At 46.6% G+C, this 71936-nt stretch overlaps 1 protein-coding gene across 1 annotated transcript; it reads left to right on the forward strand.

Moving 5' to 3' along the window:
• Positions 1–17218: 17218 nt before the first annotated feature.
• Positions 17219–48253, forward strand: LOC134369083 (histone-lysine N-methyltransferase PRDM9-like). The gene is made up of 8 exons (XM_063085265.1): positions 17219–17275; positions 18020–18175; positions 33106–33309; positions 33718–33785; positions 34922–35115; positions 37369–37603; positions 47664–47737; positions 47910–48253. Exons 1-8 carry the CDS (start codon positions 17219–17221, stop codon positions 48251–48253), a joined length of 1332 nt encoding a protein of 443 aa, XP_062941335.1.
• The last annotated feature ends 23683 nt before the right edge of the window (positions 48254–71936 follow it).

The following is a 71936-nucleotide window of genomic DNA, read 5'->3' on the forward strand; positions in this document are numbered from 1 at the left end:
CAAGGGTTTCTTACTGCACGGCAAAGACTTCCCGAGTTCCTGTCAGTCTCCCTGGCTTTCTCCTGCCGCGCGGCCCACCCTGGCCTGGCGCCCGCTCGGATCCTCTCAGGAGGGAGACGACCGTTGAAATGGCCACGCAGCCGCCGGTACCACCAAACCGCCAATCCGAGCTCCCGACAATAAGCGATCAGGAGGGGATAAAGGGGCAGGGAGTAGGGCGGAACCTAAACCTGTCAGTAATAGGAACCACTTCTTTCCCGCCTGGTGGACGATCCTGACCAAAACCTCAGGCATTCGCCACTCTGGGTACTGCGCATGCGTCAGTCAAGAAGCCTCGAGTCCTGAAGAGCAGTCTCTCAGGTCGTGACCGGCCTTACAGGCTTGTCATGAGGCACATATCTGGCTCTCAGCACTAGCGTAGCCTTGCCCCGCGGTCCTGTCCACAGGGGATCTCAAAGGGGTTAGGGTTAGGAGTTATGTTTTGGGTGAGGGTTAGGGTGAGGGTGAGGGTTACGTTTAGGGTGAGGGATAGTGTGAGGGTTAGTTAGGGTTAGGTTAATGGTTAGGGTTAGGGTGAGGGTTAGGGTTAGGGTGGCTCCAGAGGAGGATCCTACCTGCCACTTCCAGCTCCTTCTCAATTATGTTTCTGCAATGGGGAAAAGAGATAAATCTCCTGAAAACAGTGACTGATGTAGCTCCAACCTCTCAAAGAGGTGGACCCTTCCCACAAGTGTGGGCTGTGTTTAGTGACATCTTCCAAGAAGGACATCATTGGGGAGAGAGTCACTGAACAGGGACCCACCTGACAAACACTCTGCAGCCAGGTGGCCAGGATTGGCGTCCCCAATGGAGGGTCAGGTTGGCAGCAAGTGCCTTTGACATGAGGTGCTGAGGGGGACACCCTGCTCTGTGGTCTACCCTCAAAACCCTTAACCCCGTGTCAACCTGAGAAAATCTCCAGACAGAGGACATCCTACAACCATTGGAGAAGAAGAACTACACGCAGTCATAGCCAAGGAGCCTGAGACGTGAGGACTTTACGTATTTGTTTCTTCTGGGCATTGGGGCAGGAGGCCTTCAGGGAAAGCTAGTGAAATCAAACGAGGTGAGGAGTGACAAGCATGTAACAGTGTCGGCCCTCCAATGGGACAGGTGCCTACACTCACATCACGGGTGGACTGTGGGAAAAGGTGGCCAAGGGCCAAGGGCTACCCATTCCAACATCTGCAAGTTTTCTGAAAGTCTTAAAGTTTTCCAAAGTGAAAAGATTTTTTAAAAGCTTAAGTAACATCCAAACAAACCCCAAAACCTAGACATGAAGACCCTAATCTCTAAGTGGCACCTGTTTCTGGTGGCAGGATTACACGTGGCTTTTATTTTCCTCTCTTCTGTGTTTTCCAGACTTTCCATAAGGAACCTATGTACAGATACTTTTAAAATGAAGAAAAGCATCCTTTAAAACATGAAATCATTTAATTTTTTTTTTTTTAAAGATTTTTCAGAAGGATTAAACAGCTGGAAGCTTTGAATGAGGTGTCAGTGGATGGGTGGTCACACCCGGCACTCACCTTGTCCATGGATCTGGAGGGGCAGAGCAGGTACCTGTGGCCCCGGAGACCAGTCAGGCACCGAGTGGTGGTCCCCGTGTCACACAAGCAGTGGCCTAAGCGAGTCACGGCGGGTAGTGGGTGGGATCCGGACGCAGGGGCGATGGGTGGCCTCAGCAGCCCCCGTCCTCAGGTGCCCGTCTGAGACTGCACGCGGGGCAGCTCCTGCCCCCACCGGCCTGCAGTGACCGTGCAGGCCATCCACGGGTGTGGGGTTGGGGTCGGACTCACCTCAGCTCTGACGTGTGGCCCGTCCTGCAGGATCTGATTGTCCATGTGAGGGATGTGAGCCACCCCGAGACGGAGCTGCAGAAAGCCAGCGTGCTGTCTGCCCTGCAGGGCCTAGGCCTGCCCGCCCCGCTCCTGGACTCCATGGTGGAAGTGCACAACAAGGTGGACCTGGTGCCTGGGTGAGCCAAGGACCCAGTGCCGGCTGAGCATCCCGTTCCCCAGGTGTGGCCAGCAGGCGGGCAGGGGTGATCTCAGGACAGTTCCTCGTTCCCAGCCTGGGGTTTGCCTCCGCCTCTGCCACCTCTTTTCACTCTTCCATGTCCTAACCATCCGGTGGGGCTGGTGTCTTCACCTTGCACCAATTGAAGTGTCACAAGCCGGCTGTGGGTGGGTGACAAGGGGACCCTCTTCTCGACAGGTCATCCCTGAGGCTGAGCCGGGTCTGTGTCCTCTCTGGGTCTGTGTCCTACCCTGGCAGGTACAGCCCCACAGAACCAAACGTCCTGGCTGTGTCCACCCTCCTGGGGCATGGGCTGGAGGAACTGAGAACTGAGCTGGAAGAGGCAGTTTTGAGAGCCACCAGGAGATGGGTCCTCACCCTCCGTGTCCGCCTGGCAGGGGCCCAGCTCAGGTGAGCGGCCTTGGCGGGCGGGAAAGGGTGATGACCTGGGTCCCAGCGCCAGGCCCAGAACTGGGCCTTTGGGTGTTTGGGGAGAGCCACAAAACAGGCAGAGCACCCCCAGCTTTAGATGTGCAGGTATCAGCTGGGATTATTTTTTTAATTGATTATGCATATTCATGGAGCACAGAGCTATCCCCTCCTGTGCCCAAGATGTGATGATCAGATCAATACTCTCAGTGTGCCCCTCACCACAAATTGCAGTTATTCCCTGTGTCCCCACCCAACCTCTCCCCAGCGTCCCTCCCCCTGCCCCCCTCCACCCTGGCAACCCTAGGTCTGTTTTCTGACTCTGCAAGTAGCTGGGATGTTTCTGAAAGGACCTGAGCTGTGTTAATGACTCAGCCTGCGTACACCAGGTGCCTAATCTGTGCTCATGGAAATTCTTGGGCTACATGCTGTACCTCCCTGAGCAACACAAGGAGGTCTGAGCAGAGGCTTGGGGGTGACTAGGATGTCCTCCAGGGTATTTATGCTGAAACTGACCAAATGGGTGGAGGGTCCTCACGGTCTTCATGGAACATGCTTCTCCGTCCCCAGCTGGCTGTAGAAGGAGGCAACTGTGCAGCAGGTGGACGTGATACCTGAGGACGGGGCAGCCGATGTTACAGTCACCATCAGCAACGCCACCTATGGCAAATTCTGGAAGCTCTTTCTGGAATGAAAAGACACCCTCGGCCAGCGAATCGCATTTTTCCAGCATCAGAGCAGAGCAGGCCACCTCCGCCTGTGTGTGCCTTGGCGTCTGCTGCCAATGACGACACCACGGTGGGGCTGGTGTCACCTCGGAGTGGGCGGCTGGAGTGTCAGCTCTGAAACATCCAGGCCAGCCATCAGTGCGTGGCAAGAACTGGTTTCCCTCTGGGATGTTTCAGTGACGAGGTATTAAAAGCTTTGTTCTGAGGCGCCTCAACTGGCATTTCTAGTTCTTTCAGCGCGTGCTGGGCACCGGGTGTTCACGGACTCAGAGACTGCCCTGCTGTCCCCTTGCTGGTGTCGAGACACAGCCCAGAAAGCTCCCCACAAAGGTAAAAGAGAAAGAAAACAGTTTTATTATTGGAAAAGCAACAAACCAGGAACACCGCTAAGAGATCGCAGAGAAAGAGAGAATCTCACCTTCCTAAATGCAGGTGGATACAGCCCATCACATACACATCCATTGTCTTTACCCAAAAGAAAAGTGAAACTACTTGCATCTTTTCAAGGAGTGGGAAATTACCTCTTAGAGCAAAACTCCAACAAAGGCAGGGAGACAGGGCCCCACTTAATGCTCACGTTGCACAGGAGGCTTCTCGGCTCCTGGAAAGACATTCATGGGATGCACAGCTGGCCCCAGGCTCATTCAGATTTTAAAGTGATCTGCAGAGTCGGAGACACTGAGGGAGCCCTGCGATGGCACGTTTTCCTAAGGAAATGCCTGAGAGAAGTCGGGTAGTGTCCTTTTTCCCTTTTGGCACTAAGGAAAAATCGTATTTTTTTCTTAGGTTTACATTCAACTTATAGTGGTCAGTGTTTCTGAGTTCCAGAATTCAGCATTCAGGGATAAGTTAAAAAAAAAAAAAAAAAACCAAAACAAAAAGAAATCTGTACCCCTCTCCTGAGTGTGTGAATGGGGTGCGTGTGAACTTCTCCAATGGCGGGCCAGGTGGCCCTGCTGTACACACAGCCCTGCCAGACACACGGCCCCTCCTGTTCCTTCCCACTCCCCCCAGCTCAGTACCTGTCCTTCCCACACCTCTCACAGGTGAGGAGAGTAAGCTCCAGGGCTGGGGCCGTGTCCTGGGACCCACAGGTGAGGACAGAGCTTGCACGTGGTCCCAGCTGCACCCTCTGTCTAGCCCTTTGCCCCCAGCCTCACAGGGTGGATGACACGTGCAGGTCGCCCAGGCTTTACTAAGTGGAGCAGAACAGCCCCCTCGTCTGGGACAGGGACCAGTAGGTGAGGAGACCACTGAAGGCCTCAGGACTCGGTGGCTGGAGACGGGTGCTTCCCCCAGCCCATCTGGTTCACTGGGCTCTGCTGTGGAGGAGTCACTTCACCGCAACTTTGGAGACTCTCCTGTGGGCTGTGAAGCATCGTGCTTGGGCAGTGCCTCCTGGGGGCTCGTGGGGTACAGCCCACCGCTTGCCAGCCTGTGGCCATCCAGGGGCTGTGCCCACTGTGCTCCTAGGAGCTCTCCCAGACACCCCCTCCTGGGACTTGCAGGGCCAGATGGATCCCGAGACCTCTCCCCATCTGCAAGGCCAGCTTGTCCTCCCAGGTCTGGCTCCAGACTGTGTCTGGTCCTGTCCAAGTCTTCCCTGTCTGGGTGACACAGGAATGGCCGCACGGGGTCTGGTCTCCTGGTTGTCCTCCAGCACCCACCTGGCCACTCTCGTGGTCTCCACCCTGACTCAGACACTGAGGGAGAACGTGGCCCCCACTGCTTTCTCAGGCACAGCCCAGTGAGAGACCCCCTGCAAGGAGCTCGGCAACACAGGGGCCTTCATGTGGGAAGCGAGAGGGTCTCAGGGAGCCCAGAGGGGAGGGTGGGGGCCTCAGGGAACCCAGGGGACAGGGTTGGGTGTCTCAGGGAGCCCAGAGGGGAGAGGGGGGTCTCAGGGAGCCCAGAGGAGAGGGTGGGGGTCTCATGCAGCCCAGAGGAGATGGTGGGCGTCTCAGGGAGCCCAGAACAGTGGGTGGTGTGCTACGTGTGGGATAGGCACAGGTGTAGCACCCCATCCTTCCCAGCTCCCAGTGTCTCCAGTCTCCTTGCTTTGCTGCTGGGCCTGTCCCTTCCCAGTTCCTCAATCTGGCTGTACCAGAGCACTGGGGTCCTGAGAACAAACCCCGTTGGGTGGGAGGAAAGCAGGACTCAGAGGAGGGGGTCTGCGTTGGGCTGATCCCCATGGGGGCCCCTCTCCCGGATCTGTCACGTGACGGGTTGCGAGAGAGCCCGAGGTGCACCCGTGCCACATAGATCCCCTTGAAAACGTTATCGGGTAGTGACACAGAAGCTGCACTGTCTGCTATGAAGGCGGGAAGGTGGGCCAGACTCAGCCCTGCACGGGGCTGGCGTTCTGTGCACAGAGCAATGGAGTCCCTCCCCGCCGGAAAGCTCTTTCTGACAGAGCATGTCTCTTTGAACTCAAAATCTTCAGAAGTTCGTCTTTAAAATTCAATACACAACCTTTACTTAATGTCCCCATGGCGGAGCTTAAATCATGCAAAACTCAAAACTTTGACCCAATCCTTGAGTTTCTATGACAAAAGTAACCTGAGGAGGAGAGAGGCAAGATTTTATTGTTTTCTTTTAACTCTGTGATCTGAAAAAAGTGTTCAATCAAGGTAACATTTTCTAGATTCTTCCCATGGATTATTCTGAAATCTACCAAAATTGTCTTGGCTGTTTCCATGGTCACAAAAACCCATAAAGACATTTGACTTTAATTTCTTTTAATCTCTGGAATTAAACGAGTCATGCTGAATAGCACAGACGACGGAATCATGATACGGGTTTAGTGGAAACACTGGCCAGTGTCACAGACTTATCCTTAAACGTGTTCCTTCATCTCCATCGTGCTCTTCCTGAGCATCAAGCTTTGGGCTGCTGGATCCAGGAAAATCATGGGTCTGAGGTAGCCAGTGGGTGGTGGCCCATGAGTTTGTCCTCCTGGATTTCAGGTACCTTCATAGAATCATCGCAACTGGATACCAAAAGTATAAGCAGATTTTCCTCTGGAGAACGACTGATTGGATTCCAAACAACACACGTCAACGTAGATTAAAGAATTATTTTTAAGACTATCCTAAGAAAACCTGTCTTGTTCCAGAACATGGACAAACAAGAATCCCTATCTGGGTACCCTCTTACGAGGGAACTGGAAGAGAACTTATGTCTGGTATCCATTATGTGGCTGAGAAGTTAAACCACCAGCTCTGAAAAACTAGATGTACAGAAGGAGGTATTTCTGTGATTTTGGGGTTTGTGAAACCTGGACCCCTCAGTATTGGGAAGTGAAGCAAAAACCCACTTGGAAAATGTCACATCACCCAAGGACGGCAGGCCACAGTGGGGGAGTCTCATTTGTACCCGTTGGCCTTTAAGTTTGGAGGTGACCAACTGCCAACACAGGCCAATGCCACTGAAAGAAGAAATTACTACATTAATCAAGAGGATGGGCCCGTCACCGCACACGGGGCTGTGGGGAAAGCCCTGGTGTGTGTCAGGAGGCAGGAAGGGGCGACGGAGAGCCTGGGTCAGAGCCTTTGCTGGAGCTTCCACAGGAGGGGAAGGCAGGCTGCGTGGACAGCTCGGGGCTGGTGAGTTTGTAAAACCACAGTGGGCTTCTTGCTGGGGGTCCTCTGCTGGCCTGATACCCAGCCCTGAGGTGACTGAGGGCAGGGAGATACTGGCTGGGTGTGTGACAATTAGGAAAAGGGGCTGCACAGGAGCAGGGTGCTCCTGAGCGGGTCGCTGGCTACCTTCAGGAGTTTGCTGGCCCTGGGAAGGGCAGTCTCTTTTCTCATCTGTAAGGCCCCCAAATGCCAGAGCATCCAGAATTTGAAATAGGAAAATGTAGTTAATAGAGCCGGCCCTGTGATGAAAGGTGCCAAACAGACAAAAATGTAATCTAAGAAAACACAGAACAGGCAGAAACGTTGGAAAACTGACAAACCCACCGTGGCCTTGGAGGAAAGGGAAGAGTTACTGGCAGGCAGAGAGGGTGGGACTGCAGGAAGGACAGGTGGGCTTGCATCTCAGCTGGCAACTGGGGACACCTGGAGGAGGCAGCGCAGCCTCTCACCTGGAGGGAGAGATGGGTGGACAGAGGAGGCCCAGGAAGGTTACTGGAAGTGGCAGGTGAGAGAGAAGACGTGAGAAACAGCTGTGACAGCGAGGTCACAGAATGGCTGTGGCACGGGGGCCCAAAATACCTGTGCTGTGCCGCTCACACCTGTGTTCTTACTCCTGCACATAAGAACAGCACAGGGAGGCCCGGGGACACGTGAGGAGCGTGTGTTCGACACCGATCTCGTACACGGCCCGTCATCCCCATCTGTGTAAGTCCTCAAACATCTCATTAAATTTGTTCCTATGAACAGCTGGAACAGCCAAAGCAAAACCAGCGAGCACCCAAGAATCCTCTTGGCCTAGGGGAACAGTCTGTGATTTCATCAGAATTAAAAATAGGTAACCCTCGTTCTCTTTTAAAAAATTTTGTTTCTCGGTAGGATTTCAACCCCCTTAGTCCTACTCCGCCAGCATCACAATCGTGAGCACTTTAAGGAGCGCCTTGTCACTATTCAAACGTCACTGCACTGTGGTGCTCTCGAAAGTGGTCAGGTGAAGGACACACTTGAGGGTTGTCATTAGCACCCACGCCACGGCCGCGGTGGTGGGAGAAGCCCACGTTTACAGGTGAGTCGCGTCTTCCTTTGAAGGTGCTGCCGCGTAGTCATCTTTAGCCATCAGCATGTACGTTGACTCCATCCCGCGTCGAAACTGGAGGGTAACGAGGGCAGGTGGCAGGAGGCCGTGCTGGCCTCGCCCCAAACTCCCAGACCCCTGCCCTCACTGGTACTTGGCCGAAACAAGAGCGCGATACTTGAAGGATTATGGTTGAATCTTCGAGCCGCCCCGTAATGAGCTTCGTCAGCACCAAAGCAGCGTCTCGTTGAGTCTGATGACGTCACTGACGAAACTGTCCTCCCCGATGAAGTCACCCGCGATGACGTTGGTGCACCGTGAGCCCGGCCCCGGGCACTGCGCTCGGACCCAGGTGCTCAGGTACGGCACTTCGGGCACCGTCATCTTCTGCAGGGACTCACACGGATGCACCAGGATGTATTCCAGGTTCTCCGTAAGGTTGATGCCAGCCACAAACAACCCGCCTGAAATAAGGAAGTGGCAGAGCAATTATGCGACACACGCACGCTGCTGCATATGTCCCGTCTCACACTGCCACCGTCACCCGCCTGTCTTTCCCATTACCCATTTCAGAAGTTAGAGTTCTGACGGCACAATGCTCAGCAGAGGCCTCATATTATGCAGAGACTTTCCTTCAGAAATACTCTATATTGTCAGTTGGGTTGAACGTTTTAATTTTGGATCTGGGTGAGTGGTAGTGCAGCCTTCAGGTAACTTCTTCAACTGTATTCAATCAGAGTTGTCAGTGGATGTCTTTGTCACCTAGGTGGAGGGTCATTCAGCAGTGTCTGGCTGAGGTGGGTTTCTTGTTGGGATTCATGATCTGCTGTCAGTCAGTGCATAGATGTATACTTTTGTAGCAGTTCCTGGTAGGTCTGTAGAGGGCCACAGGCTCAGCTGAGCCGGAACTATGCCTATGTGAATGATTCCTCCAGCACCTGTCTGGAGGAATGCTGTAAAAACAGAAAGCTGCTATTCAATAACTGTTGAGACCAATGTGAGCCAACAAGCTTTCACCTGAGCCTAGCAGAACTATCGAGGCCTGACTTGGGGAGTGAGTGCTGCCTATGTTCAGATGTTGTGTCTCAGTCCTTCCATCTGTCCTAGTCTCCAGACAGCCTGCACCTTGGTCCCACCTGCATCTGAATGAACATTGCAGAATGCAGTCAGTGCCTTTAGGCAAAGGGACTCAGATTCTCTGGGTCCAGCATAGGAGTCTAGGCTCCAGTTAGCTGGGATTTGGGCCCTACCAGCACCTATGCTACCATGTGTCGTGTTGCAGGGGAGGCAGGAATTCTGTCATGTTAACTGTGGGCTGTGCAGGCACCCATGGGCTCAGCCTGCATGGGCCACGCCAGGCAGACAGTGATTGTGGGGATCTGCTACACTCCAGAGGATTTTCTGCTCAGCCAGTCTGCCTTCTTGCCTGGGGAGAAGGGTGTTGAGTGAGTTCAGATGCTGGGGTTTAGGTTACTCTGTCTGTCCTAGGCTCCAAGCTGCCTGTGTCCTGGCCTTGCTGGTGCCTATGTGAGCACTGTAGAATGCAGGAAGCTCCTCCAGACGAAGGGATCCAAACTTGCCCCTTATAGTTCAGGGGTCTAGGCTCCAAATGGCTGGGATTCCAGTAGCCATGTAAGTATGTGGATGGCCCTGGAGGGAAGTGAGGTGTCCCCCATGGATTTGTCACCCTACTTCCCCTGGATGCAAAGGATTACTCAAAGCCCATCTCTTCTGACCCGTGAGAGACCACAAAGTGGTTAATCTTCCCAGGACGCTCAAGCGAGAGGCATCCCTTCCTTGGGAAATTAACCCCGAATTGGGGTTCTCTTCCTGCATTTATTTTCCAGGCCAGGAAGTTACAGGAAGAGAACATAGGTGGGGTTATAGTTTAACAATATAGGTAGGCTGGTAACTTTCAGTGAAACAAATCCGATGACATCCCAGTAAGGCAAATAAGTGGCCCAATCAACAAAAGCTTGATCTTAGCAAACATACCTTCTTACAGCAATTTCTCAGTATCTTTACATAACAATCAGTAACTGATCTGTCCTTGAGCCAGCAACCTTGCTGTGCCACAAATCTTTATCTTACAATGGAGACTTCGTAGCCTGAGGAAAATTTCCAGTCCTCTTCAAGGTCAATATTGGAAACTGCAAGGCTTTGAAAAACCAGGCCCTGTGAAGTACATTTGCTTTAAGAATCCTCTACAGTGGGGCTTTTGCTAAGTTATCCATTGGCCATGTGGGCACCCATGGCCTGAGTCCCCATGGGTCACACAAGGCAGACTGTGAATGTGGGGACCTGCTGAATTCCAGCAGACTTTCTGCTCAGTCAGTCTGCCTGCTCACCTTGGGTGGAGGAGTACTGAGTGATTTCAGTCTCTAGGGTCTCAGTTTTTCTGTCTGCCCTAGGCTCCATGCAGCTTATGCCTTGGTCCTGCTAACACCTGAGAACTATAGAATGTAAACAGTGTCTCCAGACAAAGAGACTCAGGCACACTCAACCCAGCACAGGGGTCCAGCTACCATGTACCTAGGATCACGGACCTGCTGGTGTCACTCATGTGACCATGTGGAGGGTCATAGTGAGAGCCATGGCTGCTACTAGTTCAGCTATGGGCCATGGGTCACTTCTTGATTCAGCTGCTGCAGGCTTTGCAAGGCTGGCCACAAATGTGCAGAACCACTCCACTTTAGTGCATTTCCCACTCAGCATGTCTGTCTGCCCACCTGGGAAGTAGAGAGCAAGTGCTGAATGAGTTCAGATCCAAAATTATTTGGAGACTACCCCAAGTAGGCGATCACTGGCATTTGTGGTTGTCATGGGAATTGTTGATGTCTTTTCCAGCTTACCTTCTCTCTACCTGGTTCAAAGCCAGAATACTGCAGTGTGGCTGAGGCTGGATGCCCTGTTCTTCTTTCTGTGGTTCCATTTCTTCCTTCCACATTTCACAAGGATCTCTTCACTCTTAGTGAAATTTATGCTAAGTGAAATAATCCAGGCACCAGAAAGAGAAATACCACATGTCCTCACTCATGAATGGGATCTAAAAAACAAATAAATAAATAAGTAGTAAAAATACAACAATCACAATAAAGAACTTTCAAAAGGAGAGAACATAACTATGGTTACTAGGGGTGGAAATGTGGGAGTGGGAGAAAGATTAGTGAGAAAGTGGAAAAGGGTCACAAAGAATGATGAATGTACTAGTTATCCTGATTTGATCATCACATAGGTACATAGGTACTGATATCAATCTGTTTCCCACAAATATGTGTAATCAGTTATATTTCAATAGCGAAAAAAATATGAACATAAACAACAAAAAATAAAATAAAGTTAAAAAGCCCAGGGTCTCTGACAGCTCAACTGCTGAAATTTACCAAAAATTTAAAAACGTAAAATGCCAGTTCTTCTCACTTTTTTTTTTCAAATTGAGAAGGAAGAAGTACTTTAAAATCATTCTATAATGCTAGAATTATTCTGATAACAAAGCCATACAAGGACAAAACAACAACAAAAACAACTAAAATTACACACTAATTACCTAACCTAATGAGTGTAGAGGCAAAAACTATCAACAAGATGTTAGCATGTTAGCAAATTAGATTCAACAGAACATTAAAAAGATTATTTAATGTGATCAACTGGAATTTATCCCAGGGATGCAAAGATGATTAAACACATGCAAATCAATAAACATGATTCATCACATTATCAGAATTAAAACACAAAACTATAATTATTTTGATAGGTGCCAAAAAAATCTTGTGATAAAATTAAACAATTTTTATGATTAAAAACTACAAACAAATTAGATGTAGGAGAAATGTGCCTTCGAATAATTAAAGCCATATATGACAAAGTCACAAATAATATCACTCTGAGTAAAGAAAAGTTACAGTTACTTTACTTAGATTTAAAGCAAGACAAAAATGCTATTCAACATTTTCCTGGATAGCCAGAACAATTAGCAAAGAGGAAGAAATTAAAGACATCCAAACTTAAAAAAAAAAAAAAAATGTTAAACTTTTTCTCATTCCAGATAATACTGTCTTACATATAAAAATCTTAAATACTGCACCCCTGAACTGTGAGATATAATAAATAAAGTTAGTAAAATTGGAGCACACAAAACTAACATACACGACATAGTAACATCTTTATACTCTAGTTAACTATCTGGAAAAACAAGGACAAGAACACAACTATATTTATAGTGGTACAAAAAGGCTAGGAAGATATAACCAAAGAGCTAATAGATCTATACAATAAAAAACATAAAACATTGATGAAGAAAATTTAGAAAGACTCAAAAATCAAAAGATAGTTTGTGTCTGTGGATTGTAAAATTAATATTGTTCAAAAATCCACACTACCCAAAGCAATGTAGACATAAATGCAATGTCTATCAAAATATCAAAGAAATTTATCAGAAAAACAGAAAAAAAAGTCCTAAAATTTGTATAATCCCCCCAATAAAACCGAAAAAGAAAAGCAATCTTTCACAAAAAGAACAAAGTGGAGGGGTTACCTCACCTTACTTTAAAATATACTACAAAGCTATAGTAACCAAAACAGAAATGGACTAGTATTAAAACAAAACAAGGAAACAAAACATGAGACAGTATGGAGAGACTCAAAATAAACTTATTCATAGCCATATGATTTTTGACAAAGGTGCCAAGGACACACAATGGGAAAGAAGTACTGTCAAATGTGTTGGATATCTACCTGCAGAAAAAATTAGACCCCTGTTTGTGACCTTCTATGAAAACTGACTCAAAGTAGATAAAAACTTAAGTGTAAGACTATGAACTATAAAAATATTACAAGACAATGCAGGGCTGTGCCATAAAGTCTTGAAGAAAATTCATGACATCAGGCTGAGTAATGATTTCAGGGATGCGTCTAAAAGCAGAGGCAACAAAAATTATAATAAACAATTGGGATTACATCAAACTAAACTAGCAAAGGAAATCAGAAGAGTAAAGAGCCAATCTACAGAATATAGAAATAAAATTTCAAACTATAAATCTTATAAAGGTTAACACCCAAAATATGTGTATATAACAACCTTAAACAACTCAATAGTAATAAAACAAACACCAAATTAAAAATAGTTATAAGAGTTAAATGGACGTTTCTCAAAAGGAGACATACAAAAGAAAAACAGGTATATGAAAATAATGTTGAGCTTCACTACTCATCAGGAAAATGCACATCAAACCCAAAATGATATATCATCTTGCTCCTGCTGGGGTGGCTATTATCAAAATGGCCAATAAGTGTTGATGAGAATGTGGAGAAAAGAAAACGCTCACACACAGTTTCAGTGGAAATAAAATTTAAGTACAACTATTATATAAAATAGTATGAAATTTAATTGAACTATTAAAAGTAGTAGAACAAAATGGTCAAGGAACAGACTAATTTGAATATATTTAAATAAAATGTAATTAGTATTTTGAAAAGATATCTGCAATCTCATGTTTGTTGCATCACCATTTACGATAGCCAAGACGTTAAATCAAGGTAAGTTTTCAGGAATGGATAGATGAATAATAAAATATGGCACATATTCACAATGGAATACTATTCAGCCATTAAAAACAATAACCTGTCATATGCAACAACATGGATAACATTGCAGGAAATTATGAGTAAAATTTCAGAAACAGAAATACAAATGCCACGCTATTTCAGTCATCTATGGAATCTAAATAAGAAGTTGCACTTCATAAAAATAGTATATAGAATGGTGGGATACATTGTGCTGAGACTGCAAAATGGTGCAGCCTCTATGGAAAATGGTATGGAGGTTCCTCAAACAATTGCAGATAGATCTGCCATGTGGCCCAGCTATCCCACTGCTGGGAATATACCCAGAGGGATGGAAATCATCAAGTCGAAGGTACACCTGTTCCCCAATGTTCATCGCAGCACTCTTTACAATAGCCAAGAGTTGGAACCAGCCCAAATGTCCATCATCGGATGAGTGGATACAGAAAATGTGGTACAACTACACAATGGAATACTACTCAGCTATAAAAACGAATGAAATAGTGCCATTTGCAACAACATGGATGGACCTTGAGAGGATTATATTAAGTGAAACGAGTCAGGCACAGAAAGAGAAATACCACATGTTCTCACTTATTGATGGGAGCTAAAAATAAATAAATAAATAAACTGGTGGAGGAGGGAAAACGACACAAAAATTGCAATACCTTGAAGTTGACATGACAAGTGAACAGACATGAGGCTGTTGGGAGGGAGGCGGTAGAGGTAGGAGGGAGGGAGGTTTCAGTAATGAGCCACAAGAATTATCCATATTCTATATTTACAAAAGAAAAGAAAAGAAAAGAAAAGAAAAGAAAAGAAAAGAAAAGAAAAGAAAAGAAAGCACTCAGGCTCTGAAGAGCAGGGGAAAGCCTTAGCCGTCTGTCTAAACCAAGGTCATCTCCCGGCAGGGACAAGTGACGGCACCGTTAAACTCTGCCCGGCCCTAAAATGAAGCATGCAAGTGGAGGGCTATGACGTGCACTGCACAGGGAAGTCTGAGGGAGCCGTCTCTAGACTCATGTGCCAACGTTTCGTCCCGGGTGCCATCCCAGAGAACACGACTACGCTGAGTGTCTTCTCGGAGCACAGATCTACACATAGGGGGAACCCATTCTCACTAGGGATCTTTCCAGGGCCAAATGATAGGGGGTTATCCCAAGTGAGGTTCCATGGGTTTGATTTGCCCCTGCTGTCCTCTCTTCAATGCCAGTTCCAATGGGCCCTAGCCCGTCACAATCCAGGGGTAATGACCTGATCAATTTGTGAGTTTTCTGGCTCACTCCCTCTGTAACAATTCCTTTCCTCGTGTCCTCTTCGATGAGGTGTTTCTTGTTACTCTTTTACAGTGCACCGTGCACGTGAGGATGTCCCCGTACTCGTCCATTCATATCCTCAGTCTCTGCTTCTCTCTCTCTCTCTCTCTCTCTCTCTCTCTCTCTCTCTCTCTCTCTCTCTCTCTCTCTCAGTGTCTGTGTCAGTGAGACGGTGTCACCTGATCTCCCTAGGTGTATTGTTCGATGAGTCTCGCGTCTTCTATGCCTGCATGTCAAAATTTTCAGTTCAAGATGTCCATAGCACTCTGTGTCACATGCCCTTACTGCTCTTTCTCTCATCTTGGTCACCATTATTCTGCAGCCCGTCTGAGGGTGACTTGGAGATCTCACCTTGTTTCACTGAGATAAAGGGAAACTCTTTCATACCTCAATGAACCAAGAGGTTTCTGGTAGGTGGTTGATTGATTTCACGTGTTTAGGCTTCACGGATTGCTTTTGGTGGTGTAATGTCCAGATAAGACATACACTTTAGGAAAAAAAAGTAGTGACTCTTACAAAGAAATCAAAGAGGGCGTTCACATTCCACCCAGACCAGGAGGCATACTAAGAAATGTTTGCTCCTTTAGAAGAGACCAGTAATGACAATCCCAAGAGCACGGACACTTCCCGGGACAGCCACTCTCATGCGGTGTCCATGAGTGTGCAGTGCAAAGTCTCTATCGGTCAGGAGGGGAGGATGCCTTCTCTTTTCCTCACTTTCAGATGACCTAATGCTTCGACGAGCTTGCATGACTCTACTTCCCTCAAAATCCCCTTCCTGATATTTACCTAGACAGTTTACATTTCTGCATGTCAGGAGCAAAGGAGAACATCTCAGAGCTCGTTGGCTCCCAGGGGCCTCCTCTACGTTTGTTAGAGAAAATAAAAGCCACTGAAGACATGGGCTCACACAGCAGCTGGTGTGAGGACACTCCCAGGGAAGTTCAGGGAAAACCATGGGAACATGTGAGCGTCATGAAGAAAAAGTTGGACTCAGAGGCTGATTGACCAGAGAGTGCTTGAGGCTCAAGCATGGTGTCTGGGGACAGGCAGCATCGAGAAAGAAGGATGTGGTGGTACAGGTGTACTAATTGGTGCTAATCTGTCATCATCAAAAGGGTCGAAGGACAGGTAGGACTTCACACAACTTGGTCCCAGGCAGTTTTTACTGTGTACTTCATGTGCTCTTTGCCCTGGTCCCTTTCACCTTGCCTCTTTTGCAAGAGGTAGCCCGGGAGTCTACTTGTGCAAGTGAAAGTGCAAAACCAGGTTACCAGAATAAAGAAGGAAGGGCAGAAAACACAGTTGTGAAGCAAGGGGGTGCCCGTGTACAATTCCATAGAGACACTAGAAAACAAGACAGTGACATCAATCACTCAACACAGCCCATGGGGAACCACGATCGGTACCCTCTACCCAACAGGGAGGGGAGTAAAGAGAAAGATCACGAGGAAGAAGGGTGTAGGAGATCTGGACGACACCCTTGACCTACCGACCCACTATACATACCGAAGAGAGGAACCTACCTACCTGCGCACGACTTCCTTTCTTCCAAAGCACAAACGGCCGGTGGCCATCTGCCATTGGTAGAAAGGAGGCCACGGCTTGCTCTCTCAGTCTCTGGGAAGGCACTGCATAAATGTGTGCATGCAGGCGGACGGACATTCTGCTGAATCACCTCCATTGTGCCAGGCACTGAGGAGGAGTGGGTCTGATACTTGCAGAGACAATCGTGCACTATTTCTGAGACCCCTAATTTTCCTAATCCTGAGGGAGGGCTTGCAGTACTGCTCTCTGCCTCTAGACCCGATGAAATCCAGCGCAGCATCATATAGAGCAACACATGGGCCCGACCCTCAGAGAACCTCATTCTGTCTGTGGGCTGGAACTGAAATACCCAGTACTGTCCAATGCGCCCACTTCGTGTCCTTAAGTACTTTATGTTGTCTGGGTTCCGTGCCACACAAGACGCAGGCATGGACTTTGGAGTGGAACACTCATTGGACTTTACAAAGTGCAAACCGGCTGTGTGTGTGCACTGCACCGGGCAAGCTTGGAGGGCTTCCTAGAGACAACGGCCAGGGCTCGCAGGCGGGGCAGTTGTGCCCCAGATGCCTGAGTACGGGAGGCGGGGCCATCCTGCGTGACAGCCACTACCTCTTCATCCATTGGCCGTGGACCCACAGTAGAGGTCTGGGCGTGGCTGGGTGCCTTGGCGCCATGAAGCCGGCAGAGCGGGCCAAAGTCCTGCGCATGCGCAGAATGCCGTGACCGAACGCGAGGCTCCCGGAAGTTCTCAGAGCCGGAAGCTGCCTGCGGCTCGGCTTCTCTAGCTGCTGCTGGGGGTGTGCAGCTCAAGGCTTTCGACCTTGCGTACCCGGCGCAGCTGAGCCTGCTGAGGACCAGGGCAGCATGGCGAGTGAGGCGGGCTCCCGGAAGGAAGGGGCTTCCGCCGAACCCTGGATAAAGGTAGGTGTGGGAAAGGGCCCTGGGGAGGGAGGGGCCGGTAGGCCTCTTGGGGAGCAGCCGCCAGAGGCCAGTAATGGCGTGGGGTGTGCGACCCTGGCAGAGTTGGGTGGGACGCCCGAGGAGGCCTCCGGGACCGGGGTTGAAGCTGTGCAGGAAAGCGAGGCCTTGGCAGAGAGGGAGGCGGCGTCGACCGGGCAGGAGGTGGCGCCAGTTTTGTTTGAGGCAGTGGAGGTGGTGGAGGTCGCTGTGGAGGAGGAAAGAGGAGAAACCGGAAGAGGCTTGTGAGGAAGGAAAAGTCGACGACCAGGAGGATAAAGAGCAGGAAGACGTGGTGCTGTGCTTGTGGATGTAATGGCGGTGGCGGAGGTCGTTGAGTGGCAGGAGGAGCAGGAAGAGAAGGGGAAATCCGAAGAGGGACAAGGGGAGAGAGAAGTCGAGGAGCAGGAGGATGTGGTGCTTGTGTTGGTGGATGTTATTCAGGAGGTGGAGGGAGTTGAGCAGGACGAGGAGAAGGAGGAGCAGGAGCAGTGGAAGGGGGAGTGGGCGCAGCACGTGATGGACGGTGAGAGAGTGGTGTAGGAGCCTGACAGGGAAGAGGAGGAGGAGGAATTTGAGGAATAAGTTCAGGAAGAAGACCTGGGGGAGGAAACTCTGATGCAACTTGTAGAGCCTGAGGAGAAGCTTGAATAGAAGACCCCGACACAGACTCTGTGGAGCCCCATGTTGTCCTTATCCCCTCTGTAGTCACTGGAGGCCCTTCAGTTAGAGTTGGAGCCCGTGAACAACCAAGCCAGGAGGGCCTTTGCTCGTTTGAGGCAGAACCTGGTGCAGAGACGCAGGACTCATCTCGGTCACCGAAGGGCCATCATCCAGGGCATCCCTGGCTTCTGGGCCAAAGCCGTATCCTTTTGAATCTCGCTTTGTACTGACCAGTAGGAGCATGGGCAAGGGTAATAGCAATCGATCCACGGGACAGCTCAACATGAGAATATACAGGCTTTTCTGGCCGGTTGCTCAGTTGTTTAGAGAATGGAACTGATAGCACCAAGGACCAGTGTTCCATTCCTGTACTGGAAAACATCTACTTGGGGGTTGTGGGGGAAGGTACAGACTGAGGGAAGACGGAGCTGCAGCCACACTCGTGCAAATACAAATACTTATGGCACAGAGACACTAACTGGGGCGGAGAATTAGAAGTCATTCTGGATCAGTGTCGTGAATAGCACAAAGGAGTTCTCATGTAGAAAAGGTGTTTGAAGGACAGGCTTTCCTGACAATAATGCTGTAGGAAAGTGTATGAATTCCCACCCTAGTCAGTAAGAGCTGATAAAGTGCATACTTAGATACAAGCAGATTCACTTTTGCCCCTAGTACATCAGGGACACATAGAGCTCAGCATCCCTCAGAAAGGAGCCCCTCCCTGTGTCAACGTGGACAGTCTCCCATTTAAGGCCACACAAGGCTCCCATTGCCTTGAGTGTGTCGCATGAAAGGCAGGGAGGGCACGGTGCATAAGGTGTGGGAGACACAATGTGTGAGGTGTGGGAGACCCCTGCGCAACACACTCTCCTAGCTGTTTATACATGCTCAGTTGCTTCTAGCGCCTACTTCCGTAGCATGGAAAGGCTCCTTGACCTGAGGCAGATTGTGAACCACCCCGAGATGTTGGCCATGATCAGCGATGAAGATGAAGACTTGCTTAGCTACATGATCGACTTGGAGGTCAGAACTAGTGAGACTGAGGCTGGAAGGTTGAGCGGGGAAGGATAAGAGAAGCAATACTTTCAGGCAAACAGAAAAGGGTAGGTGACCTGAAGAGAAATTTTAACCTTCTCCACTTTGTCATGACAGGTGGAGGAAATCAGGCATCCCATTCACTGCTGCAAGATCATGTTGTTCTTTCGGAACAACCCGTACTTCCGGAATAAAGTGATTATTAAGGAATATCTCATTAATGTCACCGGTAGGAGGTGGATCCCAGGATGGGTAGTGAAGGTGTTGGGTTTATCATCGTCAGCATGCTCCAACCCCTTCCTGTATACTTTTCTTCCCTGCAGGATACAGGGCATCTCATTCCACTCCAGTTCAGTGGTATCAGGATTATGAACATGAGGCTTATAGCCGCAGGCACCACAACAGCAGTGTTAACTTCTTCAACTGGTTTTCTGACCACAACTTTGCAGGATCTAACAGGATCGCTGAGGTAGGGCCTCACTGCGAAAATTCAGAAATGACCAGGGAGGGTTCCCAGCCTTCTTGGGAATGGTGTCTGAACCCTGAGCGGTCCTGTCCTGGTTCCCCTAACAGATCATCTGTAAAGACCTATGGCTCAATCCCCTGCGGTACCACATGAGGATGCAGGTGCCTGGACAGGGAACCGAGAGGGCAGGTGAGCAGCTCAGGAAGTAGGGGCTGAAATGCATGTTTTTAGGTACCTGGACACTCATTTCACAAGTGTAGAAATTGAAAGACAGGGAATGACACAAACCAGGTCACCCAGGGCATCAAGATGAAACAGGAACGTTGGAGAAACTGCACTGCAAAACAAGTTATAGCTGGGGAAGCTTAAGCCCACTGCACTATAGTCAGTGTCCGGAGTCGTTTGGACAGAAGCAAAGCTCAATCCTTTACTTCTCTGAACTTAATTCCATGACAGCCAACCCCACCCTCAGTCATTTCTCCACCCCCTTAAATTTTGGCTCATCAAATGTTCCTCCTTTCACCCTTTCCACAAAAGGCTATGAATATTTGTACAGTCTCTCATTCCTTTCTCTCATCAATTTTCCATTTTGGTAATCAGTGTCTTTTAATTTTCTTGTTTATCTCCTTAGCTTATTCTACTCATACAGAGAACACTGGCAGTGGGGCAGATGTTACGGAGAGCAATTTCTAACACACGGTAAGGGGAAATTGAAGAGGTCACAAACGGGGAAGGGCTAGTTTTTCCTGGGCAGGACCTTGCATAATTAAAGCAATTTTTAACATTTTTCAGAGAAAATGAGTTTTTATGTGTGTTTGTGTGTTTTAGAGTATTCCAAGTTTTTGAGTTGAATATCTCGGAGCATCAGACTTTACCTAAAAAAGCCAAACTTCTAAAAAGTGACTTCAGATACAGTGTTCTCATGCTCAGGATTGAAAGAAAAGCCGGTCAGGTGATGAAAAATGCAGACAGCAAGACACTTGGATAAAATCGGATTGGTGTGAAGGAGAAATAAACACCATCAAACATATGTGTCTCTGTGTGTGTGCTTGTGTACCGGATTGGGGTGAGATTCTACATAGGTCAAATCCATGTGGGATTTTTAATTCTTTGTCCTGGAACTGTCAGTCTGTGGAGGATCTGGGCTTATAAAGTTGTAGAGAGCAGATACACCAAGGTTTGGGATTCCGTCTGAGGACTTTTTTTATTCCTTCCCCACAGAGCAGGGGGTTGTGGAGAAAGAAGAAAGGAAAGAGAAACAGTTTAGTTTGACACTTCTTGTTTTTCCCAGGAATGTGAGGGTAGTTCAAGGAAAGGACCTAGTGATTACAGAAGTAAGATAATCAGGGTGAAATTTTCTTGCACAGGGCTCCTCCAAATATCCTCTCTTGTGCGTTAAGAGAATTCAAGGTGGAAATATTAAAGTTCGTTTCTCTTCTGAACCAAATGTCATCCTTAGGTAGATGAATGCACAGTGCTTTGCTGGGACAATCAACGTGTCAGGGCCAGGGTTCCCAGCAACATTTTAAGAAATGGGAATATATGGTATATGAAGGGACTGTGGGAAAGGACACAAAGGGATGAGGGAAGGCAGTGAAGGTGTGGCTTTGTTTCTGGCAAAGGTGACTAAGTGAAAAGATAAACTTTTGGGAAAAAGCGGGTCTCCTTGTAGTTGTATGTGAGTCCCGTTGTTTTTCCAGGTGACTGAGTTTGGGCAAAAAATATAAACAGAGCAGGGAGGTGGAGTGGTTAAATATACAACTGCTAGACTTTCACCCATGTGCTGTCTGTCCCTAGATGATCCTAGATGTAGATATTATTCTTAATATTCCTATTTTCAGATGGTCTAAGCTTTTACCCAAGACCCTGTGTATTAGGTGAAGATCCCAAAATGTAAATAGGTAAGCCATTATGAGTACATTCCTTTCTTGGTATACTCCAGTGAGAATGTTGTCTTAGTAAATGATACCCCACACCGTATTAGGAACCCAGAAACCTTTCATTTTCTGTGGTGTTTTCAGCATGTTGTGCATAAGGTTAACATAAAAGGAAAGAATGGGACAGGCTTTCTAAGCAACTTGGTCCATCTTGATCGAAACAGCAGGAACCTTTTCCGGTGCCATGTGCTGCTACCTATCTTCCATTGTGCTTGTAAAAGAGAGCAGTTCCAGAAGCCCTGCATGAGAGCAGGTCAGCAGATTTCTGTGTGCCCTTTTCTGAGTATTTAGCTGCAAGTTTAGGGGTCTTACTTAGCGTTTAATGAATGGAGAAAAGGTTAGGAAAGGGTTCTCGAAATACTTATCTCCCGCTAGCCCTTGGTTGCCAGTTTTAACTGTAGCTGCTCTTGGAGTGAAATGTGAGGAGAACTTCCATGGAGGGTCTAGCAAAACCGTAGCTGTCTACTGTTGACTAAACTGCTATTGCCTAGTGGCTTGGTCATGTCCACCCAAGAGAATGCAGCTTCCTGAGTTTCGTCCTTGACTCATAGGTGTAATTCAGTCATATTACTGCTTTCACATGGTCCCGCTGTTTTGGGGTTACCAAAAGAAGTGTGAAATTGTACATTTTCCCTAATGCTTCCTTCCATGGAGTATCAGTGCATGTGGGCCTCATAATCACATGATTAATTTGTGAGCATTCTGACTTGATATCTCTGAACCACATTTGTTTTTCCTGATGTCAGTGTCTTGGTATTCTCTGTTTAAAATTCAAATTGAGTGTCTACATTTCCCCAGGTTTCTTTCTCATTCTGTGTGTGAGTGTGTGTCTCTTCCTCTGACTCTGCCTATACTTTTATCATCTGATATCATTTATCCTTGCTGATGTAAACTGAACACTCACATCTCTACAGTGGTTTCAATATTTTCATCTCTTTGCTTTGCTGTCTGCCACTGTTACCGTTTGTTCATTCATTCATATATAGTTTGTGTCTGAGTCTGTCTCCAAGTGAATTTGGCTGTTTTCTCCATTTCTCTGATTCTGCCTATACTTTTATCATCTGATATCATTTATCCTTGCTGATGTAAACTGAACACTCACATCTCTACAGTGGTTTCAATATTTTCATCTCTTTGCTTTGCTGTCTGCCACTGTTACCGTTTGTTCATTCATTCGTATATAGTTTGTGTCTGAGTCTGTCTCCAAGTGAATTTGGCTGTTTTCTCCATTTCTCTGATTCTGCCTATACTTTTATCATCTGATATCATTTATCCTTGCTGATGTAAATTGAACACTCACATCTCTACAGTGGTTTCAATATTTTCATCTCTTTGCTTTGCTATCTGCCACTGTTACCGTTTGGTCATTCATTCATATATAGTTTGTGTCTGAGTCTGTCTCCATGTGAATTTGGCTGTTTTCTCCATTTCTGCATCAAATCCGTCTATCTCCTTTAACTGAGATTATCTGTGAGTTATTTTTGTGAGTCACGGAAATGCTTTACTTATAGGCATAACTAACCTTGTTACATATTTAGAAACAGGGATAGCTTGTGCACTCACTGAAGTTAACGAGGAGCATAAATCCCACTTGGATCACATAAGAGAGGCTTTCGGAAAAGTCAGTAACAACTACGCCTCCTAGTTCTGCCCCCTTTACCCCTCGCCCCCAGAAGAGAATGAACGCTTTGAAGGGAATGTGTCAGGTCGTTTTCAAGGGCGGGGGTTCATCTTGGGTTTACTTGTCAGGTTTACTTGTAAGTGTTCTGTAAACACAGTGCAGTGGTGAATGGAGTTGATGGTCACAGCCCCTCCAGTTTTTAACTGGATTATTCCTTTAATAAACTTAATCTATGCACAATTTCTTCATGATTTGTTTGTTCTAAGCTATTTATGTATGGGTTTGTCATTGCATGAGAAGGTGTCAAAAAATCTCTTTTCTCGTTGACCTCCTGCAGAGAAGTGAGAGGGGGACATAAACTAAACAGGGCATTCAGAAAGGGCAGGTAACAGTGTGAGCCTATTCTACCTACAGGGTCTGGGTGTTGAAGAAATGTGAGGGCTTCAGGAAGAGATAATTTGGTCTAAAGGCTTCTAAGCCAAAGAACATTCTATCTGAACTTTCATGTCTTCTCAAGAATTCTGGGAGTTCGGGCAATTATTCTTCGAAATGTGGTTTTTTTTGTTGTTGTTTTTGTGTGTGTGTTTGTTTTCCTGCCCTTTTCTCTTTAGCCTCTCTTCTGGGACTGTCATTCTGGGCTTCGACTGTTCCTCAAAACTCACTGGGGCTTGACCTCCATTGTAACAGTGCTAAGAGAGTGGGAAGTACTATTATAATATTTGCAAGATAGGGTCTTTGAGGAGGGATTGGATTGTGAGTACTATGCCCTTGTCCGTGAAGTAATGAGTTATCATGGGTGTGGTTCTGACAACTTTAGAAGGAAAGCAAGTGAGCAGGTTAGCTCTCTTGCTCACCCATTCTCTCCCTGTGACAGCCTGCATTGCTGTGGAGTCACCACCAAGAAGAGGCCTTCACCGGATATGTTTCCTGGACCTTGGACTTCCCAGCCTCCAGAACTGTAAGAAACATGTTTTGTTTCTTTATAAATCACTCAGTTTCAGGTTTTCTGTTATCGGCAACAGAAGTGGATTAATACAATTGGCTTGCTTTATGGGGATCACACAGTCTCCTAGGCTGTGTTTATTTTTTTCTTTCTTCTCTCTTTCTGCTCGTCATACAGGATCATTTCAAGTGAACTAACTAAGTTTTCTGATTTTTTCTTCTGCATGCTCAAACCTTCATTTGAAACCTCTAGTGAAGGTGTCAATTCACATGTTATGGTTTTCGAGCTGTTGATTTCTATCTCCTTATTGAGAATCTCTATTTGGTTAGACATTGTTCCCTTGGTTTCTTTTATTTCTTTGTGCATCATTCACTTTACCTCTTGGACATATGTATGACAGTTGTTTTGGGTGATTTAAAGACTGTCTAATAAGTTCATTGGCTGGGAGTCCCCACCCACCATTTTTAAAATCATCATCATCATCATCATCATCATCATCATCATCATCATCATCATTACTATTTTCCCGTGAATGGGAAGTGCTTTCATGTTTCTTTGCATGCTTTGAAAAGTTTTCCCGTTTGTTAGGTTTTTGTTTTGTTTTGTTTTTGAAACCTGGAATTTATGATTATTGCAATGTAGTAATTTTGGAGAACACGTTATTCTCCCTCACCATGGTTTATTTCTGATCATTATAGTCGATTTTTTAAACTTACTTTTCAAAACTGTTTTGAGTAGACCATACTTGTCGTGTGCAATCACTGATGTCTCTGTTCCATTAAGCAGTAATTTGGGAGACATTTTTTTATGTGCCCAGAACAAAATGTAAGACAGGACAAATAAAAAAAGCTGTCTTGTTCTTTTCAGATTGGCTCAGAATTTTGGTACACCGTCAAAACTATACGAGCAGTTTACATCTGCTCAAGTCTTCTCTTGTGGATTACCTGAAGCCTAAAGATGAGCCTGAGAGAAAAGCTTGCTGTATTAGTCTATTGTTGTTGCTTATAAAAAAATACCTGAACTGGGTGATTTATAAAGAAAATGAAATTTATTGCGAAAGTTTCTGAGGCTGGGAAGTCCAAAGTCCATCTGGTGGTGGCAACAGTGACCCAGGGGTCTCACGCTGCAAGATGGTGGAAGCTGAGAGAGAGAGAGAGCAGAGAGACAGACTCTCCTCTTCTTTTAAAGTCCTCAGAACCACGTCACTCACCACCATTTTTAAACCATTCACTACTGCATGGCGCTATAATCCAATCACCCCTTCAGGGATCCACCCAGAGCGGCCAGTCCCTGAGGTTTGGGGCGGATTGTCCACAAGGCGGGAAAGACCAGGTCCCGCCCTACCACCCGAGCCTAGGACTGAGGGGAGCCTGTGACTGACAGGCTTGGCTCCTCCCTACTCTCCGCCCCTTTATGTCCTTCTGATCGCTCATTGGAGGGAGCGTTTGGGTCACAACCCTGATAGGTGGTTTGGTGGTACCGGTGGCTGCGTGGCCGTTTCAACCAGAGAGGATCCCAGCGGGCGCCAGTCAGGGTGGGCAGCGGGGCAGGAGAAAGCCAGGGAGACTGACAGGAACTCGGGAAGTCTTTGCCGTGCAGTAAGAAACCCTTGTAAACCTTTAGCCCGAGACCTTCAAATTTCAGCCTGGGAAACCCCAGATCCCCTGATCCCCAAGAGACCTCGAATCCGCTAACCTGGACCGACCTCAAACCCCCTCGGCCTGAGACCCCGACGCACCTCAGCTTCAGACACCTCAAATCTACCGTTGACCCACAGGAACGCCAAATCCTCTAATGCTTAGAGCCCAAACACCCTAAGCCTGAGGAATCACAATTCCCCTCAGCCTGGGAAACGCTAAATACCGCAGCCACAGAGAGACTGAATTTCCCCGAGCTCAGAGATCCTACTCAGCCTGGAAACGTCCTTCTGCTTCAAAGACCCCCAAATAACGTCAGTGTCAGAGAGCCTAATGCCCCCTAATGAGAGACCCCAAATCTCCTTAGCCTGAGAGACCCCGAGTTTCCTCAGCCTCAAAAATGCAAAATCCTCTCATCCTCAGGGACCCCAAACTCCCTTTACCTGATGAATCCCAAAGCCTCTCGACCTGAGTATCCCAAATCTCTTCAGCACGAAAGACCCAAAATCTTGTCCTGAAAAACCCCAAATACTATCAGCCTGAGATACCCCAAATCCCCTCAACCCCAAAACCCCCAGAACCTCAGCCTGAGAGACCCCAAATCTCATTGGCCTTGGAGACCCGCAATCTCCTCAGCCTGTGGGATTGCTGCTCCTTAGAGATCCAGACTGCTTTACTCCCACAGTTTTCCAGAATCTCCAGTTGAAGATCCCAGAAGCTTCCTATGAGAAATGTTCATTTCCTCTCAGTGGAGCTGGTGAGTCTGACCCGAGTCCCATCAGTCAGGGGGCCTCAAAGTCTCCATGGGCCTCCCCCAGCCCTCACATCTCAGGACTCCCCTCGAAGATACCTGAGCCTTGACCCTCAGGCACCTTTGCCACCCTTCCTCAGAAGCGTCAAGATGCAGGGGAACTGAAACTGTACAGCTTATGTTAGGTGGTCTGTCATGGCCAGCAGAGACCCTCCCCCTATCCCATCGATAGCCCTCAGACCTCCCCAACATCCTCCAGATCTTGCAAGGTCTCCACATCTTCCTGGTCTGGACAACATGGCCAAGTGGAGAAGACAGAGCCTGGCTGTGCATAATGGTCTGGGCTGTGGCCTCCTCTCAGCACCATCTCTTTCCACAGGAACGTTGGCCTTGTAGCTGGGAGACTCAAGGGTTCTTCCCAACCTTGGAGTTGGAGCAGGTAGTTGCCAGCCTGTCCCAGCACCGAGAGCCCCAACAGGTCCCGGGAGGAGACACCTGAGGGAAATGCAGGGAGTACAGGGCAGAAGCCCAAGGTGAGAGGTGGGGGAAGTCAAGCTGGGCTCCAAGCAGGATCTGTAAGAAGGATGGAGAGGGGAACCGAGTGACAGGAGCTGGTGTCTGGGGGGCCACAGACCCATGGCCTGCAACTCTGTGTGACCCTGGCTGTGAATGTGCGTGGAGTGGGGACAATTTGTCCCGTCTGGGACATGGGAGAGAAGAGGACACTGGAATCAAACTCTCTGTGTTGGGGAGAGCTAGAAAAATGCTGTGTCCTCTCAAACAGGACACAATCTGGGGAGGGCGGGAACAAATGTCTTTATCCTTGTTTCACAGAGACCACCCCAAGGCCCCAGGCTGTGTTCTGCTTGTTATGATTACAAGGTAGAAGAAAAGGCCCCACTCGGTGTTGTGATGTATACAGTAAATCACTGATGAACTATGTTATTTTCTCTAGGCTAAAGATGCGTTCAAAGGCATTTCGATATACTTCTCCAAGGAAGAAGGGGCAGAGATGGGAGAATCGAAGAAAATTTGCTATAGGAATGTGAAAAGGAACTATAATGAACTGATTAACATAGGTTACTCCAAGTGCTGGCTGCAGACCAGCCTGGGAAATAGAAAACAGGTCTTCTGTCCCTGTATTATTATGGCTCTCTCTTAGGTGGCTGCATCTGCCCACAGTTCCCTTCTGTATGGAGACAAATCTGGAGGGGAAATTTTGTTCTTTTTATTTGTCAGGGTATGGCTGAGTGTCGGCACTAGTCATGCAGAGCTCACATCTTGACCTTGTTCAAGACTCTCCCAGCCCATGCTGAGCCACACTGGCTTTGTGGTGCTTTCCATTGCCACCACTCTTTGTTCCTCCTCCCACCTCTTCCCTTTTAGGACAAAGATTTGGCTTCTTTCTAGAGCCCCTCGAACAGCTTTCATGTGTCAATGAAGGCAGGCCAAACTCCATGTGGATGACACTGAGGATTCCGATGAAGAATGGATACCTAGGCAGAAAGGTGAGGGGCCAGGAGGAATTAGAAGTGACCTCCTGAAACCAGCCTGGGTTGATGTCTCGGCTTTATCTTAGGAGTTAACAAAGGAGAACATGTTCTCTCAAAAACAAATGTTCAACAAACAAGCAAGATGCGAAAGAGTATATACAGTAAGAGGCTGTTCATATAAAGGTTTTAAACGTGTAAAATGATTACATATTTTATTTACAGATACAGTAATAAGTGCTAAAAGTATAAAAACCTGAATGTGAGTAAGAAATACCAAACTCAGACGTTATCATCACAAGAGAAGGAGGAAGGGCTGGCAGGTGGCTTCACTATGTCATAGTTACCTTTTTTGTTTGTTTTATTTTTACTTTTGAATTTTGAAATAAAAAGTAGAAATAAAAACATCTCAAGCAGCTGTGGCAGAATGTTGAAATGGGACTGCATGGTGGTGGATTTATCTTTTCCAGCATTATTCTCTGTACTTTTCTATACGTTTAAAGTTTACCATTCTTTAAAGTCATAAAGAAAGACTGGTTTTGCTAAACATTGTTAATTAATTAGTGGGCAATTTAACTAAACCTTAATTGAACTGTAAATCCACCAAAGAGCTTTCTAACCCTAATCTCATAATAGTGCAGTCATTGGATCAAGTGTCTTAGAAGAAGAAATGACTAACCCCACGGTTTGTCACACATCATTATCTGGATTCAGTTAAATCCCCATCTTAGTCAATTTATTGTTTCTTATTGTGGTAAGAAATCACATAACATAAACTCACCCTCCTAACAGTTTTTGAGTGTTTCATATTATTAGCTATATACACACTGATGTGCAAGAAACTGCTAGAACTTTTTCATCTTGCATGACTATAAAACTATACCCATTGAACAACAACACCCCATTTCCTCCTGCCCCAGCTCTTTGCAACAATTCTACTTTGTTTCTATGAATTTGATTACTTTAGATACCTCAAATAATGAACCATGCCATATTTGGCTTATTGTGACTGGCTTATTTAACTTAGTAAAATGTCTTCAGGATTTATCCATGTGGCAGCATATGGCAGGATTTCTTTATTTTTTAAGGCTAAATAATATTCCATTGTATTTCTATACCACATTTTCCTTATCCATTCATTTTTTAATGGATATTTAGGTTTCTTCCACCTCTTGGGGGGAATCTCTCTCTTCCTCTTCTTATAAAAAGCACTAATCCCATCATGAGGACCCCACCCTCATGAACTCATCTAGCCCTAGTTACTTCCTGAAAGCTCCATCTCCAAATATTATCACACCAGGAAGTAGGGTTTCAAAATATGAATTTTGGAGGAAAAAAACCCAGTCATAGCACCCACTCTTTTAACTGAGTTTTTTTCTTGCTGAGTTGTAGGAATTATTTATATATTCTAGATATTAACCCCTCATCAGATATATGGTTTGTAAATATTTTCTTCCAGTCTGTAGGTTGCCTTTTCACTCCTTGATTGTTTCCTTTGGTGCTCAGAAGTTTTTAAGTTTTACATACTTCTCTTTGTCTATTTTTGCTTTTGTCACTTATGCTTTGGTGTCATTTCCAAGAAATCGTGGCCAAACTCAATTTCTTGAAGCTTTCCCCCATGTCTCCTTCTTGAAGTTTTATACTTTTGGGTGTCACATGAAGGCCTTTAATCTATTTTGATGTAATTTTTGTATGTAGTGTAACATAGGGTCAATCTTCATTCTTTTGCATATGGTGATCGAGTTTTCCCAATACCATCTCTTGAAGAGACTGTCCTTTCCTCCATTGTGTGGTTTTGTTCAGCGTTTTTTCATGAAAATCAAGCCAATATATATATATATATATATATATATATATTTTAAATAAATGTAATAGAAACCTTGTCAACACAAGATGAAGCAGAGATGAGGTTTTGTTTTGTTTTGTTTGTTTTTTGGTGGGTGACCAGTTACTTCAGTTGGTTAGAGTGTGGTGTTAACACCAAGATCCAGAGCTCTATTTTTAAAAAACATTTTAAGAAAATTAGCAGTGCCTCCAATAGAAGCAAAGGTCTTCATGGTACTTCAGAAACCATTTTCAAATCACCCTTGGATAATACTTGGAATTGTCACTCTCTAGTTCAGAATTCTCTGTCCCTAATGAGAATCTTCTGAGCTTGGAAATATTTACCCATCAAAACACTGATTTCTCATCACCTTTTGGTCAATCCTCCTTGGGTGGTCTTCAGAGTGGAACAGAGTAAACACCAGAAGGTGAATACCTGAAAAATCCTATTGACACAACAATCTTCCTCATGTAAGATCCAAACACAGGTAAGAGAAGGAGAATGTGCACAGTATCGTAGGACTGCTGCCTCCCTTTTCTGATCTCTTTAGCACAATGGCGGACATCATCCTTTTAAGAGTTAATAAGAAGAGCAATGATAATCACTACTGCTTGTTTTATTTTTGCAATATTTCAGACTTTATTTTAAGCATTGTACGTGAATAAACTCACTCAAACCTTACAACAACCCTATGAAGTTGGTACTATAAGCATAACCATTTTGTGGATGAGAAAACTGAAGTACAGAAATGTTAGATTATGCCTGACATCACAGTCAGTAGTGGTTCAGTCTAATCCAATACTCCTTCTTTCCCTAAAATACTTAAGAGCTGATTAAAACTTTCTTCTTTTGTAAAGTTCATGCTGCCTTACTCATACACCTTTACATTATTCATCTGACTGATTATTTCAACCTGATTCTTCTCTGATGTGCTAAGTGAGAGATACGCTAAGACAGTCTGAGGGGAGCTTGGCAATATACAATCAATTTACATTGTGCCTGGTCCCAGATGAAGACGGAGATAGTTCCTACTCTCTCATAAGGGACCCATTCGGATGTGAGAAGACTGCTCCTAGCCCTGAGAAGTTTGAAGTTTGATTGAGAAACAACAGATAGGAGAATGACTTAGCACTTCATGTATATTACACTATTCAGTAGAAATGTATCCTGGTACTGATTTGAAATGCTCATCCCTGTAGGAAGAAGTTAACTGCTCCTTCCTCTGGGCCCGAACTAGGCAAATCTCATGCTGTTTGTAATCATTTGTATAGCCTGCCACCTCTGTATTACGAGCTCTTTGAGAGCCTGGTCCATAACTGATTATTCTCAGGAGTCCCAGGCCCAACTCAGAGCCCTTGATGACCCCCTCAGTGTTTTCTGAATAATTCCAAATTTTTCAAATTAGAATAGAGGTAACAGGGTCAGAGAGTGCTGAAGATAATATCTTTGAATTAGATTTTGGCTGTAGAGATGGTTGAGGAGGAAAATTGATGTCAGGACTATAAGAGAAATTATTAATCTCAAAACACTTTGGTGAGCGTTATTACATTTCATGTTCACTGTACCATTAAGAATTAGCATGTATGCCAATTTACGGATCGGGAAAGTGAATAGAATTAGCTGGTAGTACACCATTACTTAGGCAGAATTGGTACAGGAACTAGTTAATTCAATTTCAAAGTTAAATATCCCTTCCAGGATATGGCAGTTTGCAGCTCTTAGCATCACTCTCTTAGTTGTCTAGATAAACTTTATGCCAACTGTTTCTTCTCTTCCCAACCTCACTGTTCATTCTCCAGATGTGTTTTGTACCCTCTGTGCTTTCCTACCTTTCTCCTTCTGTCAAATGTCTCCTAGTTCATAGAAGATCCCCTCTTTTTCCCTATAAGCCCCTACCTCCTTCTTTCACAGACCTTGTTGAGTCTCCAGGTAGTCTTCCAGATTATTCTCCCTCCCTCGCTCTCATGTATATATAGAAAGTTGAATCAAAAGAGCCTTAAGACTGTCCTGCCCACACAGGCCTTTCCCTTTCTCTCTGGTATTCAGTCACTCCAAGTTTTTCCAGGGATTGTTGAACCATTAACTAAAGTCATGCATGTGAAAACAGGTTGCAAGCCCTAAGGAACGAAAGAAATGTATGTTGTCTTTTAATATGTGATTCTCACATTAAAGGGAATATCCAGATCACTGTTAAATAATGAATCTATTTTGAAGAATTTGTCAGGAACAACAGATTTACTGAACACAAGGGACTCAGAGAAGGCCCGGAAACGAGTGTCCCCTCCTGCAGAAGCAAGTACCTCCGTACAGCATTCTAGAGAAAAATTGGGTAAGAGAAAATAATTTGGGGACTTTATTCCCTCTAGGTCCTTTAGAAAGGTTGATGAGTATGGTCTAGATATGTGGCATAGACTTTCGATAGACCTGTGCTTAAGCTGGACTAAGCTGAGACCAGAAGTTAGATGCTGTATTGAATAACATGTAAGAACAAACACTAACTCTGAAGTCACACACTTGTTATAATCCACGTAGAATCATTTGGACCTTGGGAAGACATTATAAATTCTCTGAGCTCATTAATGCTAATCTGTAAAATGAAGATAAAGACCAATGGCTCATATATTGTTTAAAAGCACTAAAATAAATATACATTCAAGGTGTCCAATAAATCCATCTGTGATAATAGAGACCACATTTTCTTACTGTATATCCCTGCCCTTGTTCAATGCCTAATATGTAATGCAACTTCAACAAATATTTTATGGATAAATACATGCATGAATTAACGGTTTGTGACTAGAAAGTTTCGGAAGTTAATCCTGATCCTGGGAATCCAGAAACTAAAATTGAATTATGCATCTGTAGTCAGTGTGGGTGTAGAGTCTTAGTCTCTCTGAAATAATAGTTAAGAGGTAGTGAAGGGGTGGCGAGCCAGAGTATGTAGAAGGATAGACAATAATTTGATGGTAGGAGATTTCACATATTATGACGATACAGGGACAAACACTCCAGACTCCTAACTTCACTCACTTAATCTTCTCCAATGTAGAACTCAAGAGAAAGGAGATTGAAATGAAGATGTGTAGCCTGCGAGAAAGGGTCATGCATACAAAGAGGTCTGTGAACCTCAGGATGATGACTACCTGTGTAAGTGACCCTTTTGGCCCACTCATGGAGAAGGCTATGTCCCGGTACAATAATTTTATCTTGTTGTTTGAACCCAAATCATTCCTTTACTCTGGTGGCTTGGAGTACAGGATTGAGGCTGAATTATGTAAATGCTGGGCTCTTTCTGAAGCTCTTTATATCCAGGAACACGCACTATACTTTTCCTAATCCCTGTTGCTCTTGCCTTCAGATTGTGAGCAATGCCAGGACTACTTCATCGACAGCTGACTGGCATATAGACACCCTACATTTGAAAAGGACAGTGCAGTGGACAAGGGGCATCCCAACCACTCAGCCCTCACTTTGCCCCCTGGGCTGAGAATTGGGCCGTCGGGCATCCCTGAGGCCGGGCTTGGAGTATGGAATGAGGCATCCGATCTGCCGTTGGGTCAGCACTTTGGCCCCTATGAGGGCCAGATCACAGAAGGTGAAGAGGCAGCCAACAGTGGCTACTCCTGGATGGTGAGAAGGGCCTACCTTAACCCCGTCTTCTGGCTTCCTATATCCCTTCTGTGCCTTTGTTGGGACATCACCTTCTACATGCTAGAACATGGATAGTGACAACATGGTTAGATCTGTGTACTTAGTGGTCTTTGCATGAACCTGGAACTCCTATTTAAAGGTCAGTGGGTGAGTGGGAGAAAAGTGGCACAGAGACAGAAAAAGTGCATTCTCCCTATGGTGCCTCAGCTCTGACGGGACAAATCAACTCAGATGTGTAGATGATGCTGAGGAGTACACAGCATGTGTCACCATTGGCGGCTGAATCCATGCAGGCTCAAATGCATGGATGACAGTAGAATAAAATAATTCTGATTATTACCTGCCCATCAAACCCAAAAATGACTAACTTATTTTTCTGAAACTCAGATCACCAAGGGGAGAAACTGCTATGAGTATGTGGATGGAAAGGACAAATCTCGGGCCAACTGGATGAGGTAAGGCCAATAGGTTTCGGGTTCCAGCAGGGACACTCATCTCTCTCAAGCTCGGCTTCTTTCCTCCTCAGCATGCCTCCCTCGATGGTTTTTACACTCTCTGCTCCCCTTACAATGTTCTTTCTTATTATGAACATCCAGGAAAAAAGAGGTAAAATAAAAACACTACCATTTTTTAATCAAAAAACTAAATCTCTATGATAGACAAAATTGGGGCACCAGGATAAACCCTGAGGAGCCTAGATTCATTGGGGATGCTGGATTCACACTTTAATTTATCTAATCAGCATTTATTAAGCATTTACTGTACTCTAGTTTAGAAAATGGAGTACATCTCATGAATAGATCACACAACCCATGCCCTTGTGAAGGACTATTGCAAGCATAAATGAAACATTTGATTATAGTAGAAGTACACAAGGCCAAGACAATGTAAAACAAGGGACCTTTAATCTGTGAGGACAGGAATTCTTCCCAGCTTCAGTGAAATTAAAACCTGAAGCCTGAGAAGTGAGCTGCAGGGTGGTCATGGACCTCTGTGCTGCATGGACCAGCCCCTTTCCATGAAGGTTCTTGTTTTATTAGAGGATAAGAATAGGGATATGCTGTTATTATTGTGTATTATCGTGCTAGGCCAAAGGAACATCTAAGTTTCTATGGGAACCCAGGGAGGCAGATGAATGGCACCTGGGTAAACTATGGGAGATTAGAAAAAGGTCTTTCAAAAGTAGATAGACTTGGGGTGATTATAGAATGATGTGAGCTAATCTAGAAGCAGAGTACATGATTGATTAAACACCAAATTCTGTGGTATAAGTAGAAATCGATTGAGAGTTTAGAGAAGTGAGAAGTCAGTGTTTTATGGCCAATCATGGTGGAGGTAAGTCTGTAATTGGGCTTTGAAGAATGGTTAAGTAGGCAAGGGGGGAAAAGCATTCCAGGCAGGATGAGCACCATAAGCAGGACTTGGAGAAAGAGGCTTAGGTATGAACAGCAGGTTCCTGGAGGAGGGTAACGGCATGGCCAGTCACAGCATGGGGGCCTTGACCATCTGGTGACAAGCCCAACATGGCCCTGGCAGGTAGTGGAGACTCACTGCCTGTTATTTTCTGTCCCTTTGTCTGCCTCAACCCCAGGTATGTGAACTGTGCCCGGGGTGATGAGGAGCAGAACCTGGTGGCCTTTCAATACCATGGGCAGATCTTCTATCGAACTTGCCAGGTCATCAGGCCGGGCTGTGAACTGCTGGTCTGGTACGGGGATGAATATGGCCAGGAGCTGGGTATCAAGTGGGACAGCAAGTGTAAGAAAGAGCTCACGGCAGGGAGAGGTAGGCACCACATTATTCTTTAAAAAGGACAGAAAAGAAAGAATTCTCCTTGGGAATTTTCATGGTACAACTGTTAAGTAGAGTAAAATGCAGTCTGAAGTCAGAAAAATTTCAAATCAGGTGTTTCTGAAATTAAGGCTTTGTTTTATATGCATTTGACTTTTAGGGACAATTTATATTTTAAAATTTTTGTTCTCATTTTATTTTTTTAACTACTTTATATGCAAAATATATAACAACCTATAGTCCTGACAGGCTTAGAGACAAAGAACAAGTTCTCAAGCACCTACCGGCTGTTTCAACAAGGCAGTTTCTTCTGGCTCTTTTAATTATTTCTTAATTTCTTCCGTATTTCTAAATAACATACATATGTTGTTTTTCATTCATTCATTATTTAAGTTAGTTGTCATGTGAATTCTTACTCTGTGCCAGACAATGTTCGAGGAATAGGAAATATGGATAGAACAAGATGATCAGAATAAGTGCTATTGAGCAGCTGACATGTGAGTTAGGGAAACACGCAGACACACACAGGCATGTGCATAAAATGAGATAGTCATTCATGCTTTCAAGAAAACTAAGCCAGAAAAGTGCCTAGAGATCATCATGAGGGGAGGGAGGGTATGGCAGGGAACATGAGGGAAGGTTCCTCTCAGGACATAACATTTGAGAGGTGCAGAGTTGTGCTCAAATGTCTCCAGGCAGAAGGAGCAGCTCGTGCAACAGCTCTGAGGCAGGAGAGAGTGAGGGTGTTTGAGGAATGGCTGAGACCACCCAGGTGAAGGAAGCAGAGAAGAGAGCAGAGGTCAGAGAGATACACAGAAGCCTGGACATATAGGGCCCATGATTCCTGCCAAGACACTGGGGATTTTCCTGAGATGGAAACAATTGTGGAATTTGAGTTAATTTTCAGAAAATAATCTGCAGTGTGTAATCCCCTCAGACGCCACATCAGTCTCCAGGTAAGAGAGGATGGTGGGTTGGATAAAGATGGGAGTCAGGAGGAAAGAAGTCTGATTAGGGATACAATTAAAACAGAACTTCCTATTAAATTTGAAATGTGTTAAGACTGAATGAAATACCTCAAGTAGGAATACTTGATGTGTCACCCAAGGAAGAACATATCTTTATTTTATGATTTGTGGACACTGAGATGGAAGCAATCCATAATCTAGTTTAGGCAGCAGGAACCAGAGTCCTTTACTCAAGGGGGCCTGGACCACTCTGAATCCCACTTCCTGATGGAGAACCCGGTACACAAGAGTCCTCAATTAAATGTCTTTGACTGGGGAGACTCAAACTCAGGTGTACTTACACATGCTCTTTAACTCTACACTGCCTTCTACATTTGTGCATCTCCAAACGAAGTGGTTCCTGACTTACTAGATCCTTTTCCCCTCATAACAAAAGTCACTAAGGATGAGTCCATCCATAATAGCCCCTTTTCGTGTTGCTATAACACAATACCTGAGACTGGATAATTTATAAAGAACAGAGGTTTATTTAGCTTATGATTCTGGGATAGCTGCACCTGGCATGAGCCTCAGGCTGCTTCTACTCATGGTGGAAAGTGGTAGGCAGCTGGCGGGTACAAGCAGCAAGAGGAAGCAAGAGAAAGAGGTGGGGGAGGTGCTAGGGTCTTTTAAACAACCAGCCCTCATGGGAACTAATAGAGTGAGAACTCACTCACTACTGCCACCTTCCGGGGAGAACAGTAATTCATTCATGAGGGATCTGCCCCCATGATTCAAACAGCTCCCAACACTGCCATATTGGGGATCAGATTTTCACATGAGTTTTGGGGGGACAACACATCCAAACTCTATCTCCATCTATGTAATCCAGAGTTATTATTTCTCAGTAGAATAAAATAGCTGCAGATGCTCTATCAGGAAAAGTACCCAGAGATTAGGGAGAGAAGAGGATATGATATGACCTAGAAGATAATTGTAGTGTGTGTGGGGGGGAAGTCACTGCAGTTCCTTCTGTATAAAGACTGAAGCTGCCTCTGATGCTATTGAAGGTCCCTGGTTTGGCTGATCCATAGACAAGGCCCTTGATGTGGGCTTTCTAGATTTCTGAGGAAGATGTAGTAAACAAAAACAGAATGAAAAATAGACTGTAAAGGAATGCTTGGTGGGAGACAGCTTGTATTAACACATGAGGAATGATTAGTGGAGCAGGCCTTACTATACAACAAAGCAGATGGCCCAGTTGTCTACACCTCCCCTGACCAAAACCTTCTTCTTTCAGCGGAACCAAAGCCAGAGATCCACCCTTGTTCTTCATGCCCTCTGGCCTTCTCCAGTCAGAAATTCCTCAGGCAACATGTGGAACACAATCACTCCTCTCCAACCTTCCCAGAGACATCTGCAAGAGAACATCTCCAGCCAGGAGATCTCTGTGCAGTGGGTCAGAATCAGGAGCAGCAACATCCTGATCCACACAGCTGGAATGATGAGGCCGAAGGTCAAGAGGCCAAAGAAAGGTCCAACCCTTATATAAGAGGACAAGGCACAGGAGGATTTCAAGCACATTTTCCAGCCCGCCCAAAGGCCAAATGGGGAGTTCTAGGGAGAGTGAGATGGAAGAAGAGTCCAGAACAGGCCAGAAGGTGAATCCAGAGAACAGAGGCAAGTTATCTGTGGGGGTAAGAATCTCAAGAATTGCAAAAGTCAAGTGTGGAGAGTGTGGGAGAGGCTTCAGTAACAAGTCAGGCCTCATCTGACACCAGAGGACACACACAGGGGAGAAGCCCTATGTTTGCCGGGAGTGTGGGAGAGGCTTTGGCTGTAAGTCACACCTCATGCGACACCAGAGGACACACACAGGGGAGAAGCCCTATGTTTGCAGGAAGGGCAAGTGAGTCAGCAGTAAAACCACATCTCAACAGAGAGTGTGTGGCCACCACACACCTCCACAACCCAGCACTGAGGGAACTTCAGAGAACTTCTCTTGACCTCTCATATTCCCCAGGAGTGTAGAGACAGATGTGACCGATCAAACACACCCTCCATTTTCATGACCAGAGATGAGGCAGAAAATGTGGGAGGCAGGGGTTCCTTAAGGGTTCATGGTCTGTGGACGGGTGCGGATCCCCTCCATGTCCCACTTGGCTCCCCTCCATGTCCTTCTGGCCTCCTGTTCCAATAAACATCATCCCCAGACAAAGCTACAGTGCAGGCTGTGTACCTTGTTCTCAGTCCCAAAGGTGGGAGAGTCCAGGAGGCCACGGAGAACTTGGACTCTCAGCTGGGTCTCATGGGAACCAAGCCCTGCTTAAATCACCTCCTGGGCCCAGGGAGAGAACCAGGGGAGGACATGGAGACTGAGATGGGCCAGGAGGGGCCCGCCTCCACCAGCACCCCCGTGGCCTTTCCTGTTTCCTCTGATCTCTGTAGCCTTAGAGGAAGAAGCCAGGCAGGGACGTGAGTGGGAACTCAAGAGACAAGGAAAAGGAGTCAGGAAACCAGTTCGCCGAGCCCCCAACCCCTTCTCTATGGGTCCAGTCTTAGGCTGGGTATCAGGCATCATAGCAGAGGGGGCAATTGCAGCCCCAGGATCTGGGGCATGTTTACAGAGCAGGGCTTCGGTGGTGGGGTGGGCCCAAACCCTGTAATCACAGAGCCCTCCCCAGCTGTGGGCTCTTGGTCCCTGATCCTCCAGCTCCTGGAAACAGCGTGAGGGTCGTGGGAGGAGACCACTGCGGTCTTGGTCTGAGGCTGCCCGACATATAATTTGCATATGCTCCTAGGTAGGTCATCTCCCCCAGACCCAAACGTCCCACCTGTAAAATGAAGTCTCTGGAATTGGGGAGAGGGAGGTGGGGCCTGGAGAAGGGAAGGAGTCATGGGACAAATCTGCCTGGGCAGGTACCCAGGAGGAGAATGCTCTAGGAGGTGGTAGATGGATGGAGTCATGGGAGTAACCTTTTGGGGACTCCACTGTGACCTGTCTGAAGCTGGGGAGCTTGGGATGGGGTATAAAAGGCTGGTGTCCAGGGCCAGGGTTCCACAGAGGAGCAGGGGGGAGAAGGGGATGGTGCCCCCTCCACTGCTCCTCCTTCTGCCCCTGGTCCCTTCTGGGAGTGAATCCTCACACAGAGAAGAAAACCATGTCTCTGCACAGACTGAGTGTGTCTTCAGTGAGAGGCCGGTGGGCACTGGGGAGAAAGCTACTGATCCTGTGCCGGGTGGGCTCTGAGCATTGGGGGCACTGCCCAACATGGAGGCCCCATAGGTCTCAAGGCCCTGTCCAGGCACAGCTCCAGGGAGCTAGGTGGACAGCCCACAGGTTCAGACTTGAAGACCTCTTTCCCTCAGGGCTGTGACTGGCATACAGCATTCGACGTGGGAGCCAATTTCTGATCAGATTCTGCTGTTGACAGAGAGAGAGGTGGTGAGTTCACAGAAAAACAACAGGCTGACCTGGAGTTGGCAAGTGCATCACAAGCAATGAAGTTGTGATGAAACCCAGAGTCTCGAAAACAGCATTTAAGTCCTCTAAGAAAAGTGCTAAAAGTAATCCCTGCAGATGTGTCGTGGCTGTCCTGATGTGCTCAGAATGCTGAGGAAGGAAATCAAAGGTTGACGAAACATCCACCTGCCTGTTGAGGGTTACAGGATTGAAACAACGTGCTGGAGACTGACTGCACTGGACATATTACAAGGTAATATGGGGAATTTTAAACAAGTGCTGGAGCAAATTGGGATCCTAGAAAAATGCAACTGAGTACAGGAAACACTGTCCTCAGCCCTTTCAAGTTAAGGAAGGGTTTGAGGTTACCTGAGAACCAACCCTGACCACAACCATGATATCCAGCCCTAAACCTCGAGGCATAATCCTAACATTAACCCGTGCAATACTGGCGTCTCTGTCCCTACAGTTCCCATCAACAGAACGAACCCACCCCCATGGGTTCACAGAGCCCTGGGGTGTTGGGGTGGGGATGGGGGGCCACACAGCTCTGGACCTGGAACCATTTCTCAAAACTTCTGTCTGCATCTTGCTTTCCAACAGGGAATTAAACCCTGTCTACATTGCTTGTTTCCTTTCAGTAGATGAGAGTGGAAGCCAGACTGAGAAGGGGCCTCCACCTGGATCACAGGTAGCCCTGAACCCTATGACGACCACATAAGAATTTCAAATCAACTAGCCAGAATGAAAAAGAAGCATCCCGAGAGTGTCTGCAGTGCAGCCAGGGATGGCAGTCACTGGACCATGCCAGGTGTTGGGATTGAGGTGTCTGGGCACCCAGATTGCCCTGGGTGGGTCTTGTCACCACAATCTACCCATTGTCCAGTCTGACCCTCAGCAATGTACCCGTGGTGCCTGGAGATGGGCAGGAATGGTCAGCACATCTCAGAAGTCACCCAAGTGTCCCCCAGCTGATGACCTGCAGAGAGCTGACACTGAGGACATCGGCCTGACATTGTCCTAAACACCATGTGTGTCTACCCAATTAAGGTCAGAAGCAGCCAGTGACTGCTGCTTCTTGTAGCCAGTGACATCGATAATATTGTGATAGATGGAAAAGAACATGAGAGAAGAGAGTTCGATTGTGTGTATAATGAGAGATATACAGTGAGAGATGTAAAGTGAGATATGCTGAGATATTTATATAGTGAGATATATAGTGAGATATTTTTATAGTGAGATGTTTATATAGTGAGATATGCGTATAATGAGAGGATTATACAGTGAGAGATACATAATGAAATAAATAAATAGTAAGGTTTTTATATAATGAGAGATACACAGTGAGAGATATATAGTGAGATATTTATACGGTGAGAGAGATATATAGAGGTGTATATGTATTTGTACATAAGCACACTTACATAAAAGTCTCCATTTCTTGGCAAATTATCCAAGAACTCAGCCAGTCTGTGGCAAAATTTAGTCACAGACCCTGGTGTATTAGCCCATTTTTGTGTTGCTGTAACAGAATACCTGAGACTGGATAATTTATAATGGAAAGAGTTTTATTTGGCTTAGGATTCTGGGACAGCTGCATCTGGCACAGGCCTCCGGCTGCTTCTACTCATGGAGGAAAAGCAGCAGCAGCTGGCGGGTACCAGCAGATCACATGGTGGGAGGAAGCAAGACAGAGAGAGAGAGAGAGAGTCAGGCTCTCCTCTTCTTTTAAAGCCCTCAGAAACACGCCCCTGAGCACCATTTTTAATCCATTTACTACTGCATGGTCCTACAATCCAGTCACCTCTTTAAGGCTCCACCTTTCAATTACCATAATAGGATTTCCCACCCTCTTAACAGTCAGAGTGGGGGCTAAGTTTATTTATTTATTTATTTATTTTGTTAATTTTATTTTGTCAATATACAATGTTGTTGATTATTGTGGCCCATTACTGAAAACTCCCTCCCTCCTCTCTCTCCCCTCTCCCTCCCAACAATGTCCTTTCTGTTTGCTCATCGTATCAACTTCAAGGAATTATAGCTATTATATCTCCCCCCACACACCGTTTTTTTTTTTTTTTTGCGTGTGTGTGTGTGAATTTATTTATCTATTTTTAGCTCCCACCAATAAGTGAGAACATGTGGTATTTCTCTTTCTGTGCCTGACTTGTTTCACTTAATATAATTCTCTCAAGGTCCATCCATGTTGTTACAAATGGCACTATTTCATTCCTTTTTATAGCAGAGTAGTATTCCATTGTGTAGATATACTGCATTTTCCGTATCCACTCATCCGATGATGGACATTTGGGCTGGTTCCAACTCTTGGCTATTGTAAAGAGTGCTGCAATGAACATTGGGGAACAGGTATACCTTCGACTTGATGATTTCCATCCCTCTGGGTATATTCCCAGCAGTGGGATAGCTGGGTCATATGGAAGATCTATCTGGAATCGTTTGAGGAACCTCCATACCATTTTCCATAGAGGCTGCACCATTTTGCAGTCCCACCAAAAATGTATGAGAGTTCCTTTTTCTCCGCAACCTCGCCAGCATTTATTGTTCAGAGTCTTTTGGATTTTAGCCATCCTAACTGGGGTGAGATGGTATCTCAGTGTAGTTTTGATTTGCATTTCCCGGATGCTGAGTGATGTTGAGCATTTTTTTATATGTCTGTTGCCCATTTGTATATCTTCCTTAGAGAAATGCCTACTTAGCTCTTTTGCCCATTTTTTAATTGGGTTGCTTGTTTTTTTCTTGTAAAGTTGTTTGAGTTCCTTGTATATTCTGGATATTAATCCTTTGTCAGATGTATATTTTGCAAATATTTTCTCCCACTCTGTTGGTTGTCTTTTAACTCTGTTAATTGTTTCGTTTGCTGTGCAGAAGCTCTTTAGTTTGATATAATCCCATTTGTTTATTTTTCCTTTGGTTGCCCGTGCTTTGGGGGTCATATTCATGAAGTCTGTGTCCAGTCCTATTTCCTGAAGTGTCTCTCCTATGTTTTCTTTAAGAAGTTTTATTGTTTCAGGGTGTGTATTTAATTCTTTAATGAATTTTGAGTTGACTTTAGTGTATGGTGAAAGCTGTGGGTCTAGTTTCATTCTCCTGCATATTGATATCGAGTTCTCCCAGCACCATTTGCTAAAGAGGCAGTCTCTTCCCCAGAGTATAGGCTCGGTGCCTGTGTCAAAGATCAGATAGCTGTAGGTGTGTGGGTTGATTTCTGGATTCTCAATTCTAATCCATTGATCAGTGTGTCTGTTTTTATGCCAGTGCCATACTGTTTTGGTTATTATAGCTTTGTAGTATAGTTTAAAGTCAGGTGGTGTTATGCCTCCAGCTTTATTTTTTTTTGCTCAGCTTTGCTTTGGCTATGCGTGGTCTTTTGTTATTCCACGTAAATTTCTGGATAGTTCTTTCCATTTCTGAGAAAAATGTCATTGGACTTTTGATGGGGACTGCATTAAATTTGTATATCATTTTGGGTAGTATGGACATTTTCACTATGTTGATTCTTCCAATCCAAGAGCATGGGATATCTTTCCATCTTCTTGTATCCTCTCTAATTTCTCTCAGCAGTGGTTTGTAGTTCTCATTATAGAGATTTTTCACATCCTTGGTTAACTCAATTCCTAAGTATTTTATTTTTTTTGGTGGCTGTTGTAAATGGGCAGGCTTTCTTGATTTCTCTTTCTGCATGTTCACTATTGGAGAATAGAAATGCTCCTAATTTTTGTGTGTTGATTTTGTATCCTGCTACTGTGCTGAAGTAATTTATCACCTCCAAGAGTTTTTTTTGTTTGTTTTTTTTTTTTTTTTTTTTTATTGTAGAGGCTTTAGGCTGTTCGATATATAGGGTCATGTCATCTGCAAACAGGGACAGTTTGACTTCACCTTTTCCAATCTGGATGCCCTTTATTTCCTTCTCTTCTCTGATTGCTCTGGCTAGTACTTCCAACACTATGTTGAATAGGAGTGGTGAGAGTGGGCATCCTTGTCTAGTTCCTGTTCTTAAAGGAACAGCTTTCAGCTTTTCCCTATTCAGGATGATATTGGCAGTGGGTTTATTATATATGGCTTTAATTATTTTGAGATGCTTTCCCTCTATACCTAACTTATAGAGGGTCTTTGTCATGAATGAGTGTTGAATTTTATCAAATGTTTTTTCAGCATCTACAGAGATGATCATATGGTCCTTGTGTTTGATTTTATTAATATGGTGTATCACATTTATTGATTTGCATAAGTTGAACAAACCTTACATCCCTGGATGAATCCCACTTGATTGTAGTTAATAATTTTACATATGTGTTGCTGTATTCTGTTTGCTAGTATTTTAGTGAGGATTTTTGCATCTATATTCATCAAGGATATCGGCCTGTTGTTTTCTTTTCTGGTTATGTCTTTACCTGGTTTTGGTATCAGGATGATGTTTGCTTCATAGAAAGAGTTAGGGAGACTTGCGTCTGTTTCAATCTTTTGGAATAGTCTGTAAAGAATTGGTGTCAATTCCTCTTTGAATGTTTGGTAAAATTCTGCTGTGAATCCATCTGGTCCTGGGCTTTTCTTTGTTGGGAGCTTTCTGCTAACAGCTTCAATCTCCTTTATTGTTATTGGTCTGTTCAGATTTTCTGTATCTTCATGGCTCAGTTTTGGGAGCTGGTGTGTGTTCAGAAATTTATCCATTTCCTCCAGATTTTCAAACTTGTTGGTGTATAGTTGTTTATAGTAGTCTTGAATGATTCCTTGTATTTCAGATGAATCAGTTGTAATATCACCTTTTTCATTTCTAATTTTTGTTATCTGAATCTTCTCTCTTCCTTTTTTTTTTTTTTTTTTTAGCCATGCTAATGGTTTGTCAATTTTATTTATCTTTTCAAAAAACCAACTTTTTGATTCATTGATCTGTTGTATTGTTTTTTGGGTTTCAATTTCATTAAGTTCTGCTCTGATCTTAATGATTTCTTTCCGTCTGCGAACTTTAGGTTTGGATTGTTCTTGTTTTTCTAGATCTTTAAGGTGAAGTGTAAAGTTGTTCACTTGCCATCTTTCCATTCTTCTGAGGTGAGCATTTAATGCAATAAATTTCCCCCTTAATACCGCTTTTGCCGTATCCCACAGGTTTTGGGATAATAATAATGATGTATCATTATTTTCATTAGTTTCAATAAATGTTTTGATTTCCTGCTTGATTTCTTCTTGGACCCATATGTCATTAAGTAGAATACGGTTTAATTTCCATGTGTTTGTGTAGTTTCCAGAATTTCGTTTGTTATTGATTTCTAGTTTTAATCCATTATGGTCTGAGAAAATACATGGGATAATTCCAATTTTTTTGAATTTGTTGAGACTTGATTTATGACCCAATATGTGATCTATCCTGGAGAATGATCCATGTGCTGATGAGAAGAATGAATATTCTGAGGTTGTTGGGTGGAATGTTCTGTAGATATCTGCCAAGTCCAACTGGTCTAGAGTATTTTTTAGATCTTGTGCTTCTCTGCTGATTCTTTGCCTAGATGATCTGTCCTATATTGACAGTGGGGTGTTCAGGTCCCCTGCTATTATGGTAGTAGTGTCTATTTCCTTCTTTAGGTCTAATAGAGTTTGTTTTATAAATCTGGCTGCTCCAACATTGGGTCCATACATATTTATGATTGTTATGTCTTCTTGATGGATCAGTCCTTTTATCATTATATAGTTCCCTCGTCATCTCTTTTTATGGTTTTTAGTTTAAAGTCTACTTTGTCAGATATAAGAATAGCTACTCCAGCTCGTTTTTTCTTTTCTGTTTGCATGGTAAATCTTTTCCCATCCTTTCACTCTTAGTCTATGTGAGTCTTTATAGGTGAGGTGGGTGTCTTGAAGGCAGCGTATAGTTGGGTCCTCCTTTTTAATCCAGTCAGCAAGTCTGTGTCTTTTGATTGGGGAATTTAAGCCTTTTACATTATGAGTTGTTATTGAATAGTGTTGGTTTATTCCTAGCATCTTGTTGATTGTTGTTTGGTTGGCTTCAGTGTCTTTTGTTCCTTGCTTTCTGATTTACTGTTTGTTTTCTGTGTTTCTTGGTTCGTTAGGTTGTAGATAGCCTTTTTGTTTGTTTGTTTTCTCTTCATGAATGCCATTTGTATTATACTAGTGGCTTTAGATTTTTCTTGGGTTTTTATGGCAGTGGTAGTTATTTTTCAGGAACCAAACTCAGTACTCCCTTGAGGATTTCTTGTAAGGGTGGTCGTGTGGTGGTGAACTCCCGCAGTTTATGTTTATCTGAGAAATATATTATTTGCCCTTTATTTCGGAAGGATAGCCTTGCAGGGTAGAGTATTCTTGGCTGGCAATCTCTCTTTTAGTGTTTTGAATATATCATCCCTTTCCTTTCTGGCTTTTAGGGTTTGTGATGAAAAGTCTGATGTTAGTCTGATTGGGGCTCCCTTATAGATGATTTGATGCTTCTCTCTTGCAGCTTTTAAGATTCTCTCTATGTCTTTGAGTTTTGCCAATTTGACTATAACGTGTCTTGGAGAAGGCCTTTTTGAGTTGAATACATTTGGAGATCGTTGAGCTTCCTGGATCTGAAGATCTGTGACTTTTCCTATACCTGGGAAGTTTTCTGCTACTATTTTGTTGAATATGTTTTCAATGCAATTTCCTTTTTCCTCCCCTTCTGGAATACCCATGAGTCGGATATTTGAGCGCTTAAGGTTATCTGATATCTCTCTCAGATTTTCTTCAATGCCTTTGATTCTTTTTTCTTTCTTTCTTTCTTTCTTTCTTTCTTTTTTTTTTTTTTTTGTCTGCTTGTGTTATTTCAAACAGCCCATCTTCAAGTTCAGAGGTTCTCTCTTCAAGTTCCACAAGCCTGTTGGTTAAGCTCTCCATTGTGTTTTTTATTTCCCTGAATAACTTCTTCAGTTCGGCAAGTTCTGCTACATATTTTTTCAGGGCATTGATTTCCTTGTACATTTCCTCTTTCAGGTCCTGTATACTTTTCCTCATTTCATCATGATGTCTACCTGAGTTTTCTTGTATCTCATTCAGTTTCCTCAGAATTATCACTTGAAATTCCTTGTCAGTCACTTCAAGGGCTTCTTGTTCTATAGGATCTAGAGCTTGAGATTTATTATCTTTTGGTGGTGTACTTTCTTGATTTTTTGTATTTCTATCTTTTCTTTGTTGTTTATTCATTGTGGCAGGGGGTTTCACAGTCCACAGGTTTGGCACTATTGACTGACTAAGATGTTGCTGTGGTTGCCAATTTGGTATTGCTACCTCAGTGACTCCCTGTTCCTGTGTGCTCTGTTCCGGGCTGCTGGGATGCACCGAGGCACCGCAGAGCGTGTGGACTCTGCAGAGCTTCCCCTTCCCCTGCAGGATGTCTCCCTGCCCTGTGTGCGCTAGGCGGGGCTTGGGATGGAGCCGGGTGGCGGTGGTGAAGCCTACCTGCTGCTGGATTGTGCAGCAGCAGCGTGGACCCTGTGGAGTTCCCGCCTCCCCTGCCAGACGTCTCCCCGCTTTGTATGCACTGGGCTGAGCTGGGAATGAAGCTGGGTGGCAGCTGTGAAGCCTACCAGTTGGATCACGCAGTGGCGGCCCTGCAGGGCATGTGGTCTCCATGGAAATTCTGCCTCTCCCACTGGACGTCTCCCTTTCTCGGCCGCCAGTTGAATTGCTTCCAGCTCCAGGGACGGGCAGGTGGAGGCGGGGGGTGGGGGTCAGAAGCTGTGGTCACCGCTGCAGCCTGGGGTGACACACGCTGTTCAGGCCTCCATGTTTCCACTTCTGCGGCTGCGGCTGAGACGCGGGCTGCGGCGAACCGGGGGGTCCCTTGCTTGCGTTGGGGGAAGATTCCCGGTCCTCGGCAGGGTAAAGACACCCTTTCGAAGCCGTTCCTTTGCGCTGACTCTGCTACAGCTGCATCCAGCGCGGGCCTCAGGCTGCTTCTACTGGTGGCGGAAAAGCGGCAGGCACCTCTCCTCTTCCGCCATCTTGACCTCCCTAAGTTTCTAATTCATAAAACTTGGGGGACACAATTCAAGCTGCAATGAGTTGGCGGGGGGCATGATTCGATCCACTACACCTGGCGTCGTGGCTCAAGCTCTGCTGAGGTAGCCCCTGTCCGGTGATGGCAGATCCCCTGGACTGCTGACGCCCTGCACGCTCGGCTTCCCACCTGCTGAGAGGCTCCGTCTGGCTCGCGGAGAGGGTGAAGGATGCAGTCAGAAGGTGGACACTCGGGAACCACCTAAAGTAGGGGCAAACCTCCCGTCTGCCAGCTGCCCACTTCCTACACCTGCACCCCAGCTGTCACTCTGCTGCACCAACACCTGCCCCTCAGCTGTCGCTCTGCAGTACCTACACCTGCACCCCACCCTCAGGCTGCCATCTGAGCCGAATGCTGGCGGATGGGACCAAGCGGAGCCGGACGGTGGCGAGTGAAGTCGAGCGGTGGCGGGTGGAGCCAAGCGGTGGCGGATGGGACCGAGTGGAGCCGAGCGGTGACGGGTGTGGCGGGTGGGCGGGGTGGCGCCGGCAGAGAGCGGGGCGTTGGACGGGGGTAGCCGCGCGGCTGCTGGGCCCCGGCGAGCAGGTGGCCCGGGGCGCGCGGCGGTGCCCGGGCGCTGGGAGGCTCACGGCGGCCGTCGCGCAGTCTCTGGCAGAGCATGGCCCTGGGCGGCGCCCCGGTTGCCCCTGTCGCTCCTTGGCTCCCTCCCCGTCCTGACTCCCGCCCCCGACCACGCCTGGCACACGTCCCCGGGGCTCACTATGCGGTGCGGCTGCGGCCCGGGGTCCCGGGCTCCCGGGCTCCAGGCTTCGCCACGCCACAGCTGTGTGGACCCGGCCCGCAGGGTCCAGAGACGGGCCGCACGCACCGCGACCCGGGGTCCGCCGCTCCGCCCGCGGGTCAAGAGGGCTCTCGCGGACACCTGCTCTCTGCCGTTTGGCCACCCGAGTATGGATGGACACGACGCCCTCACAGCCGCGCTCCTTCTGGGACCATTAGTCCTACTCGCTGCTGCAGCCCGAGGGTCCCCTGGCCCTGGACAGCCCCGGGATGATCCCTCGCCAGGACGCCTTTCTGCTGCCTGCGCCATCCTGGGCTGGGGACTGACCTCCCTGGCCATGCCACTGACGCCTGCGAGCGCCCAGCCACGGCGCCACGCAAGCTGCATGGCTTAAGGTTGGGGCCCAACCCAAGTGGGCCCCATCTAAGCCCATCTCTCAGTGCACCCGTCAGTATCTCTCTCTAAGGAATAATCTTTATTGTGGTGAAACATTCGTAACATAGAACTGACCATCTTGACCATCTAAGTGTCCAGGTCAGGGGTATTGAGCACGTTCACACTGCTATGCAAACATCACCACTGTCCCTCTCCAGAACTCTCTCATCTCCCAGACTGAGACTCTGCACCCACTAAACACCAACTCCCGCAGTGCTGGGCTGGCGGCAGCCAGTGGACATCTGCCACTTGGGAATCTGACCACCCTGGATCCCAGTCTCTCCGCAGCTGGACTTGTGGTGAGGCTGTCGCACAGAAAAGGAACCAGAACGTCCAACTGAGAATTGTAAAAGGGGGTCTTTACCGGCAACTGTCTCTCCAGATATTCTGGTATGAGAAGAGCCCTGAGTTTAAATTGAAAGGGTCTTTTAAAGGCACATTGTCACACAGGCAAGAAAATCATATAGTCACACACTTAAAGTTATCATATAGTCACACACGTTTCCTCCTAGTTTGAGGAGGGAGGGGGTTTTTTGAGGCCTCCTGCAAGCTGGCTACAGAAGCCAAGACAAGCCAGTTAATCACTTAGGGACAGCAAAAACTTCCACAGAGCGGTTTCCTCCTCAGGTTGTCTAGATACATCCAGAAACAGCTCTTGGTTTTATTAGTCAGGGACAGCATAGGCGGGAAACAGCAAAGGCAGGCAGAATTTAAAATTTGTGTAAGAACAGGACAATTTTTAAACTTCAATTTTCACCATAGGTGTTGGGGGGTGGGTTCAAACAAGGACACTTTTTGAACAGTAAAAATGGCATTAGCTAAATCAATCTACCTCGTCACAGACTGTGAGGTGTGGCACATGCTCTGTGATGGGAGAAGAGCCAGTTCTTCCTCCGAGGGTGCAGCGGGGAGAGGAGACAAAGCCCAGTGCATCCAGTCCGCACCCAGCTATCTCTGCGGCCTGGTCTGTCTCTCGCTTCTGGGCTTGGTCCTTCATTCCTTCCCCAACATATCCAATACTCCTCCGCCTTGTGCCCATTTGCTTAAGATGGTTGAAACGGGTTTTATCTCCACACTCACGCTCCTGCACACTGAGGGTGCACTGAGGAATCACATTTTTCCAGGGAGTCTAAGGAAGCGCAGCACAGCACCCCAGAGTGTGTGTGCTGCAGAGAGAGGCCTCGTTTCTGTCGGGTCCTGACCACGTGAGCTAAGTCACTAAACCTCTCTTGAAACAGAGTAAGGCTAAGCCTGCAACCAAACTGACTCCATTTTCCCTGCAGAAGACACTTCGTTACTTTTCCACTCCTCAGTCATGAGACCCCTCTGGGCAAATGATTACCCCATGGGCTGCCCTGACAAAACAGACTGACATAAGACAGGAAACAGATATTTCCTGAGTGGAAAAAACCCTTCCCAAGGCTTGTTTACTACAATTGTAAAAGTTACAGATTAACCTAAGACCGCTTTAGGAATTCTCACCTGTGCACAAAGTATCAAGGTGACTGCTACAATGACCCTCCTGGGGTGACAATGATGAACAGCACTGCCTACTGAGCATGCACTCATGACACAACCAGGAAGAACAGAACTGACCACCTCCAGTGATGCTGCCTGCCACCCCTTAACTCCTTTCCTATAAAAAGACCCTGAGCAGCTCCCCTGGGGGGGCTAAATTACTGTTGCTACCCCCCTCATGAATAAGTCCATCTCCTCTTTTCATAAAGCGCTGCTTGCTTTACTGCTGGGTACATGATTCATTTCTATGACTTTGGAATCCGATTTCCTAATTTAATCACTGGCAAAAATTGGGAGGGCATCGGAGAGGACTCCAGCTGCAAGAGGCAAGTGGCCACTGGGACTATTTTGCTCCCATGTCTCTGCTGCTGGCAGATCTCTCCTGGAGTCCCTGTCCTAAGTTCTGACAAGGCAATGCTTTATTATCTTTACCTTTCTCTGACTTTCCGAGACCTGTTCTGTTTGCTTGGATTGTATCCACGTCTGTGCAGGTGCACCGTGGAGGGCTCCTGGTTATGCTTTGTTTTTTTGATTTAAATCTAGTTGGTACTTTTCTTCTTTATGCTGAAAGCAAGGGGGAGAACTTCTTTTATCAATTCTTGTTAATGGGGTAGGTTGGCCCTGCCGATTGGGTCTAGGCTGAACTGGTTCCACTGCTCCTCTTTTCTCTTTGTTTGTTTGCTTGGTTAGACATTTAGTTGAGTACGTGTAATCTGAATAAACCTTCCAATCCGTGCATCAGCTTTTGGACTTCGAGGTCATTTGTTTAATGCGAGAGGGCAGGGCAAGCCTGGCCGGTTGGTAACACTCTGTGCCTCAGTTTCTTTGTCAGAAGAACAGAGAGAGTATATGTTCCTGCCTGTACGAGTTTGTCAGGGCTGCCATAACAAAATACCAAGAACAGGGCTTCAGCAGCAGAGCTCTATCCTCTCACAGTCCTGGCCAAGATCGAGGTGTGGCAGGGCCAGTTTCTCGTGAGGCCCTCTTCTCCCTGTGTCCTCGCGTGGTCTTTTCACTGTGTACAAGCATCCTTTCTTTGTGCCCAAATTCCCTCTTCTTATAAGAACAGGACATTGAATTAGGGCCAGGCCTAACAACCTCATTTTATCACCGTGAGACCACATATAGTCACATTCTGAGCTACTGGGGGTTAGGGCTTCAACTTATGAATTGGGGTGGGGGAGCCCAATTCAGCCCATAGTGCTACCTCACAGAGCTGTTGCAGGGCTAATGAATGTGTATAACACACTTAGCACCATGTCTGGCACATGGTAAGTACTCAATAAAAGTTAGCTCTCCATATTATTATGTATGTCGTTGATTGCTTGTATATCTTTCAAAGGCAGACTGGTATGGTTTGAATTGTGTTTCCCCAAAAAGTTGTAATCCCCAGTACCTGCGAATAGGGTCTTTACAAACGATCAGGGTAAGATGAGGTCATTGTCGTGGGCCTATAAGCCAGGACGACTGGGGTCCTTTTTGAAAGAGGAAATCTGGGTATAGGAAAGACATGGATGGGGGAAGCTGGCTCTCTACGATAGGGGGAAGCTGGCTGTCTACAAACCAAGGCCGCTGTGGCCGTTGGAAGCTGGGAGAGAAGCATGGGGCAGGTTCTTCCCCACAGCCTCAGAAGGAGCCAGTCCTGCCGACACTCGATCTTGGGCTTGTGCCCCAGAACAGTGAGAGGGGACACCTTGCTGTTCAAGCTTCAGCTGTTCGAGCTGCCCTGCCTGTGGTCCTCTGTTGTGGCAGCCCCGGGAACCTAATGCACAGACTGCCCTTTTCACTCCTAAACACCCAGAGCCCAGTCTAGCCCTGGCGATGCCGCAAGCGTGCTGTAAGTAGGTTCTGAGTCTGCTATGAAGTTTCACCGTCCCTCTGCGTTGAAATCATGTGTCCTCATCAAGCACTTACTGCTGGTTCACAAAAGTTCCTTCACGATATTTAAGGTGCTGGAATCATGAAATAATACTTCCGTCTTTTTTGAAGGTATGATTTTTTGGACTTTTGTCCCCTAAGTTTCCCCAAGAGATCCTCCAAAAAAAACCCAAATAAAACCCCGAAGTCTCTTTTATTCTGCAGGTGTCTGGGAGATGGAGAAGGAGTGGGAGAGAATCTGTCCCAGTGTTCCTGTCCCTGGGGGCCATGATTCCCCTCAAGCCTGTGGAAGTCCTGTTGCAGCTGGGAACAGGTAAAAACTTGCTATTTAGTTTTTGGACAGTCAGATGAACAGGCCATTTGCAGCAGCAACAGTTTGGGCTCAGGGCTGAGAAGAAGGCAGGGATCCAATTGCTTCCCTTGATAGCCGAAGCAGCAGCTTCTCCACCCCATGTCTGTCATCCAAACATGCCATGGACACCTTGGGGGTGGGCAGGGTGACTTACTCGATGCACAGTGCCATGCAGAGTGGGAACCATGGAAACCACAGCACAGATGGAAAGTCCCATAGCCAGGAGGCAGTGCTGACAACGCTAGACCCTCCCCGGGGCAGAGGGTCTCTGCTGCCCGACACCCCAGTGATGCCCAGCAGGCAGCCCTGTGAGCCACCAGCCTGCGCCATGGCAACTTCACAGCAGCTGGATTTAGAGGTGTGACGCATCTGAACTGAGAGGCTCAAGCCATCGTGGCCGCTGCCTTGTGTGGCTCAGAACCTGCCTCAGCCAAGATGGCCCCTGACCACCATTGGGGTCTGCTGGTGACAGACTTCCCCTTGCCCCTTCCTTGTCATCGCTATGCTGATGACACCAGCAGTGCCGCCTCCAACTGGGCTCCTCTCCCCAGCTCCAGCTGCATCTATGCAGCCACCAAGTGACCACCTCCCCTGGAGTCTAAGAGGCATCCAGTCAGCAGAGATGGGGTTTGCTGTGCCCACCCCGGGGGTTTGCTCTGAGCCAGACACAGGGGCTGTCCACTATCCCCCACTCCCCTTCACGCCGTAGCTCTGCACCTTAGTGCTCCTAAAGGTTCCTCCTCCAGAACCTAATCCCACCACTCATGCCACCTGCAGCCACAGCCCCGTCAAGCCCCCACCTGCGTCACCACCTAATGCACTCCTCGCCCCCAGCATCACACACCCAGACCCATGAGGCTTCCGGAACCAAACGTCAGACCCGGGCACCCCCACTCCCAACTCCTGAAGGTCTCCATGTTTGCTGAGCATCTGTCAGGGGAGACATCACACAGCCCCGAAGTCCTCTCCAGGATGCCCCTTAGCTTCCTGACACCAAGCACTCCTGGATGGGTTACATGGGTGCCCCAGAAGGTCGAGGTGACACAGCCTGATGGAAGACACCCCAGAACCGCTCAACTCAGGAGGGGATTGGCCCCCTCACCATGGGATTAAAAGTGCCAGTGGATTTCCCAGCTGGGACTCCAACCCCTGTTCATAGAGTGTCCCCCAAGCCACCACATCACCCCATGGGACTTGAGGCGAGAGGGACTAGAACACATTTTAGCCCTAAGTAGGGTGCATGGGCTACGCCAAGTCCCCTTAAAGCTCATGTGTTGGAGCCCTGACCCCAGGACCTCAGAATGTGACTGTGTTTGGAGACAGGGTCTTTAAAGAGGTGATTAAGATAAAATGAGGTCACTAGGGTGAGCCCTGATCCAAGAGGACTGGTGTACTTATAAGAAAAGAAGATTAGGACACAGACACACACAGAGGGATGTCCATGTGAGGTCAGAGGAAGAAGATGGTGTCTACAAGGAGAGAGGCCTCAGGAAAAACCAGCCCTGCCACGTCCTGATCTCAGACTTCCAGCCTCCAGGACTGGGAGAAATAAATGTCTGTTGTTTAAGCCGCCCAGGCTGTAGGACTTTGTTATGGTGGCCCTGGCAGGCTCACACAGAGTAAAATCAGATCCCAGACTCAAGGAGCCCACGCACCCCCCTTGTATGTTCGCTGTAACTTTACAGGGTCCCCAGGGACCTGGGGGTGTCCTGAGGAGAGGGCTGTGCCTTGGTGTACATAACCTTCAGGAAGCAGCCTCTTGCTCCCTCTGTCAGTCTGGCTGGTCTGGCTGCGACGTGTGCTAGATGCGTGAGTGCTTTCGAGTATTCGACACTGTGCATAATTGACTATGCTGAGCATCACAGCCATGCTTAGACTGGGACTCTTCTAACCCTAACTGGCAGCCTCGAGGCTGCGATGCTGAGCAGTTAGGGGCTGCCCTGGGCGCATGGATAGCAGAGTCTGCTGTCCCAGGGTGCACGCTGTCAATGTTGAAACTCCATGCAACTCTGCCTCCAGCTCCATGCTCCCTGCACCTCCCAGCAACATCTCCCACGTGACGAAGGGATTTCAGCCTTGGAGCAGGGACGCTGCTGTTCTGCAGGGGCAGATGGTTCACTGGGGAGGGATGCTGGGCTCACAAAGTGTCTGATGTGAGGAGAACCAGGGTAGAAACCATTGTGCCCATGCCTCAGCCTTGACCTGGTCTCTCGCCCAACTCACCACACAAACATGGGACTCCAGGTGTCCTCACCTGAGTGTGCTCAGGCCACACCAGGCTCTTCTGGACAGTTGCATCTGTTCTACTAATTTTGACCATCATTCCAAACTCATTTGTGGCCTCCTGAATCCAGGAGTGGTCCCCACTTGGGACCTCTAGGTGTGTCCCTTGGGTTCCAAAGATTAGTGTGTTCTGTGGCCAAGGAGGCCACTGTCTGCTAAGATGGGTGTTCTGTGTCGGGCCCTGACCAGGAGTTTACCTGTCATGCGATGAAGTGGTGCCTGGGGTCTGCTGGCATCTTTGGGCCTCAGTGACCTCCCTGGGCAGTGGAAACAGAAGCAGTTCTGCAGATCTCATCAGAGCTACCAGGCACCTCTAGTTGGCCTTCTGCACACACATGGTATCCTTTTGTGAAAGGGTGTGTCACACGTGTGGCCCCAGTCCTAAGCTGCCCCGTGAACACAAGGTGAGACCCTAATGCTATGTGGGGTGCTGAGAGCACTTAATGCCTCTCAATTGAGAGTGCTGGATATTTTCTCGGCAACAGAGACTTATGGCACCTGGGAATTTTAACTATGCAGGTTGATGTCAGACAAGCTATTGGCCATTCTCTACCAAGTGTCTGCAATTACAGCGAATTTGCTAGTTTGTGTTGTTAAACAAAGCGGGCTTCCTGTAAGTACGGCTGTCCCACTTGCAGGCTCTCTGGGAGGCTGGGCTGGAATCAGCTGAGTGACAGGTTAATTGCCACTTTCCCTCATAAACCCTGAAAATGTTTCCATTACAAGCATGTTCACCCGAGTGCTCACTACAAAGCAGCGACATACCACGAATGCCCCAACACACCAAGAAAGAGAATGGCAACATCCCTGTGGGCCTGGCCCCTGACTGCGTGCTGACCAGCCAGTTGCTGCAGCACGGTGGCCCACAGCCATCTGCATGGACTTAGCTGGATTATTCAACAGGATAGACAAGGGTGTATAATGTGCAGACAAATAGAGGAAGCAATAGGAGAAATTTTGTGCATAACATGACTGCATCCGTGTTGAACACAGCTACACACACTCTCAGAAGGCGAGTTTATTCCTGCGATTTTCTCCAGGAACTCCACTCCCATGCCTGATGCAGAACTGCAGTTGTTTGGCATGATCACCGCCACTGTTAGCGTCAGGCTGGCAGCTACCACATGCCCCTCTTACAGGATTCCCACAGCCACACTGCATCGGGGGTGTGGTCTGCACTGACCTGCACCTCAGGCATCATTGTGCCCAGAGTCCAGCTCACCCCACAGTGTTGGAGCTACCCAGCACCCACCACAGTCTGCTTTCCTTTGTCCTGAGATTGTGTCCAGACAACATCTCCCACCTGCCCCACCCTGCAGCTCAGGCGCAATGACCCCAAGTTTCCAGTGGGAAGTGGGTGGAGGTGAGGTGTACCCCAGCCGGCCTGATGTGAGGAGGAAGGAAGGACGCTGTGCCCCGTGGTCACCCCGCACAACCACCCACCTGTCCTGCTGCTGATCCTCCACCCAGGAGGAAGGTGACAAGCCAGGAGGACACAGGCTGGGCTTGAGTCACCACAGCAGCAGAGCTGTCCACCTGCATCCCTAAATGCTGACGTGAGGGAACGGATGCCTCCTCCTTCCAGCCCCTGGTGTGTCGGGACTCTTCATAACCTCGACTTTTTCCTAAACACAAAAGTGCTTTGCAAACCCCTCCCCAGCTGTGACAGAAAATGAGACTTAATGTAGCTCACACTTCCTCAACCACAGCCCACGCTGCAGAGATGTGTCTCAAGACCATTACTCACGCGACGGTGCTTAAATGTATGCCCTCGGGAAGAACCCTGGGGTCCAGCCTCCCCCAACTCTGCTGTCTGCATTCAGGAGAGGCTTCCCTGAAATCGTGAAGCCTGCTTAGTTTCCTCGACAGCCACACTTTGCAACTGCCCGAGCTTTCCTTGTTTTAAACATCCATTTCATTCCTGTTGAGCCTAAGACAGCAGTGCCATCATGTGTCTTGTGATCGATTTCTTCTAACCCTGTAATTATTGGTTACAAGATGGTCTTAATGATGAATTCCAGAAGAACCAGCTTTCCAAGGTAACTCATTCTGGGTCTGGTACTGGCACAACCTCGCTGCAGACAGGCTCATACTCTGACAGGCCGGGCCATGGACCTTCCACCAGAAGGGCCTTTGGCACCCTTGTTCAGCCCAGACCCTGCCCAGTGCTATTTGTAACAGTCTGCTCCAGACCTCGGTCACCTCCCACACAAAAGGTTATTTTATTACACACTGTAGTGGGTTGGATAGTGCCCCCGATAGATTTATCCCCAGTACCCGTTCAGGGGACTTTATTTGGAAAAAGAGTGCTTGCAGATGTAATTAATAATTTTGAGATGACATGATCTAGGATTAGAGTGGGCCCTAAATCCAATGACAGGTGTCCTCATAAGACATGGAAGAGGAAACAGACACAGAGGAGAAGCCATGTGAAGATGGAAGCAGAGACCAGAATGATGTGCCCACGAGACCAGGGACTCCTGGAGCCACCAGGAGCTGGAAGAGGTGGGAAGGATCCTCCCCTGGAGCCTCCGGAGGGAGCGTGGCCCTGCCTTCTGTGGATCTCAGACTTCTGCCTCCATAGCTGGGGGAGAATCAATTCCTGTTGTGTTAAGTCCCCAGTTTGTGGTCCTTTGCTATGGCTGCCCCAGGACACTCCTGCAGTCCCCATTGTGTAGGCTCCTGGGAGTGTGGGTCTCCTTAAAGGGTTGTAGAGGCTGGATCACACACCCCTTAGAGTCATCCTCGGGGTCACCGGGAGTCATAGCACAGTGTCTGGTCACAGGCTGCTGGAGTGCACGCCTTGGACCCATCCCAGAGGCTGCAGCCCATGACCAGACCCCCCACTATACTCAAGCCACAGTAGGAGGGGCAGGCGCATCTCAGTCAACCTCTGATTGTGGAGACTCCAGCATCACCATTCACACTGGTGATTAGGAAGCCACCAGCCACATCTGTGAAAACCCACTCCTGACATTTGCATTGCAAATGAACAGGATTCTGAAGTTGAGACCAAGTCCCCAGGGAGACGGGGACTTTCTCACAGTCACCAGTGGTCAGTCCTCATGAAAAAGCTTGCAGGCCCCCAGAGCCAGCCTCTTATGAATGTGAGCTGTCCCTGTGCTGGCTGCTCCTGTGGTGGCTCACCCATCCCTCACAGGGAACACCAGGCCAGATGTGTGCAAAGATTTTAGACACCAAGGAGCAGACACTGGATGGGAGCCAGGTGAGAGGCACACAGTGCTGGAGTTGAGTCACGCCTCCTGGTTTCTGGCCCCAGGTGCTCTTTTTATCTGGGTGGATTAACCTAGGCTATGCCTCCTTAGGACTTTTTTCTTGCTTCCGATGTCTGCCTGCTGTAGGAGAACTTCAGATGGCAATTGTGGGAGCCGCACCAACCTTAGCAGCAGCTCGCTGTCCAGCTCTGCCTGCGGTGGGCCCAGCAGGCCACTTGAGCTGGATGCTGCATGGCCCCGGAGTCCTCACACCCCTCCTGGCCTGCAGCCCTGCAGCACTGATGGGAGGCAGGAAGTGCAGCCTCAGGTGCACTGTGGCTGCAGGGAAGGCGATTTATTAAGACCTCTGGGTCTGTGGGGTCTGACCCTCCTGGGCCTGCCTGCCTTGGGTTGGCCTTGGCAGGGTGGGGCTGGCTGCCCAGATGGGCTGATGGTGGCCCATCAGAGCAGCACTGGGAACTGTAGTTGAAGAAAACAACCTTGCTGTATCCCAGCCCATTCCCAGGAACAGGTCCTGGGTCAGCAGGTGTCAGTATGGGCCTGGGGCTGCTGCTCTGGTTTGGCTTTTTATTATTATTATTTGTTTGTTTGTTTGTTTTGAATTTAATTGAATTTAATTTTACTTCTCAAAATACGTTGTACTTGATTTTCATGCCCCTTTATCTGTTCCTCTTTACCCTTTCTCCTCCCCCACCCCCACATCATATCTGTGCAGTTGGCCTAAATACTTCAAGGAATTTTTGTGCTTATTCTGTCTTCTTCCCCCCAACCGTTATTTGTTTGTGTATTTATTCATTTGTTCATATTTAGCTCCCACAAATAAGTGAGAACATGTGGTATTTCTCTCTGTCCCTGACTTGTTTCACTTAATATAATTTTCTCTAAGTCCATCCATGTTGTTGTGAATGGTAGTATATCTTTCTTTTTTATCGCAGAGTAGAATTCCATTGTGTAGATGTACCACAGTTTCCTTATCCACTCATCAGATGATGAACATTTCAGCTGGTTCCAGCTCTTGGCTATTGTATACATAGCTGCAATAAACATTGGAGTGCATGTATCCCTTTGGCATGATGATTTCCATTAATCTGGGTCTATTCCCAGCAGTGGGATCTCTGGGTCTTATGGTAGATCACTCTGTAATTCTTTCAGGAAGCTCCATATCGTTTTCCATAAAGGCCGTACCATTTTGCAGCCCCACAAACAGTGGATGAGAGTTCCTTTTTCTCCACTACCTCTCCAGTACTTATCATTGTCAGTGTTTCGGATGTTAACCATCCTAACTGGGGTGAGATAGTATCTCAGTGTGGTTTTGATTTGCATTTCCCAGATGTAGGAGTGATATTGGACACTTTTTCACATGTCTGTTGGCCATTCGTATATCTTCCTTTGAGAAATGTCTGTTCAGCTGCTTTGCCCATATTTTAATAGGTTTATTTGTTATTTTCTTGTAAATTTGTTTGGGTTCCTTGTATATTATGGATAGTAAACCTTTGTCAGATGTATATGTTGCAAATATTTTCTCCTACTCTGTTGGTTGTTTTTTTACTCTGTTGATTGTTTCTTTTGCTGTGCAGAAGCTTTTTAGTTTGATATAATCCCATTTGTTTATTTTACCTTTAGTTGCCTGTGCTTTGGGGGTCCTATTCATGAATTCTGTACCCACTCCTATTTCCTGGAGCATTTCCCCTATGTTTTCTTTTTCTTTTTTTTCTTTTTTTTTTGTCCTTTTCGTGACCGGTAAGGGGATCGCAATGCTTGACTTGCTGTCGCCTGCACTGCGCTCAGCCAGTGAGCACACCGGCCATCCCTATGTAGGATCCGAACCTGCACAGCGGGAGCGCTGCTCTCTCCCAAGTGCGCCATGTGGTCAGCCCTCCCCTATGTTTTCTTTAAGGAGTTTTATTTTCCAGGATGTATATTTAATTCTTTAATCCATTTTGAGTTGTTTCTGGTATATGGTGACAGATATGGGTCTAGTTTCATTCTCCTACATATGATTATCCAGTTTTCCCAGCACATTTGTTGAAAAGGCAGTCTCTTCCCAAGTATGTAGACTTGCTGCCTTTGTCAAAGATCAGATGTTGAAGGCATATGGCTTAATTTCTGGGTTCTCTATTCTGTTCCATTGGTCCATGTTTCTCTTTTTACACCAGTACCATACTGTTTTGGTTATTATAGCTTTGTAATATAATTTAAAGTCAGGGAGTGTTATGCCTCCAGCTTTATTTTTCTTTGTTCAGGATTGCTTTGGCTATGCATGGTCTTTTGTTGTTCCATATAAATGTCTGGATTTGAAAATCTGGAGGAAATGGATAAATCTCTGGATGCATACAAGTTACCAAAACTGAAGAAAGAAGATATACAAAATCTGAACAGACCAATAACAATAAAAGAGATTGAAGCTGTTATCAGAAGGCTCCCAACAAAGAAAAGCCCAGAACTGGATGGGTTCGCTGCAAGTTCTACCAAATCTTCAGAGAGGAACTGATACCAATTCTCTACAAACTGTTCCGAAAGATTGAAACAGAGGCCATTTTTTCCAAACTCATTCTGTGAGGCAACTATCACCAATTCCAAAACCAAATATGAATCAAAAACAGAAAATTATAGGCCAACATCCTTGATGAATAGAGATGTAAGAATCCTCAATCAAATACCAGCTAACAGAATACAGCAACACATACAGAAAATTATACACCATGATCAAGTGGGATTCATCCCAGGGATGCAAGGTTGGTTCAACATATGCAAATCAATAAATGTGATACACCACATTAATAAAAGCAAAGACAAAAACCATATGATCATCTCTATTGATGCTGAAAAAGCATTTGACAAAATTCAACATCCTTTCATGATAAAGACTCTCTACAAGTTAGGCATAGATGGAAAGTATCTCAACATAATTAAAGCCATATATGATAAACCCACTGCCAACATCATCCTGAATGGGGAAAAGCTGAAAGCTTTTCCTTTAAGAACAGGAACTAGACAAGGATGCCCACTCTCACCACTGGTATTCAACATAGTGTCGGAAGTACTGGCCAGAGCAATCAGAGAAGAGAAGGAAATAAAGGGCACCCAGACTGGAAAGGATGAAGTCAAACTGTCCCTGTGTGCAGATGACATGATCCTACATATCAAACACAGTAAAGACTCTACAGAAAAATTCTTGGAGTTGATAAATGATATCAGCAAATTTGCAGGATACAAAATGAACACACAAAAATCAGTACCATTTTTATACTTCCCCCGTGAACATGCAGAAAAAGAAATCAAGAAAGCTAACCCATGTACAAGAGCCACAAAAAAAGAAAAAATAAATAAATAAAATTAAAAAATTTAGGAATAAAGCTGACCAAGGATGTGAAAATTCTCTGCAAAGAGAAATACAAGCCACTGTTGAGAGCAAATAAAGAGGACACGAGAAGATGGAACAGTATCCCATGCTCTTGGATTGGAAGAATGAACATTGTGAAAATGTCCATATTACCCAAAGTGATCTACAAATTCAATGGAACGCCCCCCAAAATTCCAATGACGTTTTTCTCTGAGATGGCTTGGCTTTTTAAAATCATTTTCACCATTCAAACGTGAACGACTCACTGGTTTTTAATACATCACGGTTCTGTTAACCCGGGATATTCTCATCACCCCAAAAGGAGACCCCGTCCCCATCAGCAGTCACCCCAGTCCCCGCCCCGGCTAGCATTGATCTGCTTTCTGTCCCTGTGGACTCGCCTGTTCTGTACACACGTGTGAAAAACCTCACATGCTCTGTGCCGTGTTTGTCTGGCGTCCTCCCCTCCGCTCCTTGTGTGAGGCTCACCCGCATCAGCATGTCACAGCTTCAGGCCTCGGGTGAACCATCTCCATGGTGTGGACAGACCATGTGTATCCACCTATCCATGCACAAGGGATGCCTGGGCTGTCCTTGCTCTGTTTCAACGCAAAGTTGGGGAGGACGGCCACCCACTGTCACCACAGAGTGTCTCTGAGGGCCTGGGATGTGCAGTGCAGGGCCACCACTGAATACTCCCCTCTCGTTTGGGCTCATTTGGGGGGGGGCTGCTTCTTCCCAGGCCCCTCAGCTGGGTTGGCTACCTGGCAGGTCAGAGCTCAGCTCTGAGGCAGGTGCTGTGAGCAGAGATGGGGAGGGGAGGGGCAGCCGCATCCCCGCATGGCACTGTTCCTTCTGTGTGACCCTGCCCCTGACTTCCTGCCAGCCCTGCCAGGTCTCTAGGACACAGGGGTCTGAGCAGTTCCCACCACAAGGCAGCTGCTCCTTATGCCCCAAAGCTCTCCTGGAACCAGTCAGGGTACTCGTGTCATTCCCTCTTAGCAAGGGTCACCTGGAGATGTGCCTGCAGCTGGGGCTCTTGTGCTAGAATTCCACCTCTTGTATGTGAGACTTTGTGGTCAGCTGAATGCTGTCCCCAAAGATGCCCACGTCCCCATCCCAGAACCTGTGAGTCGGCCCCTAACATGGCAAAGTGACCTGGCAGATGTGATTTGGTTAAGGATCCTCAGATGCAGAGATTGCTCCAGATTGTGTGAGTGGGTTCAGTGTCATCACAAGGCCCTTATTATTAGATACAGTGAGACACAGAATAGGGAAAGAGAGAGAGACCGAGCCAGGCACTATTTCAGCCAAAAACCTTTATTCCAGTAACATGGAAGGGAGACTGAGCTAGGTTAGTTTCCACCAACAAAGGAAAGCAGGAGGATTATAAGGCTTTGCGGGTTCTGGCAGAGTAAGGGGCAGTTTTGAAATCAGTGGTATGCAAGTGAAACCACCCTTGTGGTCTGATAACATCTGGTTGGTTAAGGCACAGGCTCCCAATGAGCCACTGTCTTGGTTCAAAGCAATCCAGCCTGAAGCCTGCGGACACAATGCACAAGACTTTCCCTTGATGATGAAGGCAATGTTTACCCCTTGCCAGGAGGGGAACAGTGGAAAAGCCACTTAACATAGCTGTGCTGAGCTAAGCCAGCCCCGAGACACAATACTTAAAAGAGGCAGAAGGAGATAAGACACAGACACAGAGGAGAAGCCACATGAAGATGGAGGGAGAGACTGGAGTGATGTGGCCACAAGGGTCTCGCCATGCGTGTGGGCAAACGAGGGTGTGCAGTTGGTTCTGCCTGCTGCACCATCCAGTGTCTCAGATGTGGAGGCACATGGCTCGTGTTTTCAAAGTGCATACTTGTCCTCCTGTGAAGGAACAGGGTGCTGGAACTGGTCTCCAAGTCCTGGTCTGGAGCGAGGAAGACAGTCCACAGGGACTAGGCCACCTTCATTAACGTGGGAGGACATGAGGCCCACTGGAAGGTGCTCCTGACCTGGGGGATGGGCAGCGGGTCCCAGGGGACAGGGGAGGGGACCTCAGCCCAGGTACAGACTCTCACATCAGGGATCCGGGAGCTGGGCAAGGCCAATGTGAACCTAGTCATCTGGGAGTGGACCCGGCTGAGCACGACTGGTGAGGATGGTGAACACTTGCAATAACAGGAACAATGGGAATACTGGGAATACTGGGAACACTGGGAACACAGGGAACACTAGGACACTGGGAAATCTAGGAACACTGGGAACATTGGGAATACTGAGGATATGGGGAACACTGGGAACACCAGGAACATGGGGAACGCTGGAAATACTAGGAACACCAGCAAATCTGGGAATGTTTGGAACACGGGGAACACCAGGGACACTGGGAACACGGGGAACACCGGGAACACATGGAACACGAGAACACCCAGTATACTGGGAACACGGGGAACACTGGGAATACTAGGAACACCAGGAAATCTGGGAACACTTGGAACATTGGGAATACTGGGGATACCGGGAACACTGGGAACACTGGGAAGGGAGGTACAAGTGCACTCTTTTCTCCTGCCTTTAATCACTTGCTTTTGCTGATGGTGTGTCCAGCATGTGCATGGAAGATCCCTTGGAGAGGGTGGAAATGTACATGGTGGTATTAGAAATGCCCCTGACACTGGGGGTGGAATTCAAAGGTCCTGAGGGGGTTTTGCATCCTCCTCCTGCCTCGACCACAGCAGTCTTCCATCCCTGCCATTCCTGCTGGGGCAGACAGTAAACCAGGAGAGCATTCCATATGGGGCAACAAACACCCACTGTTATGAGAACCTCAGATTCACCACCTGCCTCATGGCCAGAGAGCCACAAGTCACCCACCTGACCTGCTGGGGCAGAGCCACAGGTGGGTCTGCAGGTGCCTGGAGCCCACCACGACTTCACCACAAAATGCCCTCTAGTTCCCACCGCTGACACCTCAGCAAGGGTCGCAGGGGTGGGCTTGTGTCTGATTCCTGCACAATGCCTGCCCAGCCCAGCAGCCCCAGGTGTCCAGTACAGTGAAGAAACAAAAACCTCCTCACCATCCTCTGAGAGCCAGCTCCGACTTCCTGCAGCCTCCTCGTGTGCACGCGTTGTGGAAACATTTCAAACGTGCTCCAAAAACATGGCTTTCTGGGCTGCACAGTATTTCACCACCTGAATGTACAATCGAACTGGCAGGTGTTTCATTTATTTCATGTTTTTCTACAGTAAATAACACTGGGATGAGCACCTCCATTCTCACATTTCTTCAGGACCTTTTGGTTCCTCCCTGGGGCAGATTCTCAAAGGGGAGTCTCCTCAGCCACATATACTGGGAAGACTTTTCCCCTTCGACTAGGTTGTTTGACCCAATACTTGCATTTTGAAATTCTTCTAATACACGGAAAAATGGAAAGAAGAGCAAAATGAACACTTAGAGATGCTTGCTAGTGACTCACGACTTGCTGAGGTTTTGCCATGTGTGCGTGGTGTATCTCTGCACCTGCTGTATTTCTGCTGAACTTTTGAAAGGTTGCAGCCCTGTGACCAGGGATGGGTGTGTTAGGTCAGCGAGACCAAGAGACTTAAGGACTCCAAGCCAAATGTTATCAAATAAGACAGTTTATCTCCAGTGAACCTCGAGGGGAGACTGAAAGGTCAGTGTCTGCCTCCGTACAGTCTAGTGAAGCTTCATAGGGTTTGAACTTAGGAAGGAGGGTGTTGGGGGAAGAGCCTAAGTTCTGAGAAGCGGATGGGCAGCTATCCTGACACTAACGGCTTCGTTGTTTCCCCTAAGATCCCGTTTTGTGCCAGAGGTTTTCAGAATGCACCGGCCTTGAAGGAATTAGAGGGGATAGGGGACAGGGTGAGGGAGGGTGACCGTGTCTGTGCTTATGCTGAGCTGACTGTGAGGACTAATGGGGGATGTCTTTGATACCAGACGGCATCATTTTCAGAGCTTAGTCTGTTGGATGGAAGCTGGTACAGCCCTCAGGGGTGGACAGACCTTCTGGGGAGACTAAACTCCCCATGGCTCTTTAAGGATTCGGCAGGAAACAAGGTACGATTGTTAGTTTAGGCAGACAGTAGTAGGTTACAGAAATTTTTCAAAAAAAAAAAAAAAGAAAGAAAGAAAGAAAGAAAGAAAAGAAAGACTGGAATGTGTAATGGTGTGGTGGTTTTGGAAGATGACTGGCAGTTTCTTAACAGCACTAAACACTCTGTTGCGACGCAGCAATCTTGCTTCCTGGCATTTAGCAACCGAGCAGAAAAGCTATGTCCACACAAAAATGTGCCCAGACGTGTTTATAGGAGCTTTGTTCATAATTGCCAAAGCTTGGAAGCAAGCAGGAAATCCTCCAGTAGGTGAGCAGAAAACAAACTCTGCTACAACTACACCATGGAGCATTACTCAGCAATAAAAAACAAATAAGCTATTGAGTTATGTAAAGACACAGATGAACATGAAAATCATGTTGCTGAGTGAGAGGAGCCATCTAAAAAGGTGCATCCTGTATGATTCCATCCACATGACACCTGTAAAATGCAAAAAAACATGGAGACAGTAAATAGATCTGGTTGGCAGGGGTCAGGGGAGGGAGGGATGGACCAGTGGAGCACAGAGGATGTTCAGGGCAGTGAAACTACAACTTTAATGGGGATACATGACCTTATGCATTTTGTTGCTTTCCCTCACATGGATTTGTCACCGTTCTTCCCCTGGTTGATGGAGCCACAAAAAGTATTACTTAAAGCCCATTTCTCCTGAGCAGTGAGAGACCCGAAGGGGTTAATTTCCTGGAACCCTCAAGACAGAAGCATTCCTTCCTATGGGAAATTAACTACACACTGGGGTTCTCTGCCCACATTTATTCTCCAGACCAGGAAGTTACAGGAAGGGAACATAGGTGTACTTATGATCAATTGTAGTTTAACAGTAGAGGCTGGTAAAATTCAGCAACGTGAAACAGCAACGTGACATTCCATAATGCAATGTGCAAAAGGTTAAGTCGGTCCACCAACAAAAGTTTGATCTTAGAAAACACTGTTTTTCCCTGCAGCAATTTCCCAGTATCTTTACGCATCAATCAGTAACTTGTCTGTCCTTGAGCCAGCAACCTTGCTTTGCCACAACTCTCCATCCACATCAGAGACCCTAGCCTGAAGAAAGTTTCCTGTCTTTTTCAAGGTTAACATTTCTATATGTAATTTTAAAAGGTTAGGCTAAACCTGAAGCCACACGGCCCTGGAAAACAGGCCCTGTGAAATACATTTGCTCCATAAATGTTAGTGCTCTCTACACATTTGCCCAACCCCACAAAATGCACAACACTGAGAGTGAGCCCCCAGTGTGTGTTAGTTAACAATAATCTGTCAATACTGATTCATGGACTGTAACAAAGCACACTTCAAGGCTGATGTTAGGGGCTGATGTCAGGCTGGTTCTTAAAGGCTCTGGGCTTCTTTTTGCTTGTTAATGCCCTAGGGGCAGGCTGGCCAGCTGGTCAGAGGTCAGCAACACCAGAGGTCAGTAATCCTACAGGCCAGTGGCCCTAGAGGCCATCACACTGTCTCACTGGGTGCTGAGTCGTCATTGTCCTTAGACTTGGTACCACAATCCTAACCTGAATGAGAGGTTTTGTCCTAATCCTCTGAAAAGCAGGTGGTGTTGGCTCCCATGAGGGTTTCCTAGGAATCACAGACTTGAATCTTTATTCTGAGAGGACACACACTTGCGCCTTCCAGGTCCTCTCTGAGTAGTCACGGTCCTGTGCTTGGACTTCTCTGCCAGGTGGCCCAAAGCTTTCCGCACTGAGGTCTTCACAGGCCATGCCCATCATGCTGCCTGGGTTGGATGGCATTTGCCACCTCCTGGACCAGCCTTTTCGACACTCCGTCAGGATCACTCAGCCCAGCTCTCTGCCTCAGCACATGTCCTGCCAGCACTGAGAAATTGTCCCAGGTCTCCCAGCCATGGCTGCTTGCAGAGCCACTCCCTCCATCCCCACTGGATGGCCTTCCTCTCCTACTGCAGAAGTGTCCACGCAGCCAACTGCTTGGATGGGTCCAAGCCACTCTCCTGGATTTTCCCTTCGAGTTTGGTCCCTGTTGGAGGAATGGGAGGGTTTTCCCCACTGCAGAGGCTCAGGGTTTGGGGCCATGTTGGGGTTCCACCTTTTCACCATCTCCCCCAGGGGTGTCTCCTATCAGCTACTGTGTCAGGCCTGCTGCTCCTGGGGCTCTGATACATCTTGCACCTTGGATCCGGAGGTAGTCGCATGGATATCAGCATCCCCTCCCACCAGCCTCCCCACAAGGGGGCCTCTTGCCTGCCCATGGGGCAGTCACTCAGTGAGGTCGCTGCCTGAGTTAGTAGAGATCTTCCTCTTTCCTTCAGCTGACCAGGTCCTGGTCCTTTGCTGGCTGCAAAGCCCACGATGACCACACGGCCATCTCTGCCCTTCAGAGGACAGCAGTGTCCACATCCAGGACAGACCTCTGTGCTCCCCACATCCCTGGGTGACAGAGCAGAGCAGGGTTTCAGGCAGAGCCAAAAGAGGGGTTCCTCCTGGGGGATGGGGACCTGGGGTCAAGCAGGCAGTGGACGGAATAATCAGGAGATGAGACAGAAGACCAAGTACACAGAGGAGAGAGCATTTAGGACAGCGTGTCCAGAGAACAATGTACACAGAGGCCGCACAAATAGGGGACAAAGTGTCCAGGGAACCAAGTGTTCAGTGGACAGAGCTTCCAGGGAATAGAGCATCCAGGGGATAGACCATCGAGGACAGAGTGTCCAGAGGACAGAGCATTTAGGAGACAGAACATGTGCATCTGCTGGCTTCGCTGGACCCTCTACAGGTTGAGAACATCAGTTTGTGTTTTCTCCAGTCCTGGCTCTTCTCCTGATGGGGAGGGTTAGAATTAGGTCGCAGGGATGCCCTCCTCTCCCAGCCCTGGGACCCGTTGGCTCTGTCTCTGTGCAGGTGGTTATTGCTGTCACCGATGATGATCTCTGTCCACCTTTTTGGAGTTTGCTATCTCCATGGGGAAGACTCGATGTGGGGGGAGACCGGGCTTCCGCTCAGGGGCTGGGTCCGGGGCCTGCCGGTCATACGCAGACACCGTGAGGTCAGCTGCCTGCCCATCCAGAGCCTGCTCCATCCTGGGTGTTGAGTGTTCTCAGAGGACAGTGCTGGGGCTGCCATGCACTTGGCACAGTATCTTCTCAGCGTCCGAGACCAGTGTCTGCTGATCTGCCCTGCTGCTGTTGGCAGTTTCACACCTGTGACTTTACTGCTTCTGTGGCTCTCTTCTTATGTTGCCACAAACAGAGCTAAACATCTGGTCGTGTGAAAGATGCTTTATAAAACTGGATTTATTAGTCTTCCTGGGTCTCGGCTAGTCTTATTTGTTGAAGAAAAAATGTGGAGACCAGAGATGGACCTCATAATAAAACCTGCAGTGGGGGGAGCGGGACACCCCCAAATTAATGTCCACCCAGAACCTTGAAGAGGATTTTATGTGGACACAGGGTCTTTGCAGATGTGATTAGTTAGGGACCTTGAGATGAGGTCATTCTGATTCAGGGTGGTCCTAAATCCAATGACAGCTGTCCTTATAAGGGGCAGAAGAGACACAGACACAGAGAAGAAGCCATGCGAAGACAGAGGCAGAGACTGGAGTGATGTGGCCACAAGCCCAGGGATGCCTGGAGCCACCGAATCTGAGAAACAAAAATAAATAGATTATGTAGAGGATGGATAACAGATAGACAGACAAAGAATGAGAAAGGCCTGTAAACATTATGGAAAACTATAACCAAGCAAATAAATTACAAAGGAAACAAACCAAATATGGCCTAGAAACATATTTTAGAATAATGGCTGAAAGTTCTCTACACTTGAAGAAAGACAACAGCACTCAGGTACATGGATCTCAGAATTTACTAGTCATATTCAACCCAAATAGGATTACCACATTTCTTAGGCACAAAATAATCAAATTATCAAAATCAGTGATAAAGAAGCATGCTAAAAGCAGCAAAAAGAAATATGTCACATTTCAAGGACCCTCAATACAATTTCCAGTGGATTTATCAGAAGAAATCTCACAAGCTAGGAGAGATTGAGATAATATGTTTAGAGTGCTGATAAATGAAAGGAAAGAAAGACACTGCCAATCAAAACTATTGTTCAGCAAAGCTATCATTTTAGCAAGAAGAGAGTTTTGACAAGAAAAACCTGAAGAAATTTATCAACACCAGACCCATCCTAAAAGAAATGCTACAGAAAATTCTTCAGTCTGAAAAAAGAAGATATTAATTTGTAACAACAAAATATAGACAGTATACAACTGTTTGGTAATATAAATATACAGACAAGTTTAAAATATTCTAATATTGTAAATGTGGAGAGTAAATAACATATCTTTAATAGAGACTAAAAAGAAAATGTTGAAAGTAATAACTATGAGGACTGGTTAAGAGACAGAATGAAATATGTAAACAGAGACATTAAAAATTCAGAAGGTAAAAAGTAATAAAGTTAAAGTTTAGAGTATGCTTTTGCTTCATCCTTTTGTTTCTAATAAAAGTTATGTTGTTATCAGTTTTAAATAACCTATTATATCTGTAAGACGTTTATCGTTAGTATTATGGTGTGGCACTCTTAATCCTGCCAACTACACCAATTGTGGAACCACAGCTAAGGTCTGGAATCCTATCAACATCACCAATTGTAAAGGTAGGCAACCATACCAGTTGTCGGGCTCTTTTACCTGCCGGTAATCCTGCTGACTGGGCCAACTGTTGCACTAGGGCTGGGTCTGAAGCTCCCAGGCCCCTCAAGCCCATTCACAGACTGGCTCACAAACTCTTCAGATGCCAGTCTGGGTCACGAGACCCCACACACGCCAGGCTGGGTCACCAGACTCCTTCACATAAGTCTATAAGCTGGGTAACCAGCCAAAAGGTCATGGAGCAAAAGGTGGGAAAACATGGCTGCACAGGGCAGATGCCTGAGGCAGATGTCCACCTGTCTCATTCACTAAAACTGCTCTCTCTCTCTCTCTCTCTCTCTCTCTCTCTCTCTCTCTCTCTCTCTCTCTCTGTCTGAAGAACACAAGAATAGCAACAACATTAAAAGATACATCGGTGTGCATTTGTACTAACTACACACACACACACACACACACACACACACGCTTACAAAGATGTGCTAAAACCACACCCAACTGGGCCTGAGGTGAGGGCCCTGACCAAACTATTCTATTTTCCCAACACATGGTAAACATAAAATAACCTTATAATATATATACTGAAAATAAATAGCATAGAATTAAAATATGCCACCAGAGATAATCACTTAAATACCAAGAAGGACAGTAAGAGAAGAAAAAAAAAGTTAAAAGAGACTACAAAAGCAAAAAATATGAACAAAAAAACAAGTGATGAAATAGCTGTAGTGACTACTAATGTAACAATAATTCTAAATGTAAATACAGTACAGTTTTTAATTAAAGGATTAGAGTAGGTTAATAAATTTTAACAAATAAACCTAACCACATGCTGCCTCCGCAAAACAAACTTCATCTAAAAAGACACACACAGGCTGAAAGTGAAGAAATGGGGAAAAAATAATCCATTTGTTACCAAAACCCCAAATGTCTGTTTGCTCACTACTCCACAGACAATAATTAAGAGAATCATGTGAACCAAAATCATTGTATTCTAATGTCGAGCTGCACGCTATGCCGTTCAGGTTGCAAGAGTAAGAAAAATACCTTTTAATTTAGAAGTTGAACAAAATGGAGTCACTATGAATAGAAATAAAGACCAATAAAAGTAGCTATATTTATATCAGATAAATACAATTCACTAATAATGTGTCAAAAGAAAAAACAGAAATAATGGCATTACATAGTGATAAAGAAGCCAAAACACCAGAAGCATATAATAATTTTAAATATAAATGCACCAAACACCAGAGCATGCAAACATAAAAGGCAAATATTTATAAACCTAAAGAATGATATTGACTCAATACAATAAAGGAGAGTTAAACACCCCACTTTTAGCAATAAAGAGATTATATGCACAAATGATCAGCAAAGAAACATCAAAGTTCTAGATTAAAACGGCCAAATACACAAAACATGTAGAAAACTTTTTATCTAACATCTAAACAATACACATTCTTATAAACAGCACACAAAACATTCTCTAAAGTAGGCCCTATGTAGGGTGACAAAATAAGCCTTAAAATTTAAGAAAAATATTGAAATCATAGAACGTATCTTTGCTTACCACAATGAAATTAAACTAGAAATCAGTAGTAAAAGGAACATTAAAAACTCTTCACATACATAGAAATTAAACAATTTGCTTCTGAATCAATGGGATTTTAACAAAATTAGAAAACTGAAAAATTTCTGAGACAAATTAAAATGAAAACTCAACACAACATGTCTATACAATACAACATTCACAGTTCAAGAAGAGAATTTATAGCAAAGAGTGTCTACAGTAAGAAGAAAGGTGTAAAATTAACAACCTAATTTTACAA

This window comes from Cynocephalus volans, unplaced genomic scaffold (assembly GCF_027409185.1).
Source record: "Cynocephalus volans isolate mCynVol1 unplaced genomic scaffold, mCynVol1.pri scaffold_35, whole genome shotgun sequence".
Lineage (NCBI taxonomy): Eukaryota > Metazoa > Chordata > Mammalia > Dermoptera > Cynocephalidae > Cynocephalus > Cynocephalus volans.

What these genes read in the sequence shown, in the direction of transcription:
- LOC134369083 (XM_063085265.1), top strand. Translation starts at nt 17,219, where the DNA reads ATGGCGAGTGAGGCGGGCTCCCGGAAGGAAGGGGCTTCCGCCGAACCC. An exon ending in AGAGCTCACGGCAGGGAGAG is followed by an intron (nt 35,116 to 37,368) that starts GTAGGCACCACA and finishes TTCTTCTTTCAG; the next exon opens with CGGAACCAAAGCCAGAGATC. An exon ending in GGTCAAGAGGCCAAAGAAAG is followed by an intron (nt 37,604 to 47,663) that starts GTCCAACCCTTA and finishes CGGTGATGGCAG; the next exon opens with ATCCCCTGGACTGCTGACGC.